This window comes from Meleagris gallopavo, chromosome 7, assembly GCF_905368555.1.
Source record: "Meleagris gallopavo chromosome 7, MGAL_WU_HG_1.1, whole genome shotgun sequence".
Classification (NCBI taxonomy): Eukaryota; Metazoa; Chordata; class Aves; order Galliformes; family Phasianidae; genus Meleagris; species Meleagris gallopavo.
The window spans coordinates 23,513,597-23,585,685 of record NC_139410.1 but is presented as its reverse complement, the minus strand read 5'-3'; the positions used below and the strand labels follow the sequence as shown (position 1 = coordinate 23,585,685).

The 72,089-nt window shown below is 39.1% G+C and overlaps 1 protein-coding gene and 1 long non-coding RNA gene across 3 annotated transcripts; one reads left to right on the top strand and one right to left on the bottom strand.

The window, feature by feature from the left end:
- The first annotated feature begins 22,178 nt into the window (after window positions 1-22,178).
- GYPC (glycophorin C (Gerbich blood group)) lies at window positions 22,179-53,049 on the top strand. Of its 2 annotated transcripts, none has more exons than XM_003207653.5 (3): window positions 22,179-22,433; window positions 45,345-45,395; window positions 47,817-53,049. In XM_003207653.5, the coding sequence occupies exons 1-3, from the start codon at window positions 22,400-22,402 to the stop codon at window positions 48,011-48,013; spliced, it is 282 nt and encodes a 93-aa protein (XP_003207701.1). In that variant the 5' UTR covers window positions 22,179-22,399; the 3' UTR covers window positions 48,014-53,049. The 2 variants fall into 2 exon arrangements, with proteins under 2 accessions (XP_003207701.1, XP_010711893.1); XM_010713591.4 differs by lacking the exon at window positions 22,179-22,433 and adding an exon at window positions 32,377-32,595.
- On the bottom strand, window positions 27,019-35,165 carry LOC146544005 (uncharacterized). The gene is made up of 3 exons (XR_014884522.1): window positions 33,900-35,165; window positions 33,687-33,799; window positions 27,019-30,781 (listed from the first exon to the last, which is right to left on the bottom strand). It is a non-coding gene; the product is annotated as an uncharacterized LOC146544005 (long non-coding RNA).
- Window positions 53,050-72,089: the final 19,040 nt, after the last annotated feature.

Sequence of the window (72,089 nt, the reverse complement as noted above, 5' to 3'; positions counted from 1 at the left end):
TACTCCACTAAGAAGCCAAATAAAATTTGTTTTCCCATTAGGACACTTCTTTGCTTGCTCATGAGGGTTATTTCCTTATTTTACTATCTTCTGCCATTTTTCCTCCCTTCCTCAAGTGTAAATTCACTGAATAGTTTCTCTCACAGTATCCACACTGCCAACAGAAAGAATAGCATAACTCTTTCAGTAGAAGTTATCCATGATCTGGATTTCTGTTGTGGAAGAATTTCCTTTACAGCAAAGGTTAAATTCGCACAGCAATTGGACAGATCAATACAGTATGAAAGGCATTACAACAAAGGTGTGATGACAGAAGGACTAGTACAATAGAAAGATGCTATAAAGGAAGGAAAGAAGATTATTCATCCATATCAGAAGATTCCAAATTTGCAGGGGAAAGCTTCACCAAGGAGGAACCTCCAGAAAGAGACCCTTCCCTAGTGGCAGTCAGCCCTTAAATGAGATCTAAGAGAGGTGCAGCCAGGCTCCACCCCTTCCAGTCACACAGCTGAATTGCCTTCACCTGTGCTCCCAGTGCTGATGGAGTCCTTTCCCCAGGTGCTTAATCAGTGGTTCACACCATGACTCCACAGTTTTATGGATTGTTAGATACCGCTGAACATTCTTCCTCTTTTGCAGTGCTTCTAGTGGAAAGCATAGCATTTAATAATATTTAAAAAATATTTGGTATTTTTAAACATGAAAAAAATTGCTTATTTTACAGAATAAAATAAATATTTGATGTTTTGTGTGCACAAGGAAAATTGTTTTCCCTTCTCCCACTTCCCTCCTCTGCCAGTGACAAAATACATGTTCAGGTAAGGAGTTCATAAGATGTTTTGGCAGTTATTTTGGAAAAGAAAAGCAGAGAGAAGAAAGGAGCATAGTTTTTAAGAAAGCTAAACAAATCATGACTCATGCATTCAGACACAAATGCAATTCCACACTGATTTTTAAAAACCACATACAAAACAGCACTGAAGTGGTCTGATTCATCATGCTTTTAAAGCAGATAACTTCAAAGAAATTTAATAAAAACATTTTTTTCGAAATCCATTCTGCTTTACAAAACAGAAAATGCTAATGCTGTCTGCAAGGAATCCAAGCCTATAAGACATACCAAAAGCCAAAATACTTGCTAAATAGTGAGAGAGTGGGAGGACCCTTTCAGATGCCTTGTCCTCAGTGTTTTGTGTTATGGTTTTGTCCTGAATAAAATGTTTTACAACTGAGCAGATGAAGTAAATTGCCTTCAAATTATATTATGAATGAATTACAAATAGCAAGATCTTCACAGCTTGAAGAAATGTTACGTTCAGCTTTTTTATTCTGGTATTTAAAAGCCCTGGAACAACAGGCATACGATGTAAACATTGCAGCATCTTCGTTTACTTAGAAAAGTTGCATATCACTGACTCCAAAAGAGACAAGGAGTCAGTCCCTACCATAAACATTAGAGATCTAGGGTCATAGACAACATGGCTCAACCAACTTGATCAGTATGTCCTTTCTGCTGTTTGAGACAGCGGAACATTGATTCACACAAGAAAGTATTAAGAGTGAGAAGTCACTGCCTATAGCCTAGCCATCAGCTGCCAGGCACTAACAACATTTGATTCCTACCCGACCTAATTTCTTAGTAGAGTTTGCACCCTGCTGACTATTCTGTGAGCTAGAGAGTCCTGCCTTACAATTCCACTTAGAAATATGAATTGCTTTAAAAAAAAAAAAGTAAACTTTCTTGATTGCTCAGAATTTGACCTCTGACAGTGATAACATGAGAAAAGAAACAGTGCTACATGAAAGTAAACACCCTACACTTTCTGAAAAGCAATTCACTGCTTAAAGTTTCACTGTATTACATCACAAAACATACTTTATCTCTTTCTGCTCCCAGGAAAACATCCCCTTACTCTTCCCAGATGCCCCAGTGATTTCGTAGGAATTCCTCCACAAGAATTGGTTGGGTTTTTTTGTTTGTTTGTTTTTGTATGTTTGTTTGTTACTTTTTTCTTTTGGTGCAAATAATAAAAACAAAGCAGCTGAACAACACTCATACACCAGGACCCCATCCTTAGCTCCACTGGGATATTTAACTCACATACCTCCCTGAGCTTCCTTTTCCTCTACCTCTGCAGGTTCTTCTAGCTATAAATGAGCTTCTGTCACGAAGAATTGCTCTTCAGCCCTTCTGATGAGGAACACTAACATCAATTATTAAGGTTTAACATTATAGAACTGCTTAGGTTGCAGGGGACCGCAAAGGCCACCCAGCTCCAACCCCCATTTGTGGGCTGGTTGCCTCCCAGCAGCTCAGGCTGCCCAGGCACCATCCCACCTGGCCTTGAGTACCTCAGCAGTGGGGCACTACAGCTCTGTGGGCAACCTGTTCCAGCTCCTCATCTCCCCTGAGTAAATTTTTTCTAACATTTAACTTACATCTCCCTTCTTCCACTTCTAAGGCATTGCCCTTTGTCCTATCAATATTAGACCATGTAAAAAAAAAAAAAAAATCAGTCCCCCTCCTGCTTGTGACCTCCACTCAAGTACTGGTAGGCTACAATAGGATCTCCCTTGCAGCCTTCTCTCCTCCAAGCTAAACAAGCTCAGCTCCCTCACCTGTCTTTGCAGGAGGTGCTCCAGCTCTTTGATCACCCTTGTGGCCCTCCTCTGGACTTGCTCCAACAGCCCCACATCCTTCCTGTACTGGCAGCTGCAGGTTTGGACATAGTACTTCAGATAGAGCCTCATGAGGGCAGAGTAGACTTGGGAAACCCCTCCTTCTGACTGGGAAGTAACAGTAGGTTTTCTTGTTTATTTGTGACAGAAAACACTCCCAAGGAAAGGAAAAAGTAAAAGAGAGGCATCCAAGATCAAGCCTTTGCTGGAATGCTTTTTCCTTCCTGTAAGAGTCCCCTGAGAGCAGGACTCGTGGGTGTGAGACAAATGGCATCACCTTCCTGCAGTGTGTTTACACAGGACTCACTCAGCCGCATGGGCATCTAAAATAATATATCTTCTCACAGTCTTTCTCAGTTCACCCACCTCATCCTTACCTAAGTGCTTAGACACATGTTGAACACCAACTGAAAATCTCCCAGGTAAGACAGAGGTAAGTTCATCTTGCCCAGAGATATGGATCCTACAGCCTTGGAGACACTCAAGGTCAGGTTGGATGGAGCTTTGAGCACCTGAACAAGTTTTAGGTGCCCCTTTTTATTGCAGAGGAGTTGGACCAGATGGCCTTCAAGGGTCCATTCCAACTCAAAACATTTTAAGATCTTTCTGGCCTTTTAGTTCCTGAGAAATATCTTGTGCTGCAGTGCTGTATCAGGGGGATACACTCTTCCCAGGGTTCTTTTGATTCAAGAGAGGAGTAGCTGAAAGCTTAAGCCATCTCTTAAGCAGCTGGTGACCAGAGCACCTGTTCTTAATGATGCTTAAAGATATTCATCTCTTGAACAAACCTGTCTTATCTTTCTCCCATAAAGGAGACTGTCTGAGATGCACTTGGGAGCACTGGAGATGAATGCATATTTATCTCAGCCTGCCACTTTCAGGATGCCTTACTGCAGAGATAGGGAAAAGGATGCTAGACCTGTTGTTTCCACTTGTGAAGAGAAGTTCAGACCCTGGGAATTGCTGAGCAACTTTACATGAGTAATAAGACATCTGGGAGTGGAGGGGAGTGAAAAAAACATTACACAAAGAATGATAAGAACACAAGAAAGAAAAGAAATAAATCTGGATGAAAAGGAAATGGGCAAAACAGATATAAAGGGCAATGGGGAGAGCTAATGAAGCAGCTAGGCATGAAGTAAGGGAAGGCAACCACTTTCTAGAGAAGAAGAACAGGTCTGAATTCTGTAGGCCATCATCATATTTCTGAAGGGAAAAGAAAACATACTCTTTCCTTTCCAAACAGCAAGCAAAACAAAACACACCATGACATCCCCTCATGACACCTTGCAATAGAAAACCATATGGGACTGCAGGTTGCTGTTCCATGGGGGCAGAAATTGGGGTTGCAAAGTGCTGAGGGTGTTTCTGGCTGCCTGCCTAAGCTGTCTCCTTCCGCATGCACTTCCTGGAAATCTGGAGTAAGTGGTAGCTGTTGAACTTTATCCTGCCTCCAGCAATGCAAAGCTCCTCCCAGTGAAATTCAAGAGGATGAAGCCAATGCAAGTGTTAGTACTGCCAGGACACCACCCTGACCTTGTGGTCCCCTCCTTCCTTTTCCCATCGAGATGATTCCAACTGCTGTTATTGTTTTCATTTTAGGCTCCTTGTATTTGGACTGTGATAGAAATTAGGTCTCTCAGTTCCACTACAAAGAAAAGGGGAATTATTATATTATAGATTTTACATGTTGCATAATGAATCAAAAAGAATACAAATAAAGAACATAAGAATATTTTCCTGCCCTAAGACCTAAGATAGCCAGACCTTTTCCCAGGGCTTTTTGTTATCCTTCTACATTGGATGCACTGAGTTTTCCTTACAAATCTCTCACAACAAACACAGATGCCAGTGCTCCTACTGACATGGATAAACTTCTGAAAATAAATGTTAATACAATCTACACCCCAGAAAGAGGCTTTCATTTTGACAGTTTGGCAGAGTTTGTTTCCAGTTTTACCCACCAAAGCCCAGAACAAACTAAAACAAGTTACAGACTGGAGAGAAAAACACCCACTTCTAAATTAAAACCTCAAAATTCCCTATGTAAATAAAGAAAGTACAAGTTTCTTTTTTATCATAATTATTATTACTTAGTAGATATACAAGGAATCTAATCTAATATGCCACCCAGCCTTGCAGTTTTGAAGTCCAAACTAAATTAATTAGCCAAGTAGAATTAACTAATTCCTTTGATACTTCCCAGTTTTAAAGCTTTTGTTTTATTTTTTTTTTTTAATCTTCAGACTGATATCTAGGAGAAAGAATTCCTTTTAAACAAATAAGTAAACGAAAAATGTTCATGCTGGAAAAAAGTATTTTTTCCTCTCTCTAGAAAAGATTTAGACTGCCTCTTCACATCACCATTTTTCCTATTAGTGTCTTTTTCATTCTCTGTCATTTCAGATGTTGAATTAAATATAAACTTTAGCTCAGGCCCAAATTAGGGCAAGGCAATAAAAACAATTAGAACTGATGGAAAAAGCGTAACCCACTATTTCCTTCTTTTAATGTTTCATCACAGATCAGTTTACTATAACAACAATTATTCACTTGGTAGCCCCTGAATTCTCTCAGCAGCTTCATGTTTTCTGCAGGAGTGTGTAAGAACCTATACACCATGGTTTATATAAAGCCTTGTTAACTATCAGACAACTTTATACACTTTACTAGTGATATTCTTATTTCCCATGAAACCATAAACATAAAATGACTTGCTCAGCTATTATAAGCCTCCAGCTATCTAAACTGTGTTATGACGCTATCTACCTATTCCTTACCCTCTGTTTGTGCTTTTGCTTTTTCATTCTAGTGTTTCATCCTTCCTACTGTTGTATTATCCCAGATTTTTTCCAACCATGTCTCCAACGTACCAGAATTAGTTTGAATTTTTACTTTCTCCATTGTCTTTGCAATTCTCTGCTCAGTTAAACTCTACAGTTTTCATTTACTCTTTCTATTGCATCTGGCAAGTTACTAATGAAAATGTTAAAAGAAAGAAATTCAGGCTACAATCCTGCAGACTTGTATGCAAAACATTGTTTTAATACTGAACCACCAGTAACTGCTTTTTCCACAGAAGCTGGTAAAATTGGATATCTATACATCACATCAGTCTCCTTCCATCAGTTTGTTATTGTCTCAGGAAGTCCCTCTGTATCCCTTTCCTAACAGCATCAGAGATACAAAAACATGATGCAAAATGTCCTCCAAGGTCTGAGTGGTCAGTGTTCCTCAGTGCCTGCCCACAAGTCTGCTAGACCAAGTTTCTCCTGCTTCTTTACTTTCCTGAAAAACTAATACAAAGCACCACTTGCTTTTTTTTTTTTTTTTTTCTTTTCCTGGGGCCTGGGAAAACAATTCTTTCTATTAAAGACCACAAATAGCTTCCTAGTATTGTCCCATCAATGATGAATCCACTCCTTTCCTTCTTCCTGGATATATAAAAATGTTTGTCCAGCCATGTCATACTGCCTGTCTTGTTATTCACATGCTGAAGGGACATGCTGCCTGGGGGAACACAAACCAAAACAAATCCTTGCCCAGATAAATTAATAAAACTTTGCAGAGTAAATAACTGAAGTCCAGACTATCCGAAGACACTTAATCCAGTAAAATCCTTTTTTCATTGTTATGTGACAATCACTGTGGTTTTATTATACCTAATATACTTGTCAGCCTATACTCAAGAATCCTATAACATTTCAAGACCACGTTCAGACTGCCTACTGCAGCATCTAATGCAGATTTAATATCTATTATTATATCTATTGCCAGGAACTAATAGGTAGTATAGGCACAGATGGTGAAATCCATAGTGAAATTCACAATATCCAATTTGTAAACTCTTCAGGGTTTGTATCCACATCTGAAGTAGATAGTCTAGACCCCCTTTATGAAAAGTGGACAAAACTAGGATTTTCTTATTTGCAGTTTCTCACTGCCTAGCCATATTTAAAAAGAATTAGATGAATCATGGCCTGTAAACATTTACGACTATGGGAAAACACAAGTGATCAGTGTATTCAATATATTCATCAATTTTACGCATTAAAATTTAGAAAAGTGGAACCTCAGCTCAAGGCTGACATCACACCAAATGCACAGACAGAAGTCCAGTTTATGTTCAAATTATCATCATGTTCTGTCCTTTCTTTTTTGACCTGATTGGAATCAGTATAAGGCAGCTGTGAAAACACAGGCCTTGGAAGCATCACCATTCCCCAGAAACTGGGGGCTATATTAAGTGCTCAAACTCCTTCCTTTTGTGCTAAACATCAAAAGGTGTAAGACTGATGAACACAGAGACTGTTGTAGTTCATGTCTAGCTTTTCTTCTAGAAGCAACCTTTTGATTTCTTAAGTGGAAGTGATACATTACCAGGAAAGCGAAGGCATTTATTAGGCAAGCAGACATCTTTGAGAAAGCACACTTAAAAGAAGCCTGATTCACAGCTTTGAAGGCATTATATTGGATCCTTTGAAGTGCGAAGCAATGGATGCGACTTACACAGATTTCAGCAGAATCTTTGATACATCATCATGCGTAAGCAAGTTGTGAACAAGATCAGTGAAGGCAGGAAAAGGACCAGGGGTTTAGTTTGCAGAAATCCAAAGATATAACATCTAAGCATAGCAGGTACCTACAAACCAGTGCTCATAAATACAGCAGGAGGATCTAGCAGAAGCAAGAAGCCTGTTGCCCATTTACCCATGCTTTTTTTTTTTTAAGCCTGAATTCTAATTATGGTTAATGGCAGGTGTTTGGAAAAGACAACATTTGGTTGGGATATGCAGAATCAGACCCTCCATTTGGAGGAATCAAATTTAAGCACATTAGTTGGAATTTAAATACCAGGTAACTACAAATGGGACTCACTAGCTAGGTAACAAAATGCTCATCAAGAGAGATCTCCCATGTTTTAGAAAGCATATAGCAACACATCAGGAGAAAGGAAGAAAAGAACTCAAACCCTCAATTAAGACAAACTCCTTTGTTTCTTTTAAAACTAAGTAGAGGTTTTGCAAGAGCAGAAGAAGCAGTGGAACTGGTGAGGATCTGAACAAGCAATACCATAAGTACATTCTACTCAATATTTTTGCTTTATGTAGATATATATATAACTATCATCACACAGCACAAAGCCAAGCCTCAATAACAGACAGCGATAGATGAATTATAGAGGAATAACCTGCTTATGATCTGAAACTGAGAAAGCCTCCAAAAAAACCTCAAAGAATAAACAAATTGAACTTAGGAAGTAAACAGCTAGGTAATTTCACTGCAGTTTCAGACACCTTCAGGGAAAAGGCAGCTCTTTAGAGTGACCCAGCTGGTTTCTCTCTGTGAACCCACTTCTCTCCTGTCACAGATTACAAAAAGAAAAAAAAAAAACACCACTACTGCATACCACAAAGATCTACTCTCTTTAAACTTTGTCTATTTTATTAGGAAAATATTAGATGGTTTCCCATTTCCAAGGACAGCCAGAAGACAGGCAGCAAATACTCTGCTTGCTTCACTTCACCAAATGCTTTACACATTAGGGAATCCAGGATAAGAAGAAAGCTTCAGCACTCCTTTTGTTCTGGGACAATTTTGCATTGCTCTAGATCATCAAATGATTGTATATTTTAACTGCATTAAAGGGCACTAAGCAGGGACTTCAGCTTTTATAAGTTTTAACAACTCTCTATTAACATGGTGCTCAGCTACTACAGTCATTATATGACTTGCAGTTGACTAGATGAGATAAGGGCAGGCAGAATCCATGTCAGTCTTCAGGACTTATGGAGATAGAACTGTATAGTACATGCTGAGGATGCTGTTTCCTTTTCCAGACTCTAGACTACGGCACTATAAGAACAAGTCTCCCAGAATTGGAACTTGGTCCCACTGTGAATATGATATACACGGAACCAAGGTTTTCTGAAAAACAGGAGAACTATGAGATGACTGATCTGCACATGCACTTAACCTTGTGCTTGCATAAACTGTCTTAATTTGTGCAAGAGTTATGAACTATCTTAGTATTGTATCAGCAAACCTCACACACAAGAAGATGAATTTTTGCCATATTTAAAAAACAGCGTTACACTGAACATTTTCAGTGATTGGGGTATTGTTATATTTGCTTTTGTCTACAGATATATCTGCATATACAAAAATTACATTTTCTAATTACTTGTCATAGAACTAATACTCAACAGTTTTAAAACCATGAAAAATATTTATCATAGGAAAAGGAGGAATCCATAACATTTAAGAAGGCAAATTGTGATGCAAGAATTTGCCAAGACACTTTTTATTAGTACACTTAAATAAGGAAGGCCATAACTGTAGATCAAGAACTGTTACAGGATCCTCTACATGAAGGAAGAATAAAATATCTGCACTGACCTTGACAAAGCAACATTTCTCTTGTGATGTTACCCACCAGCAGCTGTCTTGTGAGGTAATACAAAAATTCATCATTGGTGAATCATTCATTGGTTTGGAAGTCACTTTTCTACCAAAGCATTGACAATTGGAGGCCAATACAGATGAACTCCATCTTTTTCATTGACTCCCAAAAGTTATTTCCCTGCTAGTGAGATGCATAAATACACCTGAGAGATTTGAAGTCTAATGGCAAATCTGTATCAGTACAGCATTAGAAAGAAAAAATTTCCAAGAGAGTGTCATTTGATTCTAGAGCCTGCAACTCCATTCTAGGACACAGTGCTACTTTGACACAAGCTCTTGTCAGAACCTTCAGTAGATTTGTAGATCATATAATCTAAGCTGAGTTAACATAGTAACAGGCTCTCAGCTTTCAAAGCAGATGCCTCATAAGCATCACCCAGACATTAGAAAACCTGAAGACTGATAGGAACTTCACATGAGATAAAAGGAGATAAAATTTATCTATTGCGATAAACATTTTCAGCAATGTTAGCTTGAACTGACAACAATTACCAAGACAGACCAGAGAGTAGCAGCTACAAAAGAAAGGAGGAAAAAATTATGTTTTACACTGCTTGTAGTCAGAGCAAAGAAGAGAGACTATAGTTCTCACTGTGAAAAGATATTTGAGACAAAGACTTGGCCCAGTCCATGAGCATCCATAATATTCGGCTCCCAGGAATCTAGAAAAGCTGGATTGATTACATTATTAAACATTGCCTTTGTAATTCAGGTACTCGAACTCTGCTCAAAAGTCTCCAGTTTAAGCCTCATGTGATGTCATGGTTTCATGATTTTTCGTTATCAGTATTCCACATCATAAGATCATGTAATGCACTGGGTTGCATGTGATTTAGAAAATGCCTACACTGTGTAGGCTGCTGAGGACATGCAAAGATAGCTTACTTAGTAGAGATACATCCAGAAGCAATATGGCTATGTAAGAACAGAGCTTTGCCATGGATGCTTTCCTTTCTAGCAGAGAACAGCACACCTGCCCTGCTTCCTGACACTGTGAACAGCAGAGTCATTCAAAAGTAGCTTGGTTTACTTTACTGCATCCCCACTGTGGACAGAATAATCATCTTTGCTTCTCCTTTGCTTGATTCTAAAAGAACAGAGAATACATCCCCCACTCCTTTTGCTTCCTTACTTCATTATGCAATATTATTTCCTATTGTTACTAGAACTTCTATTACCACCTTTTATCTTTTACTTAACCACATGATTAATTCCTACTTCTCACTTTCACACACCTAACCATCCTAGACTTCTTTGTTTACCATATATTTTTGTCAGTGTAACTCTTACTGTTAATGCCACATCTTTTCCAAAGCATTTGAGGAAAGTAACATCAAGGCAGTTACTGTTGGTAGAATATATTTCTCACATCAAGGAAAAAGAGGCTACATCACAAGGACACGTCATGTTCTACAGAGAACACAACTCTTTAGAAACCGTAAATGCAGGTGTGACAGAGCTGTGGCATCACACTAATGTCTGCAGCAGGTTATCAGAGAAAGTCTTTAGTGAATGACTCTAAAACAAAAACCTTTGACTTGGGCTCATGCTAAGAAAAGTAGTTGTGCTGAAGTCATGGAATAAAGTAGAAAACAATATATCTTCCCACTTAGTTACACTCTGAGCAAAGAACCCTGGGTCAGGATCTCTTATTTCCAGCAGAGCTCTATCATTACACATCAGCAGAGAATCTGGCCTCCTCTCAAGAGAGGGAACATGAATCATGCTTTATACACTTTATGATAAATATGGAGTTATCATGCTCTTTCAAGTTCACAGTACCAAGCACAAATGCAACAGACTTATTCTGCTTTTATGATGGGATAACAGAAAATTGGCTGCATCTCAGTAATGTAGGCCCAGAAGTAACAAAGTAAAAGGACTAATCTTCCAATATAACAATGGGTATTGTACAAATATAGGAAATAATCTCTATAGGCAAAGAGAAGAGAGTTAACACTCTGCCTGATATTATAATCTATTTTCTCTCCTGGTAGAAGGTGTACCAAACCTGATATATCAGCTACTGTCTCTGATACACATCCACTGCCTCCCTATGTGCTTCACATGTATGCTTGCATATCACTCTGCAGTCAGCCAGCAGCTTTAAAATGTCACACTGATGGCTCACGTGGTGACGTGCCTCGCCCCCTGTGCTCTTGAAACTTAATTTCTAGGCCTCTAGTCTATGTACGTGCATGCAATGGCAGAATCAAAGAGGCAGTTCACAGTGACTACTGGACTAGCAACTATTTCTTGGGCCATTTTACAACAGCAAATTCTAATACAGATGGTTTCATCAGCATGTAGCCTTGAGGAACAGAAGAGATATCACAATCATGTAATCGGATACTGTGTGCTCTACAGGCCACAAATTTTCATCAGCTGATTCAGATTTATATCTTCAAGGCCACTCGAACCATAAAATGATACCAGCTAATAACATTGCTTTATTTTTATTTTATTTTTTCTTTCCCAGCAAGGTATCTGGAATATTTAAATAGGAAAAAATACTTATTCTCAGTACTTTGTTCCAAACCTTATTTTAAAATTGTCTTTTCCCCCTCCCCACCCCCATTTGCATTGTTATGAAGTAGATCCTTCACTGTTAACTCTCAAAAAACTTGATTCCACTAGATTCAAAGCCCACTATATTACACTCACAGAGATACTTGCAAGCAATAATCATATTACCTCTTGACTTTCTTTTTGCTAAGCCAAGCAGATGCATTTCTGCAGCAAGGTATTAGTCACATATGAATCACAAACCTACTGCACTTCAATATATATCTATTTCTTGCTATCAAAAAGGAAAGGAAGAGCTCTGCCACTGAACTTCTATCTGCAGTTGGAATTCACCCACTTCACAAAACCTTTCAGGCCATCCTTCAGGTCAAACAAGACTCATAGCTACAAATATGAGCTGTGAAGAACAGTGGCCTATGCTCATTACATACAATAACATATGTAATGTACAGTTTGTTTCACTCTGCATGAAACTTTGTTGCTGTAGTCTACATTAGGGAGAACCAACACCACAAATGCTAGATTTTTGTTACATTACCATGAGGTATATTACAGCAGATTGTTACCTTTGAAGTCCTCATGTTATATCTGATGGTCCCATTTAGTTTCCCATCAAGAACTAAACAGTGCCAGAGGATCAAGCTTCTCATACTCTTTATTACAATGCAAAAAAAAAAAAAAAAACACACAACACACCAGACTGTTTCATGGGGCATAGAGGAAACTGAGCATATAGTGCTCAGGAGGCATTCAGAAACAGCAGGAGTTAGTTTAAGACACTACAATTCCCAGAAGAGGCGAGGTCAGCCATTGATGTCTTACTTTTTACAAAGATCTGTAAATGATGACACTTGCTCTTCCCAGGTATTTCAGACAATAAAAAGATTCATGCACAATTCCATGTCAGACACCATTTTGTCAGACCACCCCTCTCCTGCCATCTGTCACACAGCAACAAAACGTAACAGAATACTGTCAGGAAGTTCAACCTCTACTGCCATATCACAAAAATCTGCCTCTGATGTTGCGTGATAACTTAATAGAAGGCATTACTTTTGAAAAAGCCCTCATAACTACATTTCTCTAATTAATGTTTGAACTGTAGGATTCTCCTCTTTTTTTTTTTCCCCTCCCAGAGATAAAAAAATTTCAATATTTCCAACCTTTTCTATCAGCATATTAGAACTGTTCTTCTGTTCTTTTAAGGAATCCAAGTAACTTCAAGCTCTCTGTCTACAAACTATGAAATTTTGCCATATCAGCTCACTAGCTGTATGGAGAATTGTCAGAAACATTCAGTCTTCTGCTATTAGAGTAAGCTCATGAATAGTATTTATGAGTCTCCCTTCCAAAATTTATGATACCAACCTAATGCTGTTAAAAAGCAGACTGTAAACACACACACGTATATACAAAGAAATACGTACGTATGTTATCAATGCATATATATCGTCCATAGTTGTTCATTTTGCCACTAAATTCACTAGTAATTGGTGACTCTAGGGTTATGTTGTTCTTACATATGAATAGCTAACTTATTACTAGGTGCAACAAACTGGATACAATTGTTAACGCACTCTGTGTGAAGGCACCAGTAACACCAGGGTAGTCATACCACATGATCAGTTATTTAGATGAGATAGATGGGAAAATATCAGCTCACACTTCACCTGGGCTAGCAGCAAAAGTGGTATATGATAATAAATGAAATAGGAAACTGATTTTTTTTTTCACTTTTTTTTTTTCCAGACAAATTACCCATTTTGAATTTCCCTGAGGGACAAAACTTGAGCATGTTAAGCAGCATCTTATGCTTAACCACAACGACTTCATACACAGAAAACATCAAGGTACCCTATTCAGTGAGATCAGATACAAGGAAAGTGCTACAATTGCCCACGCCAACTAACCACAGCCCTCAGTGCCACATCTCCATGGCTCTTGAACACCTCCAGGGACAGTGACTCCACTACCTCCCTGTGCAGCCTGTGCCAGTAGTCGACTACTCTTTGAAGGAAAAGTTTTTCCTCATATCCAACCTGAACCTCCCCTGGCACAGCTTGAAGCCATTATCTTTCATCCTATTGCTGTTACATGATAAAAGAAGCCAACTTCTCACCTTGCCACAAACTCCTTTCAGGGAGCTGTAGAGAACGATTAGGTCTATCCTGAGCATCCTCTACTCCAGACTGAACCATCCTAACTTCCTCAGCCAAATCCTACAAGACTTGTGCCCTAGGCTCTTAACAGCTCATTGCCATTCTCATGTCCTCATGGCCTCAATGTCTTTCTTGTACAACATACAGAGGCCCAACATTTAACATAGTACTTAAAGAGTGGCCTATCCAGGGCCGAACACAGAGTCAATCAAACCTTCGTAGGTTGCAGAGAAAAATATCTGATGAAATACAAGAAGAAATTGCACTTAATTAACATTCCTATTTATTTTAATTCAATTCTAGTATTCTTTAAAAAAAAAAAAAGTTAGCTCTTTAGAGCTCCACAGCAGATCAGCATTAAGACCACATGCATATACATGTGAAAGAGAAAACAAAACCCCATCGTTTCTTAAGGAAACATTAAAGCATTCAACAATAGCTATCGTTGAAACGCAGATTTTGCTTCACATGATTGTGCAAAACAGCACTAACGTTTTCATTTAAAGTCTACAGAAGTGTTAAAAAGATCGTAACTAGTGCAATATTTTGACTTCAGTTTTTCGCAATCCAAAGACACCAAAGCAACGATTCTCACATGTACTAAGCAAATTCATTCCAATATTAGTAATAGGGAGCCAAAGACCCAATTCAGAATGTCAATAAACCCTTTGCAGCGTTTTTCCAGGTTGAAGCACTTAGCAAGTACTAGAAAAAAACCCCGGCTCTACCTAATCTAACACAACAGAGCGTCAAGAAACTTGCCTGGACTCCGTGCAGTTCCATCCATGCTGGCTCTCAGGTGAAAGAACATTCACTGCTCCTTGCTCAACAGTTTGTACTTGGCTGTAAGAAACAGGTGCAGTACATCAACAGTTTCTGGGGCAAACAGGAGGAAGGGAGGCTCCCTCTCTTCTTATTGAACACAGCTGATTGCCTTCCTGGGCCAGCTGTGATTGAACGTTATGCTACCTTAATCTCATGGTAAGTAACACATGTGCATGTGGTAGGCCTCAAAAACTGTTTTTTTTCCTTAGCATACACCACCTGGAAACTGAGGAAGAAGTGTTTCTACACTCTAACCATAAGCTTATTCCAGGGTTTTAGTCAGGATTCCCAAAAACCTCATATCTGTTGATTTGTGAATTGTTTAGAATAAAATTAAAAATAAAAATAAAACACAACAGCACCCATAGAGAATTGAGCTGGGAGCTCACAAACTTCATGTTTATGATCATGAGGTATGCCCTGCCTGCAGACTATGGTAATCACTTGCAACTTTGGAAATGATTTGTGAAAGCCTATGGATTCACGAACACTGCAACCAGTGATTAGTGGGGAACACTGCCTAATGGTGTTTGAGAGAAGCTGGATCTGCACTTTCTTCCTAAGCTACTGGTGTGATCCTACTAAACTCAATTAGGATTGTCTACTACATCTCCTAGTTATTTAATTAATCACTTAACAATGGAAGTAACTTGACTTAGTAAATGTAAACATATTTATATTTGCTTAAGCAAGTTGCAGAATGAAAGAAAAAGATGATATAAGCTTGAGGTTGTTTAAAAATAAATAAAAATGAAATCATGAGCCATGAGAAAAATGAAGTTCCCCTGGGCTAAACGTTTTGTGGAGTTATTTTTAGCAAAGTGATAGGAGCAATGCTAAGCAACAGGGTCTCAGGGTCTTTGCACACGTCCTCATGGTGCTGCAGTTTCACTCAGCATAACTATGTTTTTATCACATGCCAGCTTTGTGCTCAGATAGTGCATTGGAACGCTAAACTCTGCGCTGCAATATCTCTGCTTTTATAATTAATCCAAGTCTATGGAAAGCAGTCTGATAATAAAACTAAGTCAGACTGTTACAACACCAATATGATGTTGAAGATATCTAGCAAAGCTATTTAAGAAGTGTACTTATAAGAATTCTAAGACAGCATTATTTTGTAGGATAAGTACCTTTGAATAAATTTAGCTGGCAATCCTGCATAGAGACTCTGAGCTGCAGATTCACAAGTAGAGGAGAAGAGAAGAAAGAGCTTTTTGATCTTGCATTTGTAGAAGAAAAAAATCTTAATTTGGTGTCCTTTCCTCTATAGAGGACAGTACAGGCAAGCTAAAAATGAGAGCAAATACTTCAGAGTTATTATATTTCAGGAAGTGTCATCTGCCAATCTGACTGTGCCTGTGTTGCTGTAACACAGAAAGTGAACTTAAAGCACGTACACTCATACAACACCTTTGATGGATGTACCCCATCATCAGTGTTGATCAAAGCAATTAGAAAAATCTCAGCGTTTGATGTGTCCTGCCCATGTCTGATCCATCCAGAATAGAAAGATTAAAGAAGGTGAGGCCCTTGGTAAAGTACAAGAGAGTTTAGCCCATAGCTCATATTACACAAAGACAGCAAAGATGATGGACAACCAACTTCTGAGAGGATCTTGATGTGCACTTAACTAGCAGTGAGAGCATAACTTAGCACTTGGGTAATAAAACACATCAGCCTCCAGAGGTATCAAGACTCTTAACTTTCAATTTTCCAGACATTTTGGAGATCTGCAATTTTAGAGTCCCAGAAAGAAATATCATATTGAAATTATGCTACAGATAATATAGTTCCAATTATGTAAACAGGAAAGGCAGTTTGCAAACTGAAGGTTTAATTAAACTCCTAGCAGTGATGATTTCCACTGATTAATTCTGTGTTGTTTGAGAAAGCTTTCCATCTTGTTTGTTTTAAAATTGAGCATAATTAGCTTTATTATATTTATCTTTAGTTCTTTTGTTATGAGAAATTCAAGCACCACCTCGCTTGTGTTTCTTCTATTCGGAACATGCACTATCAAACAGCATGTCAGCATCCTGTTGACTGATCTAGAGTATAAGTACAGTGATACATGTTTCAGTGATATCAGGTATTAGATTCGAGAGGAGCAGAAATCAGTTGCTTTAAGGCAATCTGTTTGATCTTTGGATATGACAATATTCTACACAGTGACAGAGTGTTTGTGATCCTTTGTCCATTGAGCTCTTGGCCTTACCCATTTTACCTTCATTATAAAATTAAACCAACTACTGTTAAAGGAAAGGGAAAAGCTGGGGAATGGGAGACTTCCCTTTAGTCAGGAAAGAGGATGTGCGTGAGCGCCTAGGCAGTACTAAGGTCCACAAGTCCATGGGACCTGATGGGGTGCATCCACGTGTGCTGAGGGAGCTGGCGGAGGTCATTGCCGAACCGCTCTCCATCATTTTTGAGAGGTCTTGGACAACAGGGGAGGTCCCTGAAGACTGGAGGATAGCCAATGTCACTCCGGTCTTCAAAAAGGGCAAGAAGGAAGATCCGGGTAATTATAGGCCTGTCAGCCTCACCTCCGTCCCTGGAAAGGTGATGGAACAGCTTGTGCTGGATACCATCTCCAGACAACTGGGAGAAAAGGAGGTTATCAGGAGTAGTCAGCATGGGTTCACCAAGGGGAGGTCGTGCTCGACCAACTTGGTGGCCTTCTATGATGCTGTCACATGCTGGGTGGATGGGGGAAGAGCGGTAGATGTAATCTACCTTGATTTTAGAAAGGCGTTTGATACTGTCTCCCACGACATCCTTATAACAAAGCTGAGGAAGTGTGGGATAGACGAGTGGACAGTGAGGTGGGTTGAGAACTGGCTGACTGGCAGAGCGCAGAGGGTCGTCGTTGGTGGTGCAGAGTCTGGCTGGAGACCTGTAACCAGTGGTGTCCCCCAGGGGTCTGTGCTGGGTCCGGTCTTGTTCAACATCTTCATCAATGACCTTGATGAGGGGATAGTGGCCACCCTCAGCAAGTTTGCTGATGATACGAAGTTGGGAGGATTGGCTGACACGCCTGAAGGCTGTGCTGCCATTCAGCGAGACCTGGACAGGCTGGAGAGCTGGGCAGTAAGAAACCGGATGAGGTTCAACACAAGCAAGTGTAGGGTCTTACACCTAGGGAGGAAGAATTGCATGCACCAATACAGGCTGGGGGATGAGCTGCTGGAGAGGAGCTCTGCAGAGAGGGACCTGGGCGTCCTGGTGGACGACAGATTGGCCATGAGCCAGCAGTGTGCCCTCGTGGCCAAAAAGGCCAATGGCATTCTGGGGTGCATTAAAAAGAGCGTGTCCAGCAGGTCGAGGGAGGTGATCCTCCCCCTCTACTCTGCCCTGGTAAGGCCTCATCTGGAGTACTGTGTCCAGTTCTGGGCTCCCCAGTACAAAAAAGACAGGGATCTCTTGGAAAGAGTCCAGCGGAGGGCCACAAAGATGGTGAAGGGCCTGGAGCATCTCCCCTATGAAGAAAGGCTAAGTAAACTGGGTCTGTTTAGCCTTGAGAAAAGAAGACTGAGAGGGGACCTGATCCAGGTTTATAAATATCTGAGGTGTGGCGGCCATAGTGGTGAGGCCAGTCTCTTTTCAGTGGTACGTGGAGACAGGACGAGGGGAAACGGACATAAGCTGCAGCATAGGAAGTTTCGCACGAATGTGCGTAAGAACTTCTTCACGGTGAGGGTGACGGAGCACTGGAACAGGCTGCCCAGGGAGGTTGTGGAGTCTCCTTCTCTGGAGATATTCAAGTCTCGCCTGGACGCCTACCTGTGCGACCTGGTGTAGGGAACCTGCTTTGGCAGGGGGGTTGGTCTCGATGATCTCTAGAGGTCCCTTCCAACCCCTACAATTCTGTGATTCTGTGATTCTGTGAAAGCCAAGCATCGTGCAGCAGAGAAGGTACAGAGCCTTCTTATATATCAGTTTCACTGACTGTCCTACAAAGAATGATGGCTTGTTTTGAGGATTTGTATTGTATGGATATTGGAGGTTCTCCTGAGAAAATATTTATTACATATAAAAAAATAAAAGATGCAACAGCATTCAGTAACAAATAAATAGAATATTTTTTCCTTCCAGAAATGAGAGGAAGATAATTTGTAGAAAATGGTGTTTCAGAGGATTCAGAGACAAATTATTTCCTGAAGCACTTTTTGTATGAAGTATCTCTTTGTCAGGACACAGCCTAGCATCTGCTGTGCTGTAGCTTTATCTCTTCTTAACCTGCAATAAGTCTTCAAACTTTGGGATCCATCCCAGCCATACACAGCCTAGAATGTTTATGACAGCCTGAAGTTTGTAGCCAGCAGAGGTGAAGAGAAAGCCAACACCATCATGGTATTGTAGACAGGTGGTCACGGCGCACTGCCTGGTGGTACGCATTGCCATGTAATTGCAGCCATCAATACAAGAATGGGACACTTCCAGAACTCACAACAGGAGTAGAACAATTTCAGCTGCTGCTGTAATCTCTTCTCAAAGGTCCTGGCGGGGAATCCAAATACCTCCTCTGAGGCAGGAAGGCTGCACTGAGTGGGCAGCAAGGGATACTACTGAGAGCTTTCGAATCAGCTTCTTTGAGTCTTACCATGATTTTTGCAGTCTGAGACTACAATCTTTGCATTATGTTTTGTCACAAAAATCCAAAAAATACAGGGATTTCTAATCTGATTTCCTAGTCAGGCATAGCTTCCTGGAAAGATACATTTTCCTTTGGCTTATTTATTCATTTTCCTGTCAGTGCAACCTAAACCTTTCCTTCCTGTTGGGAGCAACAGCTGCAGCCCATGACATGGACTTGCCAAGCCTGAACGACTGTAAAATATCATTTACCTTGGAGTAAGATAGTATTAAAGAGAACAACCACATGGGCCTGATCATGAATTCATTACATGGCTCTGCTTAAGAAGAAGAGAAGTTGCAGTTATCACCAGGTCTCTCTTCTGAGCTGCCACCTGAAAGAGCTGTCATATTTGAAAGCATTATTGAGACAAAAAGGGATTTTTTGTTTCTTTGCTTAGAAAAATGTTCTCAGCTTTCAAAGGTTGGAGATACAAAAGTATTTACCAGAGCAGGAAACAGATACTTCTATAGGTTAATGGGGATGTGATGGCCACTGAAGAATAGGTAATTGGACAATGAAGGCCACACAGTTGACACACTTCCCAGCATCCCCATGTTGTCCTACAAATCTGGTAGACTTTGTGTGGGTGCCATAGCCTTTGGATTAAAAAACGCTTTCAGGTATCTCTGCTACCTCCATATTTTTGACTTTTAGGTGGGCTTTTTTGATGGAAGCAACCTTTAAAGTTTAGGAGGGTGTTCAGACGAGCTGAAAAACAATGATTTATCACATATTTTGTTCCACTCCAGTCTTTCTCTCTAGGTCCATTTGATTTCTCCTGTCCCCCAAGGGCAGATGATGGCAGGCTGGGGGAAGCAGAGACCACTGGGCTGCTCTTTGTTTCCCGCCCTGCTCTCAGGCTCCTCCGGAAGTGTGTTGGATTGTCACGCTCACTTCCTTTTTCAGCCTCACATATTTCCCATTAATGATGAGTGGGAAAGGTCAAGGAGGGTCTCTTTAACAGTTTACTTGAGGGCAAGAAACAGCCTTAGGAAATGGGTCACAGGCTTCCTGATTTCCTGAGATTTCAAGCCTATTCAATAAGCAAAAAAATAAATATTAAGAAAAGTGAAAAAATGTAGGTGTTAAAGGGGATGTTAACAGGTGGGCTTGGTTCTACCAGAATTTCATTGTGTAAGCTTCAGCAATTCTCTTCCAGTGATTTTAGTGATAGAAGAGTAGCCTGAACAAGAACCAAGACAGATAAAGGAAACATTGCATAGATGTGTGGGGTTAAGCAGTAGGAGATAATGAGGCTCGGTTTAAGGCAGCTCAGGTGTAGTGTGTTTGAAATTTTAAGTATCCCTTCACAAAATGTCTAAGTGCTACAACCACTGTTAATAACATAATGAAGACAGGAGTGCTTTCAGCTCAGTTACAATGGCTGAGAACTCTTTCCATCAGGAGTTCAGAAAATATTAAGGGATCTGGATAATTAAGGACTTAAACGTAGCCAATTTGCATAACAACATTTCTCATGCCCCAGGACAGAAAGGTGTAATTTTACCTGTGCACACTGTGCTTCATATACAGAAGTAACACGCCTTTCAGTATTTCCATACAGAATCTATTTGGTGTAAATCAGTTTTGCTAGTTGAAACCAGGGTAACAATGTCAGGAGTTTTTTGCTGTTATCTTTCCCTCTTTGTTTTGTGCCTCGCTTTGTTGCGTCTATCACTGAATGTTCCAGAGCTCTCTACAATGAGCTTGGAAAGTGCTGACCCAAATCATTTACTGTATCTGTGCTCACAAACAAGCTGTTATTTGGCTTTGGCATGTAAATAAGTCACTGGTCTTTCCATCTGATAGCTGTTAAATAAATGCTATGAACCAACTCCACAGCAATGATTTCTTGCAGGTTACAGAGATGATATCACAGAAATATCCTGCAACAATTTTACAAAACAGGATGAGTCTCAGCCTGAATTTCATGAGTGTGTTTTTTTCCATTCCAATGGGTACTGTGTTTTTGCTGTCACAGACAGGCAGTTAACTCATCCTGACTCACAGAGGCTAGGAAAATGAAAACTTCACCCACTCTTCATACTGTCTAAGATAGATGTGTTATAAAGGAATTGTGTTTTGGTAGGACCTAGAAGTCCCAGCTCATGTTGTTCACTGTATATGCACACTTATAGTAATTGCAGTGTGCAGTGATATAAAATGTGCATATACAGTGGATGCACCATAGCACAGAAATAGCTAGTGGTACCAATATAAACAGGGGAGCTGGTAGCCTAGTCCAAGCTGAAAAACTTGCTGCAGAGTAGGAACAATCAACCCATGAAGACCAATGAAAATATTCTATTTATAAAGAACACTTATAAATCCACACCTGTGGATTAAAATACAAATGCCGAGACTAGAAGGAAAAAAAGTCATCTTTTTTCTGCAGATGACAAACTGAGGCAGAGATGAAGTGCTTTGCCCAAGATGCCACAAGAATCCTGTGTTAGAGCCAGAACTGGAGTTACGCATGTGTCAGCCTGTGTCTCAGTCACACATTATTCCTCACTCTGAATGCAGTTCAGATTCACGCTCTACGCAGATGCAACCCCTCTGACCCAGTAAACGCCATTCTCAACTTTCACCCATTAAAAGGACAGGATCAGACTGTGAGTGTAAGGATGCTGCTGGGCAATAAAAATTGGAAGCTCTGATCTTGATCTCACCCAGTGATGATGGGCACTTTTGGAGGGGACTCACACAGCAGTGAGTTTTGCACTTAAGTAAGGGCTTGAGAGGTGAATCTAATAGGTGCGTCTGAATTTGGCTGAGAATGTAAAGAGAATTTTCTTTCCACTGGTTGCTGGCTTGTAAAAGCAAAGGGATGGAATACATCCAACTTGCAAAACTTGAATACAGTTACTGCTATCTGCAAATGTGTGCCCCTCCCCGCTCATGTGAGCTATACAGGCAAAAGAGAATGACACATGTGCTGTTTCCTTTTCCAGTTGTAAAGGGGTCAGGAGCCAGGAAAGGAGAGCCTGAACAAGAGCCGCATTTTCCTGGGCTCTTCCAGCTGTTCTGTTCAATCCCGCCGTCGGTTCTGAGCAGGGAAGAGAGGCTGTCAACACAAATAAGGCATTTTTCAAAGGCGTAAATTATGAGTTACCAAAACAATACGACATCTCAACCACGTGAGTACCCTTATCCCCCCTCCTTGCAGTAAGAGTGGGTTTACCAATCTGACGCTTAAGGAAAGGATTGTCAAATGTGTTTCATGTGAAAGGGAAAAAGAAAAAAAAAAAAAAAGAATGCCTGAGACTCATCCTGAAGGAGAAAAGTTGCGATGAAACTGTTTTCCTTTTTAATTCTTTGTGTGTGCGTGCGTGCATGTGTGAAGAACTGAAACGGCTCTGCAGACTCCAGCTCCTGAATAGGACCAAGCAAACTCAGTAATGTTTCCGTCTAAACACTGGTTTAAGAAAATTTAGATGTTTTTCCCTCCCTACCGCACCTCCAGGAATGAAAATATAGAGCATTTTGAAAGCTTCCTGATGCTTTTCTGAGCTATTAATGGTGCTGCCCAACTTCTGTTTAGAGTCCCAGGCTGTCTGCGTGTAACATGAGATGCAAAGCCACAAACGGACCGTCTATATTTAAAGTCACAATGTGTTTCTGCTCTGAAAATGTAGAAACGTGGGCTTAAGGACAAGCAAGTTTGCTTCTCAGCAAGGGAGGGTACAGGAGGGCAAGTTCTCTGCTGGCATAACTCTGCATATTTTAGTGAACTTGGAAAGAGAGTTTGGCCTGAACAGTCAAGTGAACACAGATGCTTAACGGCAGCATGCCTGCATTCCTTTTGGGTTAGCTTAAAAAAAGAAAGCGGAAGAGAAGGGGATGAATTCTGGTCTGATAAACTGAGGAAAGTTTTCAGCGCTGAAACAGCAGGACGCAACCCTCTCCTTTATGATTTTGGTATAATCTTTCCTGTTTTAATTTGAGGCAGTAATTTTGTAATATTTTTAATAAACAAACAGCCAATAGCAGAATTGTTTATCGTTCCGTGGTATCAGTAATGAAGACAAAATGTACAGACAGGATTGCTGGGAGCTGCTGGAAATTTGGGCTGTGCTGTCAGAATATTTGGTCTGTATGGAGGCTAATGGCAGCGGTGCTTCCTGAGCTTTGAATGGGACAGGCTGATCCAGCAGAAACAGCACAGCGAGCAGTAACTCTGGAATCCCAGGCAGCAATTTCTGCTTACTCTTTATTCCTTTTTGCAAGTTCCAACCAACTCTAAAGATTAGATGATAAGTTTATCTTATACATTATTCTATATTATTCAGCAGTTTAGGAGATAATGACTTGTTTACTATTGTTTCTGTTACTGTTTGTTTTCTGTTATAGACAGGAAAGAAACAGGCAGGCTAATTCAGGATTCTGAGAGTTTGAGTTTACATAAGCTTGAATAAATGACTTCCATTGGTGCTCTCAATACATGTGCAGGAGGGTGGTAGTGACTCAGTGAGGTTCATTTTGCTCCTTGTGCAGTATCACCAACGGTCCAGACCCAAATTTCCGTCTCTAGTGACAGACTTGGACAGCTGACAAGCCAAGGATCAGTTCAAAACACCAAATAAGTGGTTTCCAATCTAGCTAGAATAAGAATTCAGCCTAAAAAAAAAAAAAAGACACTATTCTTTACTTACCCTCATAATTTCTCTTACTGATTCAGACAGAATGTATCTTATTTCACTTTGTGTCCCTCTGATTATTGTTTTTGGTGTTTTTTGTTTTGTTTTATTTATCTATTTATTTTTTAATTCCATGGATCAAATGACAGAGAAAGAATAAAATTAAAGAGAAATCTGCAACATACTCTGGTACAGTAAAACCAGGGCATTATTTGTATAATGGTTGAAGTTTTTTGGGGGTCAGGTCTGGGGACGAAGGTCTTATTTGTTAGTAAAATTCCAGTAATTTTTGTAAGTTACAAGACATCAAAAGGCTGGTGTACTACCAAGAGCAGTACAGTATGGATGGCAGATGTTTACCAGAAAGGCAGAATATTTGGGAAAACACATTTTCTTCAGAATTATAGTGAAAATCTTTGAAATGGGCATGAAAATGTATAAAGAATCACCAAAACCCTTTGACTAGACTGAATGTATTAATTATTACTGACTATATTAATTATTCCTAGGTACCTCCAGATGAGACCGCAGAGCAGCTGCCTACTGATGTAAATTAAGCAGGGTTAAGTTACCTAATTGCTTGTGTTCTTTGCTTATCTCCTTGTGTTCACTGCAGCTGATAAGGGATTTTTATTAATTCTATAAGTACAGTATGATCCTACCGATCCAGGTGGGAGCAGAGTGCTGTTTCAGATTTAAACTGTTCACCTCTGCAAAGTCAGCAAATGTATTCTGCTTCTCGATGGGAGTGCCATACCTTATAATGTCAGGGAGCATGCTTGGCTCCTATATCCCATCGCTCTCAGTGAGGTCCCTGTATACTCAATGGACAGTTGGGTGAGCCAGTAGTTCAGTCTGCTGATGTTAGGAAGTGTGTAAAATATTTAGTCCATCATTGTTCTGTAATGGACATTTGCATGTAGCTAGAATCCAGGAATACCTAAGGAAAGAAGTCTGATAACAAAGCCAAAAATGGAGTTAGGACCTCAAATTCATTGGCTTGGATTCAGTACAATATTGTGCTCTGAATATATTTCCATTTTCTTTCTTCTTCTTTTTCATGCCATTATTGTCATTATTTTTATTAAGACTAGCCTCACTAAAGAGATGTGAACTTCCCGACTTTCAAACATATAATTTCTAAGTATATCACCATCTAGTGACATATTTGCTTCTTCCAAACTATGCTCAGATGCACAGGAAGTAACTGCCTGACTTATTACAAAATTGGAAGAATTCCACAAGTTGGGCAATCTCTACTCTAACTGCAGGTTTTGCCCTCTTCCTGTTGGACTGCAGTGACTCAATTCTGAGGCAATGAGCAACATGAGGTGAAGTATTCACATAAGCCAGCATCACTGGGTGGAAAGTGCAGCCTGGAGAGGCAGTGAGCTATGCAAAGCCATTGCTGGGGTTCAAAGGTGTCCATCCCCACAGAGAAGGTGATCAGAGAAGGCAAGACTGAATCTCAAGGGCTGTAAAGTAGTCCTCTGAATGTTCATGGAGCAATACCAGTACTTTCACTTGTGGCATGTGGAAAGCTCAAATGGTCTTTTAGCCTTTTAACTACACTGTTCACTGCTTTGGGGGCAGATCTGATTTCATCAGCCTCAATCACCTGTCTGTGACAGTAAGTAACAAACAAAAAATAGGGGCTACTGATTACAAAAACACTGGTCTTTACAGGTAAATCTGTGAGTATTTATAAGTGAGGAAACCTGTAGATTATAATAACCTCCCATTTTTAGCACAGAAGGCTCAAAATGTGTGCCACAAAGCATTTATGTAAATTGAATGCCTCTGTCTATATATTTGTCTTCCACTACTGTGCATATGAATTGGAAAATTTGGCTTTATACTCCAAGGCTTCTCCTCAACATCTCAATGCCTGAGATGGGGATGTGAAAGTCTGCAAATTGGAAGGCTCAGAACACACCTGAAATTTCAGTAATTAACAGCAGAGATGCTGGCGAATTGCTAAACTGGGTCAGAGGACAGATGTCCCTTGAGATAGGAGCTTGCTTTTATAAAAAATGGACTTTTCAGCAATTCTGAGATCTGCTTCTCACAAAATAAAAAATTAAAAATGGAGAAATTTTCCAACCAACAGTTTACACAATAGGTGTTAAAGATTCAGCTTTGGCTGTTTGTGTTTAAGCCTATTACTAACACAGAATTGTGTCGTGTCTGCAACTCATTGCTGATACTGCTGCACCTTTCTTTCGAGGCTCTTGTGGAACATACGCTGTACCCATCACTGTTCAAATGACTGAGTCCAATCAGCAGAGCCTTTTGTAAAACAGGCTTTGGGGACTGCATTCTCTAATGAAAGTCTGTTTGTGTGTCTGCTCTGCAGAGTGCCTGTCTCTATTGTTGAGGAGGGATTAGTATTCCTATAGCATAGAGAAATTCAAGCCAACAGAGAGATCTGATTGTGCGAGGTGCTGTGCAGACATCCTTTCCCCAGAAAGCTGGTAGACTACATAGAGATTTTACAGGTAGTAGAAAAATGACTGCTTTCCTGGGCTAGTCTTGAGTATGGAAAGTCACTGATAACAGGTAGGAGACAGAAAAAAGAACAGATTCCAACAGATCCAGTAAGCAACAGCTCTCTGCTTCCTACTCTATAATTTTGTAGTACATGCTTGGAAAAAAGATGCAGCTTAGAAATCATTTAGCAACTGGCACAATTATTTTGTGGCAACCTTATCCATGGCAGTGGGGTTGGAACTGGATGATCTAAAAGGTCCCTTCCATCCTAAGCTGTTTTAGGAGGAATTTTTTTTTTTTTTTTTGTATGTTTGTTTTTTGTTTCACATCTGGGTTGCAATAAGAAATGCATGAAAAATTGGGGTCAACACAATACTGCAGAGACAAAGGTACCTGAACACCTTAGCTGGGCGGGTACTTGGGCAGCACACAGACCACGCTTTAAACTTATTTCTGAAAGACTTCAGTTCCTAAGTCAAATGAATTTGACAGTTACCCCAGTAATGAGTTCCTGAGAAATCCACTGGCTGCAGAGCATTTTGTAAAACTACTCTGTGAAAGAATAAGACTGGCATTTGGGTAAATCAGTCTGGGTTTGCCAGCAAGTTGTGAACACAAATAGAGAAAAGGACTGTTTTCTCTGCATAATTTATTTCTAACACATTAACTCAACTATATCAAGCAACGATCATGCGGCATGATAACAGGCATGTAGCTTGTAATTTGTAGCTGAAATCAGATCCATGCTCCTCAATTTCTCCAAGAGTCAGCATGATCTAATTCACACCAGACTCTTCTCTCTCTAATGTTAGCAAAGAAGTCAAATGCACTGTCTTTGCTCTGCTGATCTCTCATTGAGATGTACCTTGCACGTATAGTTTCACCAATGAGACATCTGGCTAAGTGATTTCTCTCTTAATTAATCTTCTCATCTGCAAAGAAGACCGCTTTCTCATATCTGCTTCTCTTCTGACATATGTTTCACTGCAGGATTCTTCCTGATGAAGCAGAAAACTTTACTGAAAATCTCAATGGGTTAAACTTGTTCTGCTGCATTTGTTCTTCTGCACCTTCCCTTTCCTTCTCTTTTTCCATCCTTGAAAAAAAACTCAGTTATTTCATGAGGGTCTACCTCTTTCTTCTTCAGATAAGCCCTGAAATGGAGTTAAGCTCTTTATCTGTAAGTTGCAGGGGGCTTTTGAACACACCCTGTGACAGCTTCATATTATCGTGAGTGATAAATTCCTATTTTCCTGCAGACTGCATGTTTAAAATATCTACTTTGAGGAGGCAGTCCACATTACAAAGAGCATGTGTAAAAAGCTTATAGCTCAGCATAATCAAACATCAAGCCTCTATGTATGTGCAGATGTTTAGATTTGGAAAGACAGACAGTTTCAGCAACAGCAAACCTGCAAAGTGGATTTGAATTCTTTCTATACGGACACATATATCATACACACAGTGTATGCATATATGAAGTTTACATCTGTGTGCAGACTTAGACTTACTTATGTACAGACACCCCCTCTTCAGTATTTATGCACCTTTTCATAATCAGAGTTACGGGCATGGAGAGGTTTATTTTCCTGACTGCATCTCCATTCACAGACCAACACCCACAAGCTTATCTTCTCTTTTTTATATGAAAGACACCTCCAAAAGCTGCAGAAAAATGACCAGATTTTTGAAGGCTTGGCTGAGGCATAAACTCAACAATGAGGAAGAAAGCAAGAAAGAGGTTTAGGCTATATATAAGAAGTTGGAAAATATTTTTTAAAATCTTTTTTGTATGATACAGTAAAGCATCAGTAAAGCAGCCTTATTCAAACTCTCTCTTGTAGACACCAGATTCAGCTCTCTCTCTGCTGACTATTGTACAGCCTGTCAGCTCACAAAGGTGTTGACACTGAATCACTCCATATTTTAAATTTAGGCATCACAGCACTTGCTTTATCTTGGACACCAGTGTAAGATTCATGTCTCAATAAGTAAAAATCTAGAGGAAATCAATTAAATTGCATTCTGCATTTCTGTGTCTACCTCAAAATATTATGGGACAAATGAATTTATACTGGAACAGATACCACAAATTTTGTTTCAGATTGACTTCATGCCTCTGTGTAGCAAACATTTATTCTCTCTATAAAACAGCAACCAAAAAAACCCTTGTTTTCTTTGAAAAAACATCTTAATCTGAAAACAAGGTGCTTCTCATCTCTTAATTGGATATTTCAGTCTCTTAATAAAGGATGAAAAAAACAGGTGCTGATGGCCAGCTTTAATTAAACCAGATAATTGATAGGTTAAGCAAATAATTCAGAAATCACTTAACCCCAGTTATTAAAGAGCTTCATGTATGAAAAGCAGAGAGAAAAGTATTTCTAGAGGATTAAGGAGAATTAGTCTGAAAATGCCATCCTTGAATTCAGAATATTTGGGCAACTTTTCAAAAATTCTCAATTAACGTCAAAATTATACTATTTTTATATTTCGTTTCTATATTCTGAAATCTATGTGGATATATTGCTGAATTCAATTTTGAAGGTTTACTTAATGCATATTAGAGATAGAAATTTACCAGTTTATTACAAAATCACATTTTCAGTTGAGACTATTATTTCCTGAAATTTTAAAGAAGTCCTTATATAACCTTATATAACCAGAATTTCTAATCTAGCAGAGATTGTCCTTCTAACTATACGACAGTTCATTCCAGTGTCATGAGCACAGATGAACAGTACAGGGAGTGTATCTTTATACAAGCATGCTCACTGAGAGTGGACCAGTCTCTGCTGTGATCTTTCTCTCACAGCTGCCCTATCAGGTTGTCTAGTTCAGATATCCTCTTCAGATATCCCCCACCTTCATGCTGGTCCCTTTCTCAGCCTACAGGTAAGGGCTCATGTCTCAGCAAAGGAGAGACAGTCCAGTTACTAAACATAATTTCCTTGCTTCTTTCAAGGATGTTCCACAGTCCCAGCAGTGGGAAGGAAGATAGCACAGGCAAGGAAGACATAAATCTTCCTTTGTCAGGCAATGGGCTGAGGCAGTGTTTCCTTTGGGAGTTGTCCCCTCTTCCACCACCATCCCTTTTCTCAATCGGTTTCTCTTTGCTCTCCCATCTCCACAACTTGCTATGAAACAATATCTCCCCGCCTCCAGATCTTTCCTGTCATAGGAATTTTCACTTAGAACCTGGGACTTTTTTTTACATCCTGGATCCCATAACTGGAAGAGTTTATTATTGTCTGTCTCCCTTCAATGTTCATAATAACATCAGCAGACTTCAATTTTGGGAGTCTCTGTTCCACAAAGATCCAGTTTTCCCTCACTGAACACAGTGGGATTTATTTCTATTTTAAGCAAGGCTGTACTATCAACAACTAATAGCAATTAAGCGCTTGGTGGAAACAGGGGGATGTGCACAGGATTAGTCTGCAGAAGAACCTGCATAAAGCACTGAGCAGAGCAGACCAGGAAACAAAACTGCCATTCAGTGCCATGATTCTGTTCCTGCTTTACAAAAAGAGGAACTCACAGCTTTCTTGTTCTTTTTCAAAATCTCTCTAAAATCTTCAAATTTTTTTTTTCAAAATGAAAGATGCTGGTCATGTTTCCTGTCATTCATAGCACTCCTGCTGTAGTCATGGAGAAGAGTGGAGTGAATGTCTTCTGCTAACATCAGCATTCCAACACCAGCAACTCCAGATAGAACAGCACAAAGTCAGGGAGAAAAACGATGATCTGTAGGTTGCTCTTTTGCAGATTTTGATCTTCTAACGGAAAGGGACCAATTCAAATGAAACCTTGTTGATTGCCTATGATGTTTTTCCCATTCCCAGTGAGAGGTGACTTCTCCTCCATGGCTAGAACTCAAGCAGTGGTTAGCTTTAGGGCTATAGATTACTTCTTAAACCAACCCAATTCCAAATGGCAATCATGCATGGTGGCTTCATGTGGTGAGATGGGAAAGATGAGCTTGCAAAGCCCTCAGAAAGTAGCTGGTTTGCTCATAGCCTGACATAGACAAATCTTTCCTCTATTTCCAGCTCTCTTGTCAATGTCTCCTTCATAATCATATTAATAGCAGCTCTTACCATCTTTTCCCTCACATCCTTCCCATTCTTTCTTGATAAAATGCAACATTTTTATTTTGCTTTGTTTAGCCTGTAAATAATAATTTATCTCTTATTCTATCTACTTTGTAAACAAAAATCACCAAAGAATTGCTTGCCACGTCAGTGCCCTCAACAAGGGAAGTTGAACACATCCATCTTCCATGGGAAGATGGGATTAATCTTCATGGATGGGTCTTCCCTCATTATGTTGCTCATTCTGGAAGAGATGGAGGCCTCCTGAAACATGAAGATAAAATGCAAAAAAAAAAAAAAAAAACATTAAAAATGACATCAACTAGTGAAGCATATCAAATTGGAAGGTCTTTAGGGTTTTCTCCTTGAAAATAATTTTTCCCTAAATATATTCATTTATATTCTATGAGATAGTCTCTAGGCAGTAGAGATTAAACCAAACTGAAAATCCAGCAGAGTTCTTAAGTGCATTACAGGTAGCGTGTTTCAAAGCCTTCTGCCTGAACATTTAAGCACCGTAGAAGAAGAGAAGTAGCAGGTGGCAATACATGTAAACATGATTGCTCTAATCTTTATACTTTTCAACTTGTCAAAGCTAACTTTCCAGCACAATATATGACAAAGTGCAAAAATAAGGGATGCTGTATGCACATGCATACACACATGGAAGAGCATAAAATCCAGGGTCACCAGCCAACTCTAGATTTTCTTTCAGACACATTTCTGATCTTGTAAATCATTCACAGAAATAAAGACATGGGTTTATGAGACTTATGCAGAACCTGGAAAATCTGTGCTTGGAGGGAGTGCTGCTTCTGAGGCTGGTGTAATTCTCTGCAGCCTTACTTTTTGGCAAATTTCACCCAGGTAAAAGATACAAAATTAGCGACATAGTTTAGCAGGCGATATTGGTGGGTAGGTGGACGATTGGACTAGATGATCTTAGAGGCCTTTTCCAATCTTAATGATTCTGTGATAATACAAAAATGCCATCCATTACAGCTAGTGAACATGCTTCAGATGCAGTTCCATCTACTATCATTACAAATTTCAATGAAGGCAAAATGATTTATCAGTGGTAAGTCAGAGTTCCTGTGGGAAACAGAAGTGTAGGCATGTAGTAGTGGGGAGCAAATAAAGATAGACAGATTCTGTATGATCCCATCAAAGAATATTTCCTGTTGATCTAAGTTCTTTGCACATGAAGAAAAGATGTTTATGGCTCCTAAGTTCATTCTTCCTCTAGGACCCTTTTTACCAAGGAGGAGTAAACCAACCTTCCCACTTTTGGCAGGCAGGAACACAACCAGGAAGATAAATGCTTTTGCATTTTTCTGAACTTCGCTTTTGCTCCTTAGTAAAAGATTTCCCCTTCTGGAAGCCATTAAAATTCGTGAATCTCAGACAAAGACTTTTCTTCCTCCTCCCACACTCTGTGCAAGATACTTAATGTCTGCATCCTGGGGACATAACCGTGAGACGGAAGCAGAACACGACCAAGACCTTCTCTTGCATTACTGCTGCTCTTTGCCTTCACTTGGGATGAATGAATCCTTTCATCTCATCTGCATTTGACTCGTGTCACAAGGTTCATGGAGCAACAATGGGGCAACAGAGATGGTGAAACAATTTTAAAAGTGTCATTTCCTTATAAGTCAGGCTCAGCTTTAAGCACTGACGGAGAAAGCAGGAGCAGGCACAGGTACAACAGTTTGACACAATTTTAAGATGAAATGCAGCATAAAACAGTGGACTTTACCCCTTTCACGACTTGCACTTCCTTTAAGGAAAAGGTCATGTCTTTTCTCCCAGCTGTTCTGAGCCCTCCCCAGGCAGGAAGAATATCCTGTGTCCTGTGTTCTCCAGGGGCCAGCAGCAGAGCAGAGGAAGGAGCATGGCTTCCACCTCCCTGCTCCCACGGTTCTGTTCTTAAGTGATGTGATCCTGAAGCACTGCGAAGATCTTCCTCCCTTCAAAACATGATGCAGCTCACATAGGACCCCAGCAGATGGTGGAAGTGGCCAGAGGGGGAAATACAAGCTATTCCCTTTGGAGACCTCAGTGCCTATTTTTGTCAGGTATGAAATTGCAGTCACTGGGGGAGGGGAAGTAAATGTCCTGTGATTAAAGATTGTGTCTATCATTTCTTCCCGAGAGAGGGGTGTATTTTCCTCACTGGATGAGAAATTGGAAAATCGAATAAGTGTTGTTTTCTACCTAAATGATTTCCTTCAAGATAACAACTGAGAAGAAGCTCTCAGACCCTAAGGGATGTAACCTCCTGTTCGTGCACACAGCATGGTTTAGGGCTTCTGAGTGACTGAAGGAAGTCTGCCATGGAGATACGGATACATGCTGATGTCCAGCTTAGTAAACAATTGTGCTTGCTACTGTGTGGCAGATAGAGGTAGCAGCTTGTTATTTGTGGGCAAAAGCATCTCTTATCCCTCACACTGGACGTAACTCTGGATAGAGGGGAGATGTAGAAAGAAATGCAAAACCAGTGCAAAGATACGGCACCACAACTGTGGCTGAGGGTCATATAATCTCTCCAGACTTCCAGAGCACACTTCTCTGTCTTTCCTGTTCTTCATCCTTGTTGGGATATTTCTTATCTACCTAATAGGACTTGGTAACAATTTTTCACATCCCTTCATTGACATCGCACGATGAAGTCACACTGTGATTTTACCAGAACTGCCTGTGTTTCCCATGACTCTCTCCAGTTGGCTATCTTAAACACCAGCATTAAGAAAAGGAGAACTTTTTTCCCAAGGACAACATCACCTCTGTTAAAGCATCCAGGAAAAGTGGTTTGCCAAGATCAGTTTGATCCTGATGGCACTGAGCTTTCTCACCTAATCAGACCTTAAATGCTTTTACAACTCTGCCCATGAACGTGCTGTAAGAAGCACAGAGCTGATGGGCCATCTTCCCTGCTAGTCATCTGAGGAAAGTAAAAGCACAGGACAGCCATCTAGGAGGTCTGAAACACAGGAAATTCTTGAATCTGAATTAGTATTTCAGTGTTTATAGAGGTGTCCTGAGTTACAAAAGCCTTTGCACTTACCAGAGTTTCTGGTATGAAATACTTTAACCTCCTGCTCAAAGCTTGGCAGAATTGAGCCTCACCTCCCCCTCTTCCCTCTCCTTGAATGAGCTCTTTTACCTTGTAATTGAAGGAATTCAATCCTGGGAGATCAGCGCTGCTGAAGGCACGGCTTGTATCAGGGAACGAGGCATCACCCCACCTTGCCCAAATAGCAACGACCAGGAGGGTAACTTGGTGGATGCAGAAACAGTCATTCAGATTTGAGGATCAAAACGAGAGGAGAGAATCAAAATTGAAAGGCATCGTGAAACTTGGGATTGTTTTATTTACCTCTTTAAGAATTCTGTTCCATCTATACAGAGGAAACAAAAAAAATACAAAAGGGATGTGGGATCTTCTCTTTGATTGGTAATGGATACACACTCCTGACTGAGCCTTGCTCTGAAGTACAGCACAGCTCCCCCCGACATAAACTGCAGCTAACACATATCTCAGGGCGGAACTTGGCTCTTAAACAGAGTTTAATGGGAGTCTGTTCTGGCTGAACTCTACTGATGACTTCATATTTTCCAGGGCTGCACTGGTGCAGTTGGCTCGTTCTTTTTTTGTTGTTGTTTTTTTCTCTCTCTCTTTATAATAATAGGTGTTTCAGTGGAATAAATTGACCTTCTGATACTATTCTAAAGAACACTTCTTTGGAGATGATAATAAGTAGTTTGGGGATGTTATAAAAGGACATTGATAAATTTTCAAGCACTTTCATGATTGCTGAGAAGGCAAAGATTTTCAGACTATAGCATCAACTGGTGAATAAATTTGGGAATTGGAAAAACAGAAAGGATGAGCAGATGCTGCATCTGGTGATCTTAATTCTGGAACACCAGTTCTATCGTGTTTCTAATATTCATAACATGGATTTTTTTAAAAGATTTCACCACTGGCCCAATTTTGCAGTTGAAATTTGTGGGAGATCTGTCACTAACTTCAAAGGGACCAAAAGCAGCATCACAGAGCATGCTTTTACAAATCGTACCTTGCATGTATGCAACTCAGTATTTCACTTCGTGTGTTGGAATGATGCCCTGCTTTGCTACAAGTGTAAATGGGACAGGAAGGATTGCTGTTGGTGTTAGCTGCTGATTCAGCTATGGCAGAGCAACATCCCTCCAGGCAGGCAGGCAGGCAGGCAGGCAGGCAGGCAGAGGGGAGCAGAGCCACAGAGTCCCTATTTATACAGTTGAGAGAGGACCCTTACTTCTATATGTTCTTACACAGAAAATACCATGCTCTCAACATTTGCCAAGCCACTGCATTTCAAAGGAGTTGCTTGTCCATGAAAAACTGGAGTTTTCTGTTAAGAGCAATCTAATGAGAATTATCCAGCTTTATCCAGCTCTTTTTCCCCTTGTGCTTCTCTTTTAGGAGAACCTGTTCATTTTGAGTATAGATTAATAATGTACTTCACTGCTTGAAAGCTCATTCCTGCCTTCCTCTCTGTCTACACAAAACCCCTTCTTCGTTACAGAATAACTGACAGTCAGACCACACACTGACTTTGAATCAGTTTTGCCAATAAGTAAATACCCCCTGCCTCTTTCTTTCTGGTGGGCTAGTTTTCTGCTGAATCAGCTTGAATGGAAAAGAGCAGCAAGAATGCACTTTTCAGCTGCAATATAGCAACCACCTCAAATCACAGCAATTCACCCTCAGCTTTCCTGCATGTACATTCCATATATTTAGGAAAGGATCAGTCCAAGAGCTTTGCAGTAAGCCAAAAATATGGTGATTAGAGAAGTGCCTTTGCAAGCATTTGTTGCTATTGAAAAGTACTAGACCATATTTCTTTGCTTAATGACACACATTAATCCTCCATTGAAATTGCCAGGGCTGTCCAAGTTGAATTTGGCTTTAAAGATTTAAAATATAGTCCAAACTATAAAAACATAATATTCTGACCAAACAAGGAGCTGAAAATAATCTTAGCACTGTCCATTTGGCTTTTCCTTTCTTATTTAAACCACTAGAGACATTGCCTATATTCTTTGAATCTGCTGCAAAAAAATGGCAATTTTAATTGATGACCATTATATGAACATCATCCAAGTACTTCCACCCACTGCCACTTCTGTTTTCAGTCCAGTTTCCTAATGAAATGAGTCTTATGAGTTCCTGCTGTCTATCTGTCTGCTTAATCATCTGTTCACCCATCTGTCACTTTTCATCAAGAACTTTTGTATCCACTAACCAGTTTCAACCAGATTCGAAAGAGAAGCAGAAGCCTCAGAGATTTTTATGGCCCTCCAAGTTGTATGAAAGTCAACGTTTGTCTACAAAGAGCCAATCAAGGGATAAGTAAAACAAAAATGACTCCTTACTAGAAGATGAACCTAAATAGGATTCTTTTCTATTTAGGAGTGTATAATATCCAATTTAAGCAAGACAAGTTTGCTTCAGAAAATATGTATGCAAGATAGTAGGCCTAATGCAGAGACATATATAATGCAGAGACATATATCAAGAGTCTATTGGAGAGAGATCTAGCACTGATGACCAGCACATGTCAAAAGCTTTATGAAAAAGCTCTGATTACCTTTAAGAAAGGCTAAGCCGTTGGTGCAGTTTTTGGAAAGGATTAGCTGAACAATGCTAAAAGTAATAGTTGGGATTTATTTTCCCTAATTGGAAACTCCAGAAACCTAGGCCTCTTATTTAAGCTAGTCTTCTATGTTAGCTTCCTAGTTGATGGGAAGAGAAATTCCCATTCCTTCCCCCAGGTTTCATCACACCTCTGCAAGAGCTGAATCAATTTTCCTGCAAGAAGGGGTGTCCTCTGTGCAGCATCTGTGAAGACAGCACAGATCACATAGACTCCCTTCCAGGAATCAAACATCTCACCAAGCTGGTTATTATCTTTCTACTACATGCTACTGACTGTTCACTGTTCATTAAGAGAGAGGAACATTATTAATGAATTTCTAATGAATCTCACAACAGTGTAAGTTCCTCAATGAAAAATATTCTGTATATGGCTCCAATTCAGGCTTTTTATGCTCAGCTGTTAAAGTCTTCAATATGCTGTTTGTCAAATAATACTAGACAACTGTCCAAAAACAATAGACAAGCAAGAATTTCTTTTTCCTTTTTTTTTCAACAATTATTGCACAATCTGTCCAGAATTGCTCAAATAGATACTAAAGAAGTTTTACTAAAATTGCTCAACTCAATTCAGACAGCTTGGACTGATATATATAAATGCTTTTCAGATAATGAAACAGGCCTTTTCTTTTTAAATGCAGGAGATATGCAAAAGAAATCTGCATATTCATTGCAGAATCCTGGGAAAATAGAAGTGTTTTTGCTGTGAGCTATTATTTGCCTTGCAAGTTTCTTAGGTGTTTCAATGTCTTATTTTCTTTGTTTAATATGTTCAATATTTAAAGCATTTGAAAACTTATTTCCACTGCAGATATCTCCATTAATAATACTAACCTCATCAGTGTTCCATGAAAGATCTCTGTGTCCCTAAAGAGCATATGCTAAACATCCTGACATTTCTACTTCGCAGTGCTTTGCAAACAGTGCCTTAGGCTAGCACTGGTGTAGGAATTGGATGTAGCTGAATACAATTTATACCAAATAAGCATGGAGATGCAGTACAGACTGCTCTTGTTTCCAAGAATTATCACCTGTAGAACCACTTTGCAACAAACTATTGGTGGTGAGAATGACACATAAAGGAAGAAACCTGCCCATGTTGGAAAAATTACTATACTTTTCTAAGGAATGTAGCTAGTCTCTAGATTCTTCAAATTGTCAGGATAATATCTTTGTACATAACTGCAGGCTTTCACCAGGTTCCAGGTGATTTCTAGGTCGTATGACCTGTAATTTAAGCACAAGGTCAAGCCTTTTTATCTCAAAACTAGAAATAGCCATTTAGCAGCCTTAATAAAGTAATGGCCACATTTCTTTCCTTTCATGTCTGTGTTTCTTAGAACAAGCTTTCTGCTAGTGGCAGAAGCAGGGAAACACTCTTACTTTTGGATTTATGTCCTTGTCCCCTAAATCCCACCACTGCATACAGTGGCTCACTTCCACAGCATCTCAGATTGGGAATGGAAAGTACATTGCTGCAGCTCCTGTTTACCTACATGCATGACCACTGGAAGGCATGCGGTGACTGGTCAACCAGTTGCTGGCAAACAGAGCTTAGAATTGCTGAGTCCTCACTGCCTTTCCTTCACTGCTGGTCTAACCTGATCTTCTTTCTCTCTCCAGCCTACAGTTCTCACAGAAATTGAGGTAAAGTGTTTGTCTTTGCCCACTCTTCCTTCAAAAGCTGAATAATGGAGCCAAGATTTCCAAAGGTTGTAAGGACAGATATAGAGGCACAAAGGAAGAATAGCTATATCCCTAGACAAAGGCAGGGCAAAATGATGCCAAATATATTTGAAGGAAATATTTAAAAAAAAATGGTTCTGCTTGTCTTAGTTGAGGGGACTAATTTTGGCTAATGTTTGTCTTCAATCATACCATGCCCAGAAAAAGGGTGTGTTTCAGATGTAATTTAAATCTTAAGTAGTTGTTAAGGTTATAAAATCAAGCTCAGTAATGTGAAGAAATATGGAAATTACCTTACACTCTGCTGACACCATCAAATGTCCTGAGAATCAAGACTGAGGCTGGTAGACCTGTTAAGTACACATTAAAAAACATCTTGGTAAATAATTACACGCAGTTTAGCGGTCAAACTCTCTCAATACATCATGTAACCATCTACACAAATGAAGGAACTATCAATACATCTTCTAAAAGATTTCTTAGCCTCTGACTTTCCACTGAAAGGTTCAAATTTTTGTGCTTACCTTTCTAACATGCAAAGTTTAGGTCAGGGCAATGTGCTTTTTCATGGACTGTTTCTCAAGTGTTACAAGTAAAGTATCTGTTACATGCTGTCAGTTGAATTTTCACTATATCCATCCTCAGCTACTTTGATTACCTGTGATAATTTGCAATGGTTAATCAATTGATTCCTAGTGATTCCTTTCCATTAAGTGCATTATTTTGATCTCAGTGAGTGAGTAAATGGCTGTTTTGTTTCCATTTTGATTCAACAAAAATGATTGGAGCTTGAAGTTGCTGACTTTGAAGGAAAGTCACAAATTATTAGGCAAATTCTCTGGCTATTTAGTGTTTATTTCAAAAGTTTCCTCAAAAACAAATGCTCTGTTCTAATGAGGAATGGGGAGATGGAAGGACACATACTGGAAGACTGTCTGATCATGGACCATAGCTTCTAGATTGATTCTTACCCCATTTGTCACTCCTTCTTTAATGAAGCAATAACAGATCAATTTATCTTTCCCAGCAAGATGTGCATTTCGAGTGCAAGCCAACTTTCTTGTGGATGAAAAATCTGCCCCTTCTAAAGGGGAAAAAGCCATTTAAATGCTCATACTGGACGTACTGTGCTTAATTGACATTAGAATATGTAGTTGATGTTCAGCAACTTTAAGTGAATGAGCTAAGTTACTTCTATGTCAGTCTCTAGTAAGCGCAAGCAAAAGTATGTCTATGTACACATATATGTGGCTCAAACTTAAAGTTTTTATTAGTTTTTTTAGTTTTATTAGTTCTTTCTGGAGATGAACACATATGTTTGATTTGGTTTAAAAAAATATGTGCTTTGTTTAGATTATGGAGCCCTTTAAGCAAATTTCTTTATTTTCAGCCAAAATTTTAATTTCAAAATGTAGACTATCTGTTCAGTTTTAAGAAAATCCTTATCTTTTGCAATTAAAATAATTTCTCATATTTTATGATCACTTTTGCCTTTCTCCTTATCATCAAAATCAAAATCAAATGTGAACTGCTGAAATTATGTGGCAATACTAATCTAATTAAACTAATTTAATAATGCCCTTTATTCCTCACTCTATTACACAGTTTGGAAACATTTGAACAAGCCTTGATTTTAATTGAAGAAGACTGGACTTTTCCTTCTCAGAATTAATGACAAAGTACTTAGTTAGCTAGGATAACAAAGGGATTGGGCATGGTGCATTTTTATATTGTAGATATTTCTATCTGCATTATTTAACTCAAACGTGGCACACAGGACATTTACTTACCCAAAAGATCATGCGGCTGTTGTATCTCACCATTATTATCATTATAATAATTTAGAATATAAATGGCAGCCAAATTATTCTGTCTCTTGTCCAGATTGACAGATGAGAATCTGTTCCTTAATTCTGAAAGAACAGCCTTGATGTGTTTCATTATCTAATGGGAGCTGGTGATGGCCTTTTCAGCAGAATGTGTTAAATTGACAGGTTCAGACTGATGACCCTTTGAGATAAGAGATGCCAGCTCTGGCTGGGCACTACATATTTAGTGCAAATATTAAAATAGGTAATTACTTTTTTTTTTTTTACCCTAGGAAAAACTCAGTGCGATGCATCCAATATCATTACACAGGCTAGGGAGCAACTTAAGCAATTAAGTTTTCAGAAGTTTGTTCTCATTTTACACATGCAGCCATAGAGAACTAGTTCTAACTATAGTTAGTAAATTAAATCAGTATGCTTAGGTTAATAGATTAATGACTTTCTCAAGAATGCAATGTGTTGGCAAAGCACAAACGTAAGCCAAAGGGCAAGGCGGACATAGAACGCTTTCATAAACAAGGGGAGATATTAAGACTTCATTAGATTTTCAATACTAAACATGTGGTAAGTGAAATCTTGCATCAGTAATGGTAACAGACATACTAAGAACTGCCTTTACAGTCAAAAGGAGTGGTCACTGCAGAAGAGCACACAAAGAACAAAAAGAGTCCTTGAGAGAATAAAAGTTAAAATATTTTTTAATATAAGTAATATTAAAAGAGAAAAAAAAAGGAAAAATGATTAAGAATTGAACATTAAGGATTATTAAGGATTGCATTAACTTCCTAGTGGTGTCTATAGATTCAGAAGCTTAAAATATGTTACTGAATCCAAACAAGCAGCGTACTATCATCTTCAGCAGAAGCAGTGATGAACAGTTTGAAACCCCACTTAAAAAATTCCTTAGATAAAAATGAGGTCACCCTTTAGAATTAAGACCTTTTTAAATAAGGCAAGATTTGTATGATATCTTGTGTTATGTCAATTGACACACACAAAAAAAGCAAAACCAAAAAAGACACAGTATAGTAGACTCTTTGTAGCTATCTCTGAGTAAAGTTTTAATAGTCTCAAGTTACAGTTAAAATTCCTTCAAATCAAATCTATAACATGTGAAAGATCAATCAATAAAGAGGTAAAATCTCTCTCTCAACTCCATTTGTATGTGGGCTGAATCATGAACTGGATCTTATTCACTTTGAACAGATCTCCTGTTTATTGAAAGTCCACAGATAACTTGTATGAATATTTAAGACAAAACCATTAAACATTAAGTAGCTGAATTCTCAAGGTACATTTAGCCTACAGACTGCTTACTCATTGCTTGCTCTGTAGTCAGAATCTGGGGTGGCTCTGCAAAGAATATGGACACTAAACTTAAGCTGGGTTGTTCCTCACTTGTAAGGTGAGCGGCAGTGTTTTTCATACAGAGGTAACGTGAGCCTATTAAAGAGGAAGAGTGTGTTTCTAGTTTGCATGCCTAAGACAGCCCTAAGAAGAGAAGGGCTGCACTAACAAGCTCAACTCATCATTCCAGTGGATTAAGTGACTTTCAAGTGTTTCTTATGCAACAAACATGCACATCAAGAGAGAACATGAGTTGCCCAAGGAAGCGCTTAGAGACCAACTTAAGTGTAACTTAGCAGCCAAGACTTCTGAGATTGTAACCACAAGCAGGCAGCAACAGAGCATCATGTTAAGGGTTGGTTTAGGTTTCTATGAATCAGAAGCATAAGCTTGTGGGCAGGAAAATCCTGAAAGGCAGGAGCAGCAGCAGTGCTGCTTCAATAGTTCCAACTGGTTTTGTAAATTATATTGCAAAAGCAGCTTATTGCACATAGATATCTGTATACTTATTCAGCTTGACTCATCCACTCCAAAACAGCAGTGTAACTGAACCACAGCTATAAGAGATTCATTACAATGTAAGTTGTAAGGCTGTAAGCTCAGGCTTTTCTTTATATATTTGGTACTGCAGAGCAGTAAACACTTGTCCTACTTTGAAGATTTATCATAGGAAATAACAGACACTGAGAAGTTTGAGTTAAGGTATGTGTCACCCCATCAGGTTGTCCTTTGGATTACACAGCAGAATCAGAATCACAGAATATCCTGAGTTGGAAGGGGCCCACAAGGATGATCAAGTCCAACTGATGTAAAGAAACTGTCACAAATGCCAGGAGCAACGTATGACAAAATAAGAAGAGTGCTGAACTTCAAATTTTTTCACTGCTGGACTTGTCTTCTTCAAACAAGTGCTCCTCAGCAAAAATCAAATGAGAGCAGTTTGAAATAAAAGAAAAATCAAAATTAATAAAAGTCAAGTTTTATTTCAAAATCATGCCTAGAGTAGAAAGTTTAACAAATTTATTGGAATTCACTGGAAAAAAAAACATCACTGGTTACACTAACATGAAAGCTAGTTGTACAGGGTTTTCACTTTTGAGATCTTAAGCCAGAGATCTACTTCCAGTATTTCAGACTCAGAAAATTTCCTGGGGCTTTTAGAGGCTGTTGCCTTCTCGGCATGATTTGATTGATGAGAATGAGGCAGGTAGCAATTGTTGTTCTACTGCAAAATCTTATCTGTAAGCTTAGGGATAGAACTGGAATTTGATGAATTTCAGGTCATGGCACAAAAGCATTTTTTCCTTTCATTCTAGCTTTTAGAAACTTGCTTTTCCAACAACAGGCAATTTGATTTCTACGTTCTATTCTTGATTTAGGCAACCCATTCTGATGACCAGTGTTTTTATGAAAAACAGGTTTTCCTTTGCTCGTTTGATTTTTGCGTGTCATGGTAACCAATGGCACTAAATAACAACACTGTCTAAATACATTTGAGACCAGATTGCAGCTATGGACAAGGGCCAGTATAATAGTCAGAGGAAGTTTTGCAAGGACAGTTTAGCAGTAGATAACAAAATATGTCCTTGAAACAAAGGAAAATAACCAAACAGGTGCAAAAACAGTTACTGAAATATAGACCTTTGAGTGCCCTCCGTGCTAATAGCAGAATAGAGAAGGAATAAGGTGATCTGGATGGTTTCACCTCCACTCTGGGAAAATGACCTTATTTTCTTTAGTCGTTTTTTGTAAAAGATGATACGGTTAGAATCTTGAATGACATTGATACCTTTTCCCCACCTAGAAATATTATTATATTGCCATAGAATCACTTAAGACCTTCAAGATCAGCAAGTCCAACCTCAACTTAACCGTAATACCCTAACAAGCCACCGCTAAATCATGTTTGCTATGTATCACATTCCTATTTCTCATAGAATCAGTAAGGTTGGAAATACCAATAATATCATGTCACCCAGTGCAACATCTACTCTTTTCCTGAACACTTCCAGGGATGGTGACTCCACCACCTTCTTGGCCAGCCTGATCCTGTTTTTTGACAAAGTGAAATCTTAAGGGCTGTGAAACAGGTATACTAAGGATAACTGTCTCCCCTTCCTCATCCTTGCTTCATAACTGATTTAGGGAGCAGACCTTGGAAAATCCTGATCACTGATGGCTGCAGTGTCCTGGCACTCCAGAAGTTGCAGCAAAACCCAGTCAAGGACAGCTGAGAGGACAGCAAACACATCCTGTGGTAAAAAGTGAATGCACCAAAGAAAAGTAGGACTTAGACATACTTGCAGTAAAATGAGAGCTATGCTGAATGAATCATACTGTTAGCGATTTACTGAATCACATAACATTGTCTGATAAACTGCTAACTACTCAATATCTCAAGATGGGACCAACATTCTTCTGAAAACTTAGTACAGTATTGAAATGAAAACTTTTCTGCAAAGTGATGATACTGCAATATCAAAAAGCACTTCTGTGTAAAGTACCAGAGATAAGACACCTGCTTGTTATCTGGGCCTGAGAGACACATGGAAAGAACAGAAAAGAGCTGACAGTTACTCACTTACCTTTTTATAATTAAAGGGATAATGATTTGATCCAGAATTAATGTTTGGAAGCAAGCTGTGTAGATAGGAAAGTACTTCAGAATTCACATCTTTAAGAATTTTATTGTTGTAGAGGAGCTTGCTTCTTTGGCATGCAGTATATATTTGTTGTATTAAGAACCACTCCACAATTTGACCTTGAAGAAATTAATCCCTTCTGAGGCACATGGGTTTTCAATGGACGTACACATAATTAGAGTTTTTTAATTACACAAAGCGTGCCCAATCCTTCCATCAGCATACAGCCAGAAGAAAATGTGGGAAGAACTTCTGTGGGAGAGAAAGGGTCTTCTCCTTTCCAGAAAAAACACTTCACATGACTGTGATGAATTTATTGCATCTCATCAATTTGATATGAAACTGGGCATGAGTAAGAAAAAAGCTCCTGAGAGATTTTTCCTTGCAGGGTCTGTCACAGATCTAGCAAAAGAGCCAGAGTCAGCCACAGTGCCACTGTTGAATTTATAATAGGATTTGGTATTAGCATTTTTGTTTTCAAGAGAACTTTTCTGTTGTATACACTGAGAAGGAAAAATTAAAAACAAAAAAACAAAACAAAAAAAACAACAACTCACCTAAAGCTATTTGCCTTGTTAGGAAACCAACAGCACTAAGAAACGCATAAACAACACAATAATACGCAAAGAGTGTCCTGTCATAAAACTAGCATGGACAAACACCAAGAGTTTATCACCTTCCCAGACACACACATAATTCAGGAGTAAATGGGCTGATACCAGTGATGTGAGATAAGGATCTGAAAACAAGATTGTATGTCGATCAACTACAGAGATGTTGGTTTGGAAATGCTTATCTACATGAATTTACTTTCACTGGAGGTTTGCATCAGATAAGGAGAGACAAATTCTCGCTTTTTAGAATTTACTTTTCTACTCCCCTTTAAAACACTTTGCCTATTTGTTAGCTGTTTTGATTGTTTCTAAAACAATGTGGTCAAATACTTCTCTCTAGGTTTTCTCTAGGTATTTTGCAAAAATATGCTTTTTGTTTTTGCTTTGTTTTTTAAGAATTTATAACCAGTAAAGAAAGTAATTTGATTTATCAGAACCAAATTCAGACTTACTCCAAATGAGGACTGTGTTTAAAGCCATACATATAACATGATGTATTGTAAGATTAAAAGTAAAAATGCCAAAATTAAAAGCAGAATATTGCAGGCAAATAAGTAGTAATTAAAATCAAGAGAACTAATTTGATTTACAAGTTCCAGACCACAGATTGAAGAGCCATAAAGAGAAAAGTAAATAGGTGCTAACCTTTTTTCCTCCCCAAAAAACCTGCCTGAGAGTATCACAGTACCTGAATGCCCTTAATATAATCATTCACTGGAGGATGTTACAGTTAAGTGCTCATAATACACAGTAGGTGTTTCCCTGAGGACCACAATAGTTTGCATAATGTACTAGTTATTTCTTATCCAGTGTTATGGTGACAGAAAACAGACAATTCTAATGAGGTGTTTTATAAATGTATTTTGCTAACAAAGGATCTTATTTAAGTTCTGAGTTTCAGAGGTTAAAATAATACAGCACTGCTAGAACAGTCACTGCTGCTACGTGTGATCCAAGTCCTTTTTCTTTAATTAACTTTTGTATCTTCTCATCTATTTATAGACGGGGACGTTGAGAATTCCACAGCTGGAGCAGATGTGGCTGTTATTGGAGGTAGGAAGCAGGCTGTACTTAGCAGAACCATTAGAATTAAAACAGCAGGTTGGTTGCTTTCCTGCATTTTGCAAAACTCCTACTTTGCTGACAAGACAACAGGAGCGGCACAATTAGAGTTAATTAGGCCAGTGGGAAATCTACTCCCAGAGGGGCTATTGGCAAGATAATGAGATAAGATAATGAGCATGAACCACTGAGCTGCACCACCTCCATCTATTCCTCCTTTTAGGACAAAATATCCAAGCACCCAGTAGCAAAGTCAACCTCTGATATCTCTCATCATTCCATGGTCCGAGACTTTCACACAATACAAAATTGGAGTGCTGTCTTTGATTTGAGCAGGCTAAGTCACACCAGCTGACCTTTTATTCTTACAGAACATGCCACAGAGCCCATCCTGGTGTTCCATTAAAAAACCCTCATGCATTTAAACTAAATACAGTTGTCAGAAGAAACTAGCAAAGCTATGTTCACAGAGAGAACCCTGTCTTTTTACTTTTATTGTGTTTGTTCATTTCATGCTAATGCGCTAATTTAAGTTATTCACAAGAGGGTATACCAATCATTAGTGCAAATTGGTGAGGCTCTGCTATATTTCCCTCAGGTCCCATCTCACATACCTTTAATTTCAGCTTTCTATGAACAAGTAGCAGGTAAATTGATTTGTACTTAGTCCCTCAGGCTTATTAATATTGTGCTATATCTAAAGCCTATTAAAACCTCTTGTGTCAAGGGATACCAGCCCGAAAAACTGATGAAATCCCCACCACAACTGAGATATCACTGTAAATCTAAAGTTCCCAGTATGAGCAATTTAACTTCTGCCAGCAATAACTTTGCTTTCCAGAATCAAGCACCATAAAACCTGTGGGATAATGTTGCAGGCATGTTTTTTAAGATAAAGTTATTATTTTTATTCACCTTGATAATGTTCCGTCCAGACCCCCATCTTCATGTCAGTACAGTATCTGAACTTAGTTTACAGATGCCCCTAAATGTAAAGCTTTGGAGACAATCTCTTGACTCATATCTTGAATACAGGGAACAAAAGAGGGACACTCTCTACACAGCTGTCATTGTCACTGTGGAATTGTTCTTATTTCCAGAGAACGATTCATCTCAAACACAGACTTCTATTTCTAGAAGAACAGGAATCATCCCCTCCATATTACTGACTGCAGAAGCAGCCAAATGGGACTAACTCAAATGGAGCCTTCTGTACCATAGATGCCTACAATTAGTCAGATGAGTTCCTACCAACTGCATCCTCACAGCAGCTTCAAAATCCACTGGGATCCCATATGGGATTTTCCTAGGAATACCCTATACTGATGCTTTTCATTTTCTTTAAATGCTTGGTTTACTCCTTTAATCCCCTTGGTCCTGGAGTCACATGAATATAGAATCAGCTCAGTATCATGTACTTGTACAGAATAGCAGCTATAGAGCCTAGAAGAACATCCAAGTTATATACAAGTGCAAAAAGAAAAAAGAAAAAAAAATCGAAATTGAATAAATCAGCTTCATATTATCTTATTTATTTTCAAGATTCTTAAAGGATTGATTTGATCTGAGAGGAGGGTATGCAACTTGTAATTTTTTAGCTACGAACTTGTCACAGGTGCTTTTTTGTTCTGGACTTCCACCTTTCACTGTAGAAAAGGGAAAAAGTGAAAAAAAGTGAAAAAAGGAAAAGACACTGCAAAGTAAGGACACAAAGCAAAGCCAGGACATAGGGGTTCACTGCACAGCCATTCCTGGAGCCTGGAATTACCTTCCTTACCTAGGAATGCTTTCATTCATAATTCAGTCCCATGTGAGTTCGGGTTACCTGTGGAAATTTTTGTCCAGTCAGCACAGGGATAAGAATGTCTTAGTCTAGGAGATGTAGTTCTACCCATAATCCCTCCTAGGTGTCACTTTCATGTTTATTGAAATAAGATTTTCCTAATTAGAGCACAACATGATGTGACAACTCCCAGACAGAAAGCAGTACTGCAGGCACATGGCTCCTGCTATTTGTTGAATATCTCCAAAGAAATGTTCAGTGCCCTTTACTCCTCCTGAAATTGAGTACACCCAGTGGGGCAGGATCAGGCTGCCCGCATATTCCCATGGATATATACTACCACTGGGATGGCAGTGAATTTTTGAATGTAGTTCCAATGAATTCAACAGAATCAAGCTATTGATTTGAAAGAAAGCTATCAAGAATTCGACCTGCATTTCTGCAGTATGTATACCCCATCTGAGTTCTTCAATTTGTTCCTTTCAGAAACTTTTCTAACCTCGGCCATTACAATTTGTGAATATCTTATGTTACACAGATTTTTTTTCTGATCAAGTAACTCAAGCTGTGATGCCTGCCTGTAATATGCTGCTTGTGTTTCATTACTGACAGTAGTACTTTTCCTCTAGGTGTGATAGCTGCGGTGGTATTTGTCCTCATTTGCCTGTTGGTTGTGATGGTACGGTACATGTACAGGCATAAGGGCACCTACCACACCAATGAGGCCAAAGGAACTGAGTTTGCTGAAAGCGCTGATGCTGCTTTGAAAAATGACCCTGCTCTCCAGGAAGCTGTGGATGAGAGTAAAAAGGAATATTTCATCTGAGAGGCAAGAATTTCCATGGAGACTTCCCCACGGGAATCAATCAGAAATACTACAACAAAAGTGCCAAGAGATGGATAATATTAGGATGCAGGCAAGCATCCTGATTGAAAAGTATCTATTTTGTCACTGAGTTGTTTCTTTTTCTCTACCCATGAAGAGCTAAATGCCAGATACTCGCCCGTTGATTTTATAAGCAACACAGCTGGTCACAGTTGAAATCAATATCAGATAAGAAGAAACAAAATCTCAGTATGAGTGATACACCAAAACCAGATAACGATAGCAAATATCAAGTCTTGACATTTGGTGAAAATAGCAGATGCCAATGGAAAACATCCTCTCAGAGTTAATGATGCATTCTATGCTGATATTATACAGAACTACCTGAAATTGAATTTCAAATGGTCACAGAACAAACATTAAACTAGATAAAGCTGAAGTAGCTGGAACAAAAATATCTCTGTAGCCCAGATATTTCCCCCATCCCCTTAAATGTGCAATTTTATTGCCGCAGGGGAATTTGCTTTGTTTGTTTGGGGAGTTTGATTGAGACTTTTTTTTTTCTTTTTTTTTTTTTTTTTTTTAATTTTTAGGATTTTATAAATATAAAAGTCCAAGACAATTCAAAGAAATAAAACTGTTGGGAAACATGGAAAATGAAAGAATGAAGGATTTATTTCTAACTTGCTCTGCATGGCAACTTGAGAACTGCAGAATGTTGGAATTTACAATGTAGAATATAATAGTAAACTTGCAAATATGATTTCAATTAGTCGGTAGGTTCCCTGCATGCATGCATAAGTAGATAGGTATTAAAAGGTAAAGTATCTTGGTTTGAGCAGGCCTTTTAAAACAACTGAGCTCAGCCAGATTTTTTTGAGTAAGATATTTTTGCCTGGGTATTTATTTATTTATTTTGCATTGGAACATTCTCTTGAATGCTTGCCAGCAAGATTTTGCATTTTTGCAGGAAGAGGAATTCAGTTCTGGTGCATATACTGATAAATCTTTTACAAATGAAAGCACAAGACTGCCAGTAGAAGGAAGCTTGTTCAGCTGCATGCCATTGGCTGGTACTGAAGTCTCCCTCTGCATGGCCTCTGTACATCCTTCACATTGTCCTCAGTAAGAGAATTACACTGACTATCAATGCTTTAATATAAATAAATATATAGAATGGTCGTGGTGGATCACATGAGAAGACCTTATGCCTCACCTAAGAATCAGTGATGATGAGTTTCTTTAACCCAGTAAGCTGGCTTCTTAATTAAAGCCCAAGATTAGCTCCAGAAATAGAGTAGTTGTTCTCTGCACCTGCTCATTCCCAGCTGCACTGGTGCCCTGAACTACTGAAAACAGAGAGGGATAAATATGTGATAACTCTATATTTCTATCTCTTATGTTTATATATATATATACACACATATGTAGAGCAATATATACATAAAGTCACGTACAACTGCTTTCAAGACACTGTTACTGATCACTTGTGCTCACTTCTTGGCACCAAAGCACGAAATTCTCCAGGACTCCAGCATACATTACCAATGTTGACTGCAAAAGCGCAAACAGATCTGACAAGAAAAGACTGTGGACTCAAATGAAGAACTGGGATATTTTTGTCTTTTCAATCACAATCTCATTCTTTTCTCAGAAGCTGAAGGAGATGGACTTTGAACTGCTCTTCAAATCCTAATACCTTAGCTCTCAAGTCCCTGTGTGTTTGCATTTTAACCAAAGAATATAAAAATCCTGCCACATTTACTAAATGCATCAGGTATTTTTTTCATAACGTACTGTTGCAAAGCCAAATTGTATACTGTGGCTAAAGTATAAGATGCATGTAATCCAGAACTAGCAGAGAAAAAATATTTTGATATTATGCACTTGACTATTTTTTTTCCTAAAAATTCCTTGCTATTTTCATCTTTTTATTGCTTTTGAAAAAGAAATCTGTTTGTATTTTTTTCTGGGACAAGCATTGCATAAATTAACTAATCTTAGCTGTAAAACTGAGTCTGTAAAACTGAACACCCTCCAGTTCAATGAGAATGTAAATACTGCTCCTGAGGAGATGCTAAATGGGGTGACGAGCTCTGCTGCATTTATCACATAAGGCATGGAAACACCAAAATCCTCTCCTCAAGCATCAGAAGGATCTATAAAAGACTGCCAACCTTTCATCGCTTTCTGTCCCCTGTTAGCTACCAAGGACCATGTGACACAGATTTGGATGTTGAAGAAAATTCACTATAGAGCAAGGTATGGGGATCATGGAGAATAAATTTGTTCCTTCTGCAGTCATGAAATTCTGCTTTTGCAACTTGAACCTGCTGATTCTAATTAGACAATGGTGACATACCTGATACAAGATGGGGAAACATGAATTAGTGTCTCCTTTTGGGGGAAGTTAAGTTTATAAATTATGAAATGGAATAAGTCAGACTAAGTGTCCACATTCGAGCCACGGGGTCGGATTCTCTGATGATACGATGTGAATTCAGAAGATTTAAGCCAATTCTTACAAGTTCAGTCAACACCAGACATTTTGTCATTTCTTCCCCTACTGAATACAACTACTAGTCGTTGACTATTTGCCTTTTTTAGTAGCTTAATTAAATCTCTTTATCCCATTTTCTCTATTCATTTGGGCTAACAAACAGTACAGCAACAGCTTCCTAGCAGTAATGAGCCACACCGAATGTTTGCAGAGCAATGAATTTGGCAAGAGCTTCAGTTTCAGTTAGTTTATTTTTTAACAGAGTCCTTTTGGGCTCCAGGACTTTGTGTATTTAGAAATGACTCAAGCATGCTGAACATAGAGATGTTTTTTGGAAATTTTCTGCTTATTTCTTTTTTCAGGACAAATTTTGCTTTGTAATGAAGAAACCCATGACTTCTGAATGACTGGCAGAACTCTAATGGCCTCATCCTGCTTTTTTTTTTTTTCCACTCAAACAGTAACTCTACTGTCTTGAGTAATTCAATTTAGTTGTAAAAAGATGGCATTACAAACTTCCTACTGCTTTAAGGACTAATAATTAGCAAAAAAATCCTCCTGCAAGCAACATGCTGTGCTAAAGAAAACACTGTGCACAACATTGAAATGTGCTGGTTGGTAGCCATAGCTTTTCATCAGCGATGATCAATCAGTTTTAACAATTTGCTTCCTGAACAGGAGAAAGAAGGAAATACTTTATTTTCCCCTCATGTGCTTTTATCCCATGCTTCTCTACTGCTGCAGGCCTCGCTGTCCTGTGACTCTCAGGCACCCCATCTCCCCAGCCATGCTTGCTCTTCCCATCTGCAGTCCCTCGGGCTCCCAGTTAGATCCCCTTGCCTTCCCCATGGCATCTCTATGGCAAAGAATAGATTGTTTAAACATTTATTAATTTTTATCAGTGAGTATACTCTGTCCCTCTCTGCCAGCTAAGAACTAATTTTCACATCTGACACTTCCCACTCTATCTCAAGTCTGATCAAACCTTCCCAATCTGTCCTGAGTGATTTACAAAGTGATCACATTTGCTTGCTAGTTTGTAAATGTATTGCTGATAAACTTCTGGCATTCACTAAATAAGGGATCTGGATGAAGATCCCTCAAGCAGCCTGGTTTTGTCCCGATGCCTAAATTCCTCTTGAAAGTTTGAGGAATCCCACTGTGTATTGGCCACTACCTTCCTCCTGGGGGCCAAAGTGCCATTGCACATTAACGCAATCCTGCAAGGGATTTGAACAGACACTAGTCACAGTAATTGTATATATTTCTTTCTTTTTAGAACAAAAGGACCAAATCACTTTGGGAGACTCTTAATACCATACAATCCCTTTAGTACTCTCAATGTGGATTTTTCTTTTAAACCAAACTTTGGGATCGTTGAAAGAATTTCACAAAGGGAATATTAAAAGGACTGTTCCCCTTCAGTGGGGAACACAAAGTGCTGCAACACTTACAGTAGAAGAACAGGTAGGATAGTACTGTTAGCCAAAAACATGTGAGGATGTCTCACACAGAGTACAGAAAAAGCTGATACAAGATGTAAATTAGTAAAAAAAGATACAGAGTGAGACAAGGTAATCAGATGACAGTAGAGATAGCACTTTTTCATCAGACAAAATAGATGGTGATATTTGGAGAAATCAAAGTGTATTTGCAGAAGGCAACTGATGACAATAAATTTCTTAGAATTATACAAGGTGTTTGAATACTTTGCATGTGCTAGTCCAGTAAAAAAATGCTGGTAAATACACACCAAAAGAGCACTCTTTCTAAGTCTATTAAGAGCTGTTTATTCCCTTTTCTAAAATCTCTCAGTAATTCACATAAGAAAGCTTTTGTGTTTGGAAAACGTAAAAGCTTCACAGCAGCAGTTCATAAAGGAGAGAACACTAAAGAACCTCTGAACAAGCAATGAAAACACATCCAAGGTTTGGAAACACAGCCAGCTGTAAAGGAAGCTAGTGATAGCAAAGAAAAACATACATCCAACTGTATAACAAAGAAGTGAAATGTTTACAGAAGTAGTGGTCTTTGCCTAGTCCAAGGTAGTGAAATTATCAGTGACTGAAAGTAAGGAATCCTTATTCTATGTGACAGTTCCCTGTGCGATTGGGATAAACTCCTACCAAATTCAGTGGGACAAGAATTTCACATCTATTCTTCTTGCAAGAAAATTGCATTCCCATATCAAGAAAGAAACTCTCTAAAGCAAGGTAGAAATTCATATAGGAGTCAATCTTTCAGCATAATTTCATTTTTTTTTCACATCCTTTTTCTGTTGTTTCGATCTGTACGTATGGTTGAAAGCATCTGGTATGTTGTATTAAAGTATCTGAATTGCAGCATTGCTATGACAAGAGAGAACACAGCATTCAAAGCTTACTGCTGATTGTATGTTAAAGCTGACTATAATGTTTGTATTTTTCAAAGCTATTAATACAACGCTGATGTAAATTACATTGAAATGGGAAAAAAAAAAAAAACCTTAAATATAAAGGAACAAATAACTTTATAATTAAAGTTGTAATTTTCAGCATTTAAGAGACTGCTCTTCTATTTTTGTTATCTTTGAAAATATCCTGAACTTTCAGAATCACCAATTATGTTGTTTTCTTTGGAATGTAGGTCAGAAAGGGTAAGTAGGCTAGAATTGTTTTCAATAGAGCATGCAAACACTGAAAGATATACTAGTAGAATTTGCTTGTGAAAAAGCAAGAGAATCTTTCAGTAGATAGCTGAGGAGTCAAACTTGGAGTATGAAATCAAACAATAACTCTCTCTGAAAGAGCATTACCCTATGGATGTCAGCATGCAGCTGAACACTGGTCTATTATAAGACAGCGTTTGTAAAAACTCCAGGCAGGCTCATAAACACTTAATGGATACTTACTGATGTATGGTCTGCCTTCCATCCAACTGCTACCATGTGTGAACATTTCTGCTTTTCTTCATTCTTTCCATACAGTTTCAGTTTTATCTTAGTATATCCCCAGTGAAAAAAACAATCAGATGCGATGCCTAGTACAACATACATTGTAATTTTTCTTCTGCCACTTCTTTTTTCCAAGACTATTATTGGTAATGGGAAAAAAGAAAAAAAAAAAAAGGGAAGAAAACTTAACTCTTGTACAATATGTGATTTGTCAAAATGATGCCTGAAAATGGTCACATCGTGAAGGGAATCAAAAGGACAGGGTAAATTTTAATATCCATAAGCAGAGAAGCTGAGGTAAGAACAAATCTTTGAGCCTTTCATATACGTCAGGACTTAAATGTGCAGGGCTGTTCGGGGGCCAACAGTAGCCAAATGCTTTATTAGTATTTTTCTTGCTGGGATGATAAGGAGAGGAATAGAATAACTAGAGGGATACTGAATAACAACCACTTTATATTCCATGACTAGCCAGCAGGAATTTTGACCTTGACTTCAAAATACATCTAACTGTGGGATTTGGTGCCATTGGAGGTGCTTCAGCAATCAAAATCTGTGAATTAGTAATGTTAACAGTGGCGCTGAATGGTTTATAATTCTATGGAGATTGGCCATTGGCTGTTTGCCAAGAAAGTGTGTTGGGGCAAAATTCATCCTTTAAGGCTAATCAGTAGTTGACAAGCTTAAAGAAGAAACAAAGTACAAAGTAAAGGAAAAAAAATACTAAAAAAAGGAAACAACAAGAGCGCTCAGTAGTATGTGACACCACATAGCATTACGTGCATGATTTGCTTAACATCTTTTGTATCACCTGCGCTGAACCTAAAGTCTTAGTACTGGATGTTCTGATTACAGTGAGGAAAAAAAGGGTCATTGCAGCAATGAACCTGTTTCCCAGAAAGGACTTTGATTAAAGCTTTAAAAAAAAAAAAAGCTTTTTTTTTTTTCAGCTCTAAAAAAAAAATAATATATATATATATTAACATCCAAACTTTCTACAGCCAGTCTTTTTAGGAGTGCATGCAGAGAGGTTTTCTAATTTTTGGGGTTTGGCTAGTGACCAGGAAGAGTTGAATGGTCACCCAGCTTCTAGCATCTTTGAAAGTAAGTATCTAATCTCCCAGGAGGATCAACTAGCAGATTCAATTGAAAGCTCTTCTTACTGTGATATATGGATATGCTGATAAAATGCAACTCAACACCACATTCTCGGAGACTGAGAACAATCATCTTTATCCAGTATCCATACACCTAATGGAGTGATCAATAGCATTTTAATAAAGCCTGCTATAAGTCATATTTAACTCAAATAAGATTTTGTATTGTATTTCGATTAAATTACACTTTCTTCCATTCCTTACTGTCAAATTCTGCTTTCCTTTCCATTCATAAAATTTTGTTTCACAAAAGCATGTACGACCCTGAGAACTTCCTATACCATTTCCAATATTCCTGTAATGTTATGCATAAATAGAGCCTCGTGTTCAAAAATTCTTCTGTAACACTGAAATATCTCCATTCCCTTCGGTTCAACAGCAGCACAGCTTACCTGCCAGAACAGAAGTGGAGAGATTATTATATCTCTCAGTTTACAGGTAAGGGGATAAAGACCACTGTTCCATGAAGGGAGCCCTGGACTCTCTAAGTCTTTCTTCTTGCATGACATGAGTGATGCTTCTGGCACTGGGATGTAAGAAAGCAGAATGAAAAATGAAAGGCACAGCAAAGAATCAGGAACAAGATGATTCCCCTGAACAGCGAGGTGCTGAACACATGCCAAAAGTTAAGCCGCAAGAATCAGTCATAGAGACTCCTGCCCAGCCCCCAAAGAATTATTTTTCTTAGTCTTCTCATTCAATATCTTACCTCCCTCCTTTCCTCTGAAAAACATCTGGCAGCTGTTTTTAAGTTTAACCAGATCTCTCATCTCTGCTGTTCCACTGACTGCAATGAAAAATGAATTACAGGCCCAAACTGCAGAGCAAATAGTTCAGGTTCAGATTACTTTAAACCTTATCTGACCTACCAAGTCAGCACAATCACTGTCCCACCAAGATGTACACAAGTTCTGAAAATCTGTCGAGATTTCTCATTTTGCCCCAGCCCCCCAAATCCTGTTTTTGTCCTCCCATCCTTTGAGATGAGGAACATTGTTATTACATCCTGGATGACCTTTACAGAGATCTGCTTTTGATGAGTGTGCAGGGATTTTTTATTTTTGGCATCCAATACCAAAAACAGTTTTGCCAAGCCCAAAAAACAGGGATGTTTCAGTAAGGAAGATAATGGCACAGTCCTGAAGTGAAGGTCACGTTCTCAAAGAAAGTCAGCCTGCCTTCCTACCCAAAGTAGGGAGACAGTGAAGATGTAGAAGAAATCTTTTCCAGAATACTGTTATATAAATTTTATAGAAAACAAATTCTCGGCCAAAGTTGAATTGTTTTTGGAAAAAATAAAATCTTCTAACTCCTTGTAATTATCTCCTCCCTGCAATCAAGGGTAAATAAATTCTCAGTCTGAGGAAAAATCATTTCTAATTAAACACATGAATAAGAGGTCATTATTCATGAGAACTATTTGTCTTCCTACAGTTCTGTGCTGTATATAGTAAATTTTTCACAAAGTACTATTTTTGTTCCATCTTCGCTTTGTAGTAGCATTTGTGGAATGTGTTTGTGTCATTTTATCTAATAATCATTTTTCTTGTGCAGTATCTTCCCAGGTCTTGCCCTCTCTTTTTACATGCAGTGGGTTAAGGCGGAGCTGGGAAAATACATATAATCACTCATTTCCTTCCTCTGCCTTGCTTTGAGTCCAGGCAGGAGTTCACACTTTCCAAGGGCTCTTTTTCATTTTATTGCTATTATTATGGAAAATTAAACCTCTGAGAAAATGCCACACAGTTTCCGAAAATTATGTATTTAATATATATTTATAGATATCTGCAGTCACTATTGACAGCATCTGAAAGAGCATATCTTTGTTTTTTATTTACTACCTATCTGGGGACATTTTCCAGCATTGCTTCCTACATTATTGCTGTGAAGGTCATTTTAAGATGGTATTTCTAAACTCCTCCTAAGCTCTCTAACAGTGTTTTTCCAGAAAGTATCTTCTATAAGGGCAAGGCTGCATAGCGATGCATTAAAGTCATGGCATATTCTGTGGCTACTAAAGATTTCAAGGAATTTCATTTCATTTCAGTTGGCAATCAAAGCTGACTTGGATATCCTCTTCAATTTTCACACTAAGGTCGGTTCTGCAAGAACACCAGAAAGCCCTTTGGATTCTACAAGCAAGCCAAAAACCTCAGGTATCTCAGAGAAAGCTCAATTATTCCTAACAGAAACACTTTGTAATCTATCATCTTCCTCAAATGTTAAGATTCTACAGTTATACATGCTGGTAACTTAAAGCTGTTCGTCACAAGAAAGCTACAAGTTTGATCACTAGAGCTAAAAGCAGAAGTTTCTTCAGATTTAGTTAAGCCAGCGAAAGTTTCCAGATGAGACTGGTGCCTCTCTCAGATGCTGTATGTCAGGAACACAGTCAGCATATAAGTATAAGCATGCAGTGGGATAGCATATAAAAAATACAAGTGTCTTCCAGCAAGCCTCTATATGCACCACAGCGCAGTATTTATTCAGTGAGTATCCATTTTCAATAACCTATAGCAAAAATAAATTTTAGTCCTCTCTGCCCTGACAAGAAGCTGACGCGAATATTTTCTCCCACTACAGCATTTCAGAAGTTCCCTTCAACAGTATAATATCTAACAGACGGTGCAGGAGCACCATGAGCCCTCTGAGTTAAGGAAAGAAAAACAATCAGTTCCCAAGAAGAGCAGAAACGTTCACCTATTCCAATCCATTTGCTTAGCAAAGCCCCTCAAACTAGAAATTATGAATTTCTGAGAAATATAAAGAATACTTAAAATAGCCATTTGCAACATATTAACAATTTAAATAGTAAAGTCTTAGCTTATTTTTCCTAAGGTTTTATAGATCACAAAGGGGCAAGAGCACCTAATAAAAGTATTTCTCATGTGAAAAATCCCCTCAGTTAAAAACAGGTGACGTGCATTGTCAGTACTGGAAAGCTTGGGAGATGAAACTCCTTGCCAAGAGGAAAAAAATTATTAAAGGTATCAGCTGGTAAACACTTGAAGCCACAAGATCTACTGAGTTTAAAGAAAATTGGGGTTGTTGAGATTTCTCATGTTCTGCTAATTAAGACACTTGAATGGGGGACAAGAACTGGCAGCCAGCCCAAGTGTTTGATATGAGTTTTCCAGGATGATTTGGCCAGACTGGCATTCCCAGACAAAAAAGCCATCAAGGTTTATGAGGAGCTGGGAAAGCAGGAGTGAGGAACTCCATTTGTCATTATGAGGAAGGCTACTGAATGTTCTGGTTTGAAGTGAAACTCAATTAAAGCGCACATTTTTCTTCTCCTTTTCCTCCTTTTTTTTTTTTTTTTTTCTCTCTTTTTTCTCAACAGCAACATAGCTTAGCTAATGAAATTCCTGATAGGAGTAAAATAAAACGTTCCTTCCAAAGATACATAACCTTCTGCTCCAGAACTGTTGGCATGCAGAACATTATGCTCACTTGTCTCATCAGTCTAAGACTATGTAGAAGGAAAGCATCAGCTCTTTTGAGGGCACCTGGTCAATAACCTTTTCCAGTGCAACAACGGATAATAAGAAATGGAGTAAAGAGACAAGGACCTAGTCTGATCAGTTCTACTGATTGATATGGAAAGAGATGGAACATAGGAATGTTGATTCAAGAAAGGTTGTCTAAGTGAGGATTTCTGGATTGGTATGATAAGAAGTAAAGAAGAGGGAACAGTAAGCAAAATGCTGAGACACAGCTGCATCCCCCAGCCTGGTCAGAGACCCTGGGTCCCTTGGAAAGCAGCTGGGTCCCAGTGGTCAGATGAGGAGCAGTCCCAGGATGGAGCAGCTGGAGGAGTGAGCCTTGCTTGTCACCTCCCTTAGCAATAGTGGGTGCTTTGGCAGCACTCTGAGCAACATAACCTGTCTGCACAATACCTCATTAAAACAACCTTGCAAACCACAGCATTTCATGTTAAAGCTAGCAGGACAAGATACCAGTACAAATCATATTCCTTAAAGTCTTTTGCTAAGCTCATATGTAGAATATTAAGCTTTGCACTGATATGCCTCTTAACCCCAAGGGGAACAAGATCAAGGAATGATTTGTATACTTAGGTATGTCCTAGTTTTGGATGTATCCTTTTGACAGGGATACCAGCAAATGTTTCACTTTGTTTCACAGAGAGTACATAGGAGAGCTATCTAGAGTCTGACCACCCATATTTGCACTGTTTGGTGTGGCAATGTTTCAGAGCAGCTGCTCCCTCCCACCATTACCACCAGCAGCTCCGCTGCCTCACATCTCTCAGATCTGCATGCAGCCTCAGTAATCTCCGCATCAACATCTGCCTGAAGCTTGCAAGGGCCATTCGCTACAGTCAAAATAATTCCATGAGGGTCATATCACCTCTGACTGAACCAGGGAAAATGGACTTTGAAATTACTTTAGAAATGGCTGAAAGGCTACAGATGCTGAGCATAACTTGCAAAAGCAGCTGGATCACATACTGTGAGACCAGGACACCCTGTGGGCTAGAAATGCTATGTTGGTGGGCAAACACAAAACACACAGACTGGGGAAGGCAGATGAGTTCTCTCTTCCTATTTTGGGAGCTGTGGAAAATGAGTCCATCTATCCTAGCACCTGTGCTATATAAATACAACAAGATTTATAGAATCATTTGGGTTGGAAGGGACCCTTATTGTCACCTATTTCAACTCCCCTACAGTGAACAGACACCTACAGCTCCATCAAGTTCTCAGAGCCCCTCCAGCCTGACCTTGAGTGTCTCCAGGGATGGGGCATCCACCAGCTCTCTGGGCAACCCGTGCCAGTACTTCACCAACCTTACTGTAAAAAATTTCTTCCTTATATCCACTCTAAATCTCCTGTTTTTTGTTTGAAAGCATTTCTCCTTGTCTCATCACAACAGACCTTGCTAAAGAGTCTGTCCCCTTCTTTATTATAGCTTCTCATTCTTGTGATTCAAGAGCTGCCTGGCCCCAAAGACTGGTTGAATTAACCTGGTACCTATTTCTGGTTGTTTAAACCCACTTAATACATAGTGTGAGAAAAATCTGTTCCGACAGATGAGTCAGACAGAAGTAGGAATTGATGGTGGTCACTCGCTATGACTGTCTAGCTGTGGATCTCACAAATATTTTATCACTACACAGCACAGAAATCTTCTCCTTGGAATTCTCTGCATTTGTGTACTGACAGGCAAAGCCTGAACAGAATTGCCCAGCAACTGTTTTGTTGGTGCTGGATCCAGGACTTCAGCTCAGCCCACAGGCAGCTGGTACCAATTAATACAGTTCTCCTGACAGCAGCATCACTACTTTGACTTACAAGAGAACTAAGTAATGCAGATTGGTCAAGGATCTGATACAAAAAATATGCAAAATTTGAGATCTGAATAAATAGTTCAGCATCCAAGACTTAAGACTGGGTATATTTTTCATTAAGTTGCTGGCAAAAATTCATACAGCAATAGGTAAATTGGAAAATTAAAATGACCTGAAAAACAACAAACAAGCAACAGAGGGATCTGATCCTTTCTAAATGATGTTGGCAGTCTTAATTTTGCAGAACTGATGGCTTTTGTTTCATCTCCCCAGCACAGTTAATCTGACAATGTGCTACTGTAATTATGAGCCAAGGCAAACTTGTGTGCTTTCAAGGGGGAGTATTTTTTTTTTAACAGAAAAAAAAAAAAAAAGAGATCCGTTACTGTGCATTAATGACTTCATTAAACAAATTTCTCAGGACTTTAGGAAGGGGGTTGATATGATGGGCAAGAATTATCTTCTTCAAACATCTGGGAGCAGAGCACAGCTGGCTCACTATTGGAGCTTGGCACTCAGTTTGCTATGAGACATACTTGAGTACATAAGAGAGGCTCTTATAAAGCTGAATCATTTGGGCAATTAACACTCAAAGCAATTTTCACACAAGCCCTTGATATATGAAATTTGAGTTTTACATAAGTTACAGGCAAGATTCTGTATGCAGACAGCTCCAGCATTGCTGTAGCACTTCAAGGTTTATGAAGGGGAAAACGCTTTCCATGATGGAAGGTACTTTAAATAAGTTTTTCAGCTCATTTAAAAAGGAAGCCTTACTAACAATGTTTTGCAGTTACGGGCCTGTCCACATTGAGTCAACTCACAGGAATATTCAGACTGGGGGCAAAAAAAATTTTCAAGTTCTACATTTTAACATCTTAAAGGACTAAAAAAAAAAAAAAAACAACTTCTGATTTTCACCTTTTGCACAAGATCTAGATGTAACCTGCAGAGCCTGTCTTAGGAAAATAGCATATTAAGATATTAGGACAAATTTATTCTCAGAAGTGGTCAAGCACTGGCACAGGCTCTCCAGGGAGGTGGTGGAGTCACTGTTCCTGGAGTCGCTCAAGAACTGTGGAGATGTGGTGCTGAGGGACATGCTTAGTGGGCATGGTGGGGATGGATTAATGGTTTGACTTGATGATCTTATTAGTATTTCCAACCTAAATGATTCCTTGAAAATACAGTTTTGTTCTCATTTTCTGCAGTCAGCAGCATCTTAAGTAAAAGCAATAAATTAGAACAGAAAGAATATGGATTTCATACATGTAATTACTTTCAGTGACTACTGAAACGTCATTGATTAAAAAAACAAACTATGAAATAGCCAACAATATTAAAACTGCTTATTAATGTTAAAAGGCCACATACAATATAGTTCACTGACTCAGAATTCCCAAAGATCTGGGAATTGACTGCTGGATCTATAATGATTAGAATGGCTAATCCTGTTCATTTGGCAGCCATAAATTATGTCAGGCAAGTAAAGATGGTAAGACATATAGCTAGTCACAGGTAAGAAGGCTAGGAATGGAAAATAGAGTTTGTTCTACCATCATCCATAATGCAAACACTTTTCAGAGTAATTACATCACTCTAAAATCTAAAGCATTACAGGAAGAACAAGTTTCTCCTCCCACCTGTCTGTGAATTGAAAGTAAAAGCTCACTGTTCACAAAAGTAGTTTTATTGATTTTTTTAATATTAGGTTTATTTTCCCCATTTTTAATTAAGTGCAGGACTGAGTGAAATAGAAAACAGAATACGTGAATTTTACTACTCCTTTGGTTCTGCAAGGAACTGATTTCAGATACTCTTTGAAAGGGACTGCTGTGATTTAATGCAGTACAATGAAGTTTATTTAGAAAACCAAGTGACATAGAGTATACACTGTCCACCACTATGCTGTTAGACAATCAGCTGCTTTAGATAAGGCTACTCAATTTCCAGAGAGATAACTGAGAACAAAATCAGCCTGAAGACCCCTCAGTTGATTAAAGTTTCTGAAGTCAGAGTTGAACCTATCCATAGAAGCAGCCTTGCTATCAGTTCCACAGTAAGAAATAAATGGTCAGATCCTTCAGACTTAAAAGAAAATTGAACAGAGACGTCTTTAAGAGGTAGACCTACACATTTGAGGTATCTCAGAAAGCCTGTATTTACTTCCCATCAAGGTCAATAACAAAAACTTTATTTATTTATTGCTACTAAGCCTGTCAATAGCACTTCACCATTAAATGCCTCAAGCTCATTTCAGCCTGAACCCACTACCAAAGCTATTTTAGACTCCAGTGACCAGGAGCATTCTATCAATGACTTCAGCTTCCCAGCATACATTGCTTCTTGACACTGAGTCAGTCTCTGCACCCCAGGCTTCATTCTCAAAAATGTTGCTATTATCCAGGAAGTATGAATCCCACTAGTTACCTATGGCAATCTAATACAGCAGCTCAGGATAGTTAGCTTTCTGTACTGCCTTCCACTAAAAAGCTAACCCTCTCCTATTCAGTAAATAACTACAGCTGGGGAGAAGCTTTTATATTTTATTTTTTCAGTTGGTCTAATTTGGCTAGAGGGGTGCAAGAGGGAATTTTTTCATTTGAGTTTCAGAATAACTTTGTACCAAATATGAAACACGAAGATAAGTCTGAAGGAGGAAAAACTGCAGTGAAAAATACAATGATGTTCAGTGAAGGGAACCTAAAAATAACTTCTCAGAGAACAAGATATTCTGAATTAGGGTAGTAGAACTATATTTCTATATGGTGCTATATGGCTTTCCTGTGTAAGGCTGATTTCTCTGGAAGAGCAGGGTACTTAGAGAAGGTGTAATTTCCTCCTCCCTCTTCTTGTCTCCTCACATACCTCATCCAGTATGGATACTTCTCAGGGAGATCTCATAGAAGAGAATCATGAAGACAATCATACAATCATTAAGGTTGGAAGATCAACTAGTCCAACTCAGCCTCATCCATCTCCTCAATGTGTTGTGCCAGCTGTGCTCATTAAGACATGAGCTACACCCCATGCTGCTCACACACTCTGGCCTTCATAGGAAGGAATACAGCACCTCATCACTATACTTTCCTGTTACCATCCCATCTCATCTGTAGCCAGATCCAATTTTTTTATTTTTTTATTTTTTATTTTTTTTTTGTAAATAGAACAGCTGCTTACCACAGTCAATACTGAGTCTGATTCCTTATGTACTGAGATTCTCCTTCAGCTTACTTTGTCTCCAGTTGGTTGAAGGCAATAAATCTCTTTCATCTTCCTCATACTAACATCCCACTAAACTCTAGAAGAAATTATCTGACTCCACTATTGTAGAGAATGTGTGTAACTCTGTAAGAAGGTAAATGTTACCTAAAAAAGGTCTACTGGGTGAGAGCTCCGGTTCTTAGCAGCAGAAACAAAGGAAAAACACAAGAACAGAGAATTACGGTGAAATTCCCCTGGAATACAGAATCACTTGAGTTGGAAATAATACTTAAAGGCCATCTGGTCCAACTTCTCTGCATGAAGAGGGACACCTACAGCTCCATCAGGTACTCAGAGCCTGGTCCAGCCTGACCTTGAGCATCTGGCATTGCCTCTCTGGGCAACTTGTTTCAGTGCCTCATCATGCTTACTGCAAAAAATTTCCTCCCTATATCCAATCTACATTTCCCCTTTCAGTTTGAAGCCATTTTACCTTGTCCTATCACAACACAACTTGCTAAAGAGTCCGTTTCCTTTCTTCTTATAGCCCCTCTTTGATACTGAAAAGCTCTCCCCAGAAAACACTGTAAGGCTTTTTATGTGGAAGCATTACCTTATAAGGTAGTGTTTTGAAATCACATAATTCTTCTTGTGTCTGAGACATGCTAAAGCAAGGATTTCCACAGCTTAACAGTGAACTTGTAAAGTAGGTCCTTTGTTCTGAATTTACCCCTGATGGTTTCAAAGCGCAGTCTGCTAGATTTTGCAGATGATAAACATTAATTTCCATTTAATTTCTCAGAGGTCTTCATACTACTTGGAAGCCCATTGCACCATCTGAGTTGTTTGAGAGTGCTCCAGTGATGTGCCTTGTCCTGTAGGAGGGAAGCTACAGCAGCACTTTCAAATAATATGAGAGTAAATTAGCTGGAAAGTAACACTTTTTATATTTTTCTTATTGTTCTCAGTTTCTGTTAAGCCACTCTTTTAAAAGCTTGACACTTTTGCTCTGCATAATACAGTCAGCAAGACACTGTCTTTGTGGCAGCAGCTTTGTTCGATAAGAAACCACTTTACAATCCTGGACTCCTATGCAAGAGACAGGATTTTAATCTTCTTGTTATTATAGACCACTAGAGGGTTTTTCTAGAACTGGCTTTATGTGTAACCTTGATATTTAAAAAAAAATAATAGATATTTGGCTTTCACTTTGTAAAAAGCTATTCTCCTCTTCAGATAATGAATTGTTGTGTCAGAGCTCATTGGACAGAACTAGGATAATTTGCCAGGCAAAGACCTGATGGATACCTAACTGACTTCAGCCCAAAGTTTTTTGTATCTTAGGTGAACTTGTTTATGGAATCCAGACAAATTGGTGGCAAAAATCTTTGCTAACACAAAGCAGCTGCAAGCTGGAGAAAGGATAAATTCTAGTCATGGAGGTAGCATATTTCACACTAGCTGACAGCATTGGAACTTTGACAGAATGTTTCACCTACATGTCACTCTCCAGTTTCTTTTCAGAATCATTATGCTATTCTTTACCAAGGTTAAACAGGACTTTCCTCATCTTTCTGTGAAATATGAAACAGATCTATATTAGAATTTAAGGCACTACAATCTGGATAGTGGAGTTCCTATTCCACCTTCCTATGGTGTACCTATAGGTGAGCTAAAGGTAAATACAGAATTGTTCCTCAGAGAGGAATATGATGAATAATAAGAGCAATGACAGAGTTTGCTTTGAAAGTTTTGCCCATCTGAAGTGCATCTTAGCCAAAGGAAACACAGTATTACTGATCTAAATTAGATACCAAGCAAGGAACAGAATCCTATAAACCAGTGAGTAATATTTATAGTTCATAACAAAGTAACAACTCAATGTACTTTGAAAGGGCAATAAAATGGGTGAAAAAACTCATTCCTTGGATGAGGCAAGCACTGAAGAAGAGAGCAATGACTTTAGTATCCTGCCTGGCAATACTCACCTGATGCTGGCATACTTCCTTCATACTGGAATGGCATGTCCAGTTCTGATGTTGACATTTTAAAGAGGATGTTGAAAAACTACAGAGCATGCAGGGAGGAGACACAAACACAGCTCAAGGATGGAAAAAAATATTTACATAGAGACAATTTGATCTTATCTCAAAGAAGACTTGAGACAGTCATGAGTAGAGTTTTAGTAGCCTTCCTGGGGGGGAAAATAAGATACACAAAATGGCCCTTTAATCTTGCAGAGAAAACTTAACAGCCAATTTATGGAAACTGAAATTGAGCAAATTCATATTAAACATTTTTAAATGGGTATGATTAACCACTGATATATACTGAAACAGAGCATAACAAGTTTTTGTATCTGTACTAATATTAAAAGAAGCCAAGGCTTTCATCAGCAAAACTAGAATCTTTCTTATTTACCTTAATACAGGCTTACAGAATCGTGCTTACACTTCTATGGCTCCAGGTCAAGACTAGCTATGTTTCCTGCACTGACATGTAAACCAAAGGACAGCACAAGCTCTTGGACTCCACCCAGGAGTAACAATATGAGACTGAATGTTGAACAGAGTAGACTTTTTCATCTGAGGGTCATATTTTAGCTATCAGATCTACAAATCCACACATCTTACCTTGTTTGCAAAACGTATCTTGAATACTCATACTTGCCCAAAGCAAACTTGCTTGCAAAAATCATTTACCTACATAGAGGGCAAGTACTGCAAGAGGTAATAAAACCAGCATTACAACTGAGCCTCATGCATGAATGGAGCTGGTAGATACTGCCTTCTGGATATAACAGTGCAGGAGTCGTATCAGCTGCTCAGGTACTGTTTAACCTTCAGGCACTGTTGTTTGTGTTGCTTTACATGAAAATGCGTTAGTGTTATCGTTGACTCCAGCAGATATAGCACTGCTAATTATCCCATCATGTAGTCACTTTGGAGTGATATAAATAGCCCAGTTTGTGTCATTCTACATTATCCAGGAGGGAAACTCCAAAGCCTGGATAGGGCGTAGAAGCTGTCTAAAAAGAAAAGCAGGTCACTTTCAAGACAGATGCTGCACATTTTTCCCCATACACTTCTCGTGTTGCTATTTGCTTGAATCAAGTCACAGAGAAGGAAAATAGGAATGCTTAATAAAATGATGAAAGAGATGAATTAATGAAATCCTGCTGCTGAGAATTCACCCAAACCAGACATCCCAAGGTTGATGCGGATGGTATTTTCTTCAGTGTCTCCTAGATTCTATACTTCAAGCTTCCCTCCTCCAGCTAACTCTGCTACTTGCATCTCTTTTACTCCCTGCAATGGTTCATGTTTCCTTTTTGCCACCAACTGGCTTATTCTAGCATCTTGGTTTGTTTAATGATTGATGCTGTTCACCCTTGAGATCCACCTCACATCTGTGAAACACTGCTATACTTTAGCTGAGCCATTTCAAGCAAGAGGTACAGAAGAATATGTTTTGGACACTGAGGAAATTATGGTATTCAAGCAAAGGGCTGCGCAGCATCTGTGGACCAAGGAATAACACGAAGCTATAAGAAGGAAGGGGACAGACTCTTTAGCAGGACCTGCCGTGATAGGACAAGGAGAAAAAGTTTCAAACTAACTTACAATTAGGATGGTGAAACACTGGCACAGGTTGCCCAGAGATTTGGTGGATGCCCCATCTCTGGAGAGACTCAAGGTCAGGCTGGAGGGACTCTGAGCACCTGATGGAGCTGTAGGTGTCCCTGTTCACTGAAGGGGAGTTGGACCAAATGCCCTTCAAGGGCTACTTCCAACTAAAATGATTCAGTGAATACAATTTCTACAGCCTTGAACATCAAGTGCTTCTCCCCCAAATTTGTGCTGCAGTCACAAAAATTTTGTGTCATAAATACTTTAAGGTGAGGAATTGATTTGCAAGTTCCAAAGCAACCGTAGGATATTATTTTCTGAGCAAACATCTCTAAAATGAATGTTGTAAATTTCATGCATTCCTTGAGATGACACTCAGCCACCTGCATGTCTCACGGTAGAAGCAAAGTTTTAAACAACTTGCATACAGTTGTCCAGGGAATTTTTCACGCACATCTCAGGCTCTATTTGCTATGCAAATTGAATTGTAGCATACCCAAAATAAGTTACTTGTCTCTGTCTATCTATTTGCAAATCAAATGATGTAAGTTAATATGCAGCATAAAACAGGACCCCCACAGCTAAGTACATAGATTTACAATTTATAAGTCAGCAACCCCTCTCTATTACTGTTCATGACTCCACTGCCCAATGAAATTACCCAGCTCATACACCTCTAGCAAAAGTTGTTTTTCTTCTGCCAGTCCTTCTAATACCATCATTAGTAGGTATGCCACTCCTCTCTTCAATGGTTACAGAGACCAGTGAAATCAGTAGGAAATCACTCATTAGTTTCAGCTCGTTGTGGAGTAGCCAGGAAAGAAATAGCACATTACATGCATTGCTCTTTGGAGACTTTCTTCATGCCAAGTTAATCAAGGTATAATTGTGAAGAATTCAGAAGTGGCTTGATGGAAGTGAATGAGAGTCCTGCAAAATCTGGACGGCTGAAGCTGAAGTCCAAGAGCTCAGGATGCTGCTACTAGTGCACGTATCAACATTTTTCTAAAGATAAATTCACAACAGTTTTTTGTTTTTTTTTAAAGAGACAACTGGAAATCTTATTCACTGGATATTTTTCCTTTCAAAATGAATTCTGTTTTCTTTGGAAAAGAATTGGAATTGATTCATTTTGATGAGGAAAGGAAAGGAAAAAGTTGAAATGGTCTACTTTGATGTGCTGTGACAAAACATTTTCCATTCCATCAACATTTTGTTTGCAGACCACTTAAAAAAAAATAATAAAATTGAAGTCATTGCTAATGCTTTGAAATGATAATTGTGATTTTTTTTTTGCTCACCAATTAATTATCATAATTGTTGCTATCAATGTATTTCCAGATTTTGCTCCTATTGCTTGGTTTTTGCACTGAAAATATGACAAGATTATGCTTTTCTCCCCACCCCCTGCCCATTTTCACGGGGTTAGGAGAACTGTATTTTCACCCTTCACGTTAGCAGCTCATCACTGACACCTTCTGTTATTCTCTTTGTGTTCACACAAGTTGCTGTATTTCAAAATTCTTTAGCCAAGCAGCTTTCCTACACATACCAGATCAATCTCGTTTAGAGGAATAGTGTAATTGGTCCTTTTCATGAATATTCACTGAATGAAGTGCTCATAGTTGAACCGTTAACGTTCTGACACAAAGGACTCCACATTTTGCAACCCCAAACTTAGTAGTAGCTGGGCTAGAAATGCAGCCCGATGGTCAATACATGGCAAATGCTCAGGCACATTTCCTTTGTGAGTAACGCTATTAGGAACCTACATACTGGGACTTCTGCATAGGTAAGCGAAGAAAAGATTTCTGTGCTTCACTTGGGTGTCTCTATGGGGATTTCTGTTCAGTGTGAATACAAACAGAAGGACAGAAGCTAGGGTGATTTTTGCAGCTGCCCCTCTTCACATAGCACAATATCATTCATCTCTGTGGGTTTTAAATATTAGAGTGAAATATTACTCTTAGCACTGTGCATGCTGCGTCTAAATAGCTGAAGGATGATAGAAAAAGTTATGACGTGTATATCAACACAACCTGATTTTAGGTTTGCGGACCTTGGGAACACCTGCTGCATTTGAAACCATACTTAGCTGAAAATGATTTCAACACCACTCCTGATACCTAACCACATGGTTTGGCCAAGGACAGCAATATTCCTGCCATTTCTTATGCAAAAAGCACTGGTGATCAACAGGATACTTGATACAATCAATACACATGAGCTACTCTGTAGTACACACCTGCAAAGAGCTGGATTTTGGAAAGACCCAGGAGGTCCTCTTACTCCTTTTTAACAGGATTTGGAAAGATGAATAAAAGGAGTGAGCTTTCAACCACCTCCAGCCTAAATCAGTGTTTTCCCTATTGCTGCTGGGAACTCATGTTGAGACAGGTCATTGAAAGATCTGTAAATGCAAAGATGAAAGCAATCGAACCTCTAGAGGGAAAGGCAGAGAGGATAAAGCTGGAGGTAGCAGCAGGATGCCACATGGTGGGAGGGGAAATCTGGAAAGAAATCTTGAGATTTGTTCTTCCTTGCCTAGCAGGGCTGGAGTTGTTCTTGCCTTCCTTAAGAAGGCTTGCTGTTTCTGTAATGCGGTTGTTATCGGTTGAAGACTAATTATCTTTCACGGAAAAACAGAGATGCTGGGAGAGGGTGAAATTTTAGCAAAGTGAAACCTAGCAGAGATATATAACAGGGCCTCCCCCCATCCTATCCAAATGGGCATACTAGAAGAAACCCTGCTGTTCTACCAGAGAAGAGAGCTGCTACCAACCTATCTTGTGAATAACTAAGAGTGGCTAACTCTTCTTGTTAAGTAAGTAGCTCTCTTTGCTCACAATTTCTGAATACTGAGCACAAAAACAAAACAAAAAACCCAAATGCCAATTTTTGCCTGTGTCCACAAAAAGGGGAGGGAAAAAAAAGGAAAGGAGGGGCACAAAAATGTGGTGCTTGCAGAGAATAAGAATTCTTGTTTGTTTCACTCCATCTTCTCATCTAATGCAGGTCATAGCATGATAACAACTCCAGCACTGCATTGTGGTAGCACCCTATGTAATCCTCATGATGAGCATCTCTGCAGGCATATAAGTTGCTGCTGTTGAATTTCGCAAGCTACTTTATTCTTCATTTTCTCTGCACTAGAATTGGATAAATCCAGCTAAAACTGAAAAGTTTAGCAATTTGGCACTATTAGCCACTTACAACTACAATACGTGGAACAGTACTGGGAACTCTGAAAATTGTGCCACTATTTCTTTGAACTACTCTCTCAGCTGCAATTAATAAGGCCTGTAAGTCTGGCAGGCAAAATCTGCCAAACACAGGGAGAATATACCCTTAGCTCTTTGATCTATAATACTCATTAGTACCCTGCACGTTCCCAAGAAATTGTTCCTTTGATTTTCATCTGGTTTTGTTTAAATGTGTTTGAGTTCACGGGATGTTTTGATTGTCTTTCCAATATCTTTACACACAACTCTCTGCTATAAAGCTGCCATCTGTGTCTGAAATATACACCAAGCGTGCTGAGGCTTCCCTCCCTGGAGAGCTCCTGCTCACTATGAAACACTGAATAAAATTCATATTGGTGTTTCAAAGCCAAATAATGGAGAAAAAAAAAAAAAAAAAAAAAAGAAAGAAAACCCTTTTTGTAAGAGTGAGACAGTCAGATTTAAACATTTTTACCAGCATTATGTCATCCAAGCAATGTTCTCACTATTTTTGTATTTAGACCACACTATTCATCCACAGATTACACTACAAATATCGGGAAGCTTGTGCTGCATGTGAAATTTACACCCTCCAGTCCTAAAAAAAGCATAGGGGATGATTTGGCCTCTACAATAAAATGATGACAATAAACACTGAATAAAACTCAAAGGCACCACTCAGTGAATAATAACAATCATTTTCAGTGGCTGTAATTACTGTTCTTTCATTGTCACTGGTCTAACCCTACTCTGATACCATTGCTTCAGAGCTGAGAAGAGTAGAAGTAACTCAGATGAAAGGCACCTTCAAAAGTAGAAGGTTCAACTGCAATATCACAAATCTAGTCTGTACTCTAAAGATACCTGAGGACTTTCTGGAAGATGAGGCTGATCACTAGGTGAGACTCACCACCAGTTTGGGCAACAAAGCTTTTGATCACAGATTCTGGGAGGTCCAGCAGCTGCTCAAGGGATTATAGGGTATGCTGAGCTTTCCAGCATCCTTAGCAGGACACGTACACCTAAACCTAGATGACCCTATCAAACTATTGGCAGGACTTTATGTTAACCTGAACAGGCAGCATCACATGAGCAATGTGGGCAAAGGCTACATGAGCCAGTTCAGCCCTCCGCTTTGATCTACAAGCTGGGACACTCATGTGAGAGTCCTCTTCCCATCAGTAAATTATATTTTAATAATGCTCAGAGTCCCATTCAGAAGCCAACTGCCCTCTTCTATGATCTCCATTACAAGAAAATACAAATTGGCTCCATTGTGATTTCTTTCCCCTACCAGAAAGCCTCCTTAGTTAGGGCTACTTCTGGTCACAGGCAGCAGTAGTTTGCTAAAAGGCAGTCTCTGCATCCAGAAGCTTCCAAAGGCTTTTATTAGAGGCAACAGTGTTGTGAAGCAACTTGCTTCTCTCTTCTGATGATGGATGAAATGGAAGGTTCAGCTTCTGCTAAAGAAAGGGTAGGTGCACAATGCAGCTTTCAAGAGCTACACTGGAAGGATTTTCTGATACACTTATTGGGGCCTGCTGCAAAGTGCTGCATCAAGCAACTCATTCACTACTAAAAGCAGCAATATGCTGTATCAGACCTATAGATCTCAGGCATTATGCTTGGTCAAAGTCCCTGACACTCTTGTTCTTTAAGAATACAGCTGCTGTTGTCATGACACAGCAGTTACTCACAGTTATCTGAGTCTCTTGCAGAATGAGAACAAATGCCCAGCCTTTGGAAGACATGCCATCATTATTTAGCTTGTAACACAGAGCAAGAAGATACAGCAGGAAGAACTGCAGAAGACTTAGTTCTCCACAGTAGGCTTTGACAGAATAAAATCTAGGTAAGGATCCATCCAAAGGGAGCAGATAGAGGATTTTTCTGAAGGGATCTCTGAGAGATACTGCTGAAACACGGTATTTGTTGACTTCATCTGCCTCAGCTCTGTTTCATCACACTGAACCTCGTGCGACCCAGAGCAGAAATAACACTTTTCTTCCTATGAGCTGTATTATGACACAGAGGTAGAATTAGGGAAAGAAGCTGGGAGAGCATTAAAACTGAGACTTTCAGTTTTAATGCCTTCCTATTCTAGTGGTAGGTAACCATTTA

What these genes read in the sequence shown, in the direction of transcription:
- GYPC (XM_010713591.4), top strand. Translation starts at nt 32,526, where the DNA reads ATGGTGGAAGTGGCCAGAGGGGGAAATACAAGCTATTCCCTTTGGAGA. An exon ending in TCAGTGCCTATTTTTGTCAG is followed by an intron (nt 32,596 to 45,344) that starts GTATGAAATTGC and finishes ATCTATTTATAG; the next exon opens with ACGGGGACGTTGAGAATTCC. An exon ending in AGATGTGGCTGTTATTGGAG is followed by an intron (nt 45,396 to 47,816) that starts GTAGGAAGCAGG and finishes CTTTTCCTCTAG; the next exon opens with GTGTGATAGCTGCGGTGGTA.